The sequence below is a fragment of the Dioscorea cayenensis genome, chromosome 15 (assembly GCF_009730915.1).
Source record: "Dioscorea cayenensis subsp. rotundata cultivar TDr96_F1 chromosome 15, TDr96_F1_v2_PseudoChromosome.rev07_lg8_w22 25.fasta, whole genome shotgun sequence".
Classification (NCBI taxonomy): domain Eukaryota; kingdom Viridiplantae; phylum Streptophyta; class Magnoliopsida; order Dioscoreales; family Dioscoreaceae; genus Dioscorea; species Dioscorea cayenensis.
The window spans coordinates 12064299-12135655 of NC_052485.1; the positions used below are offsets into that span (position 1 = coordinate 12064299).

The following is a 71357-nucleotide window of genomic DNA, read 5'->3' on the forward strand; positions in this document are numbered from 1 at the left end:
ATTCAAATAATCAAGCATTCAAGATTGGAACTCAAATAAAACATCAATTAATTGAAAGCATATAAAAAAGGTTTAATGAAACGAATACATTCTAAGGATCACAAATACCCAAGTACCCACTAGGGGGTTTAGCTCTCCATGGAGCTAATTACAATCAATGAAACCAAGTGTCAAAGTAAAGAATCCATAGAAAATCCCCTCAATAGTCATGGCAATGGTCTTGTGGAAAGTCCTCTACTCATCCAAGGGTCCCTTTGTCCGGCCTAGGATACACCTCGCCGGATTGGTGCCGACGAAAGCTCTCCCACTAACCTTTTTCCAAATGAAGCACGATGTCAGAGCCATAGAACCTCTCCAAATCCCTAGCCAATACCTCTCCAAACCCTAGCTGCCACCCTCTCTCAAATTAGGGAAAAGATGGAGAAAAACATCCTGAAATCGGGGCTCAAATCGGCTTTAAATGGAGCTGGAATCGGGAATCCACACGCCCATGTGGGTGCCCGTGTGTATTTTTGACACGGGCGTGTGGAATTAACGCACGCCAGTGTGGATTCTCTGTTATCATCCTTCTTTGGCCAACTATAAACAGTGCCTGCTACAGTATCCTGCTACAGTGATGCCCCGAAGCACTCCCGAATCAATGCTTTCATCGAGGTAGCGTAAACGGGCACACGTTTACGTCGTAGATTGTTTTGCTTCTTCAATAACGGACATGTTGGTGGAAATCTTGCTATACATGCACAAGCCGGAAAGCTTGAATGTGACTGCCCTTGTGCCCCTCCAAATCGTTGTGCTAACTTGAATACGAGGAGGTTGGCGCACATTCCCGCATTTCGAACCCGACTTATGTCTTTGTGTTTGAACCTTCTCAAGATTTCCTCTAATTGGTGCATTTACGATCCACATTGGCTTCTTTCTCTAATATTCAGCCTCACAACCCTATATGCATGAAAATAACATAAATACACACATATTAGCATTAGAACCCGATAAAAGTAATGCTCATCATAAGGAAAGAACACTTCGTATTCTTATCACACAAGCACTTATCAGAACCCTGGGATTATATTTGGTTGATTTAATTCATGTTTCTCTACTTCTTATTAATTTGAGTTTCAATCTTGTGATTGATTGCCTTACCTCCATTTGTAGCGAGAGCTCTGATTGTATGTTAAGGTTGACCTAGTGTTGAGTTGAGAAACCCACTAGGGCTAAACCTAAAAAGGTTAGAGAGGGTTAAGAATGTAGAACCTTAGGTGGAGGAGAGCTCCTTTCCCCTTCGACTTGATCGTGCCTATCTTCACAATTCCGTGAGCGTTAGGCAATTATATGAACCCTAGTGAAGAGAGAGATCACCGCCATGGTTTGTATACGATCAGGGGTTAATTGTCTCGAGAGAGCTTTTAATCTATCTTTTGGAGTCTAGTTGATAATTCGGGATCCCTAGAACGCATTACATTCATAGGTGGCTTAGGCAAAGAGAGAGATCACCGTTAGAGCCTCTTAGGGGAACAGTCACCGGTTGCAGTAAAAACAGGATCGGTGTATTTCAGGATTATCGTGAGTTATCTCAACTTGAGTAGAAAGCATGTGTTAAATCCTGTACTTCATGTTTGTAACCCTAGGGAGTCATCACCCGAGCATCCACTCCATTCTGGATTGTATTCTTAATTTACATTACTCTTGTATCTCTTGTTTTTCCTTTCCTTTAGTTTAATTTATAATTGCTTCCAACAACTAGTTTAAGGCTAGATAATAGAGAAAGAGTAATTACTAGTACTCTCAATTTCCCTGTAGATTTGACTACCTGACCTTTGGGCATTTATTACTTTGACACCCGTGCACTTGCAGTACACACATGCAAAGGGGCATGTCACGCACCCTTTCAAATAGCCTATCATGGTGTACTTTCCTTTACACCAAAACTGGACACTGGCGACCATTAATGATACATCGATCATTAGCCATTTGTGAATGGCATACTCCCAAGCATAATGGTCAAACGAGGCCAGATCGTCAGCGGATGACGAGCATGTTATGGGTGTGTAAATTATGCAAATATATCAGCATGCATGTATGCACTTAATACTATAATTGGTCCATTATACCGTAAGTGTACGAGTCATCAAGTAATACCTCGTGGGTAAACACGAGGCTCATATTTCCCTAGGAACGGCGAGAGGCTCCTATTACTTTCTTTTCACTTAATCAATGCTGTAATCGTTATGCTCTTTCTTTAGTTTACTTGTATAACACTATTAAACAATACAATTAGAGAAGACCTTAAACACACTTAGAAGGAGTTGGGAGTATGTACTATAAGTATCTAAATTATTAATTATGTTAGCCGTTAAGTGTTAATCGTGTTCTAGGTTCAAATCGGGGGAATTCAAAGGCCTACTGGTCCCAATTAGCCATGGTGACTAGGTCTAAACCACTAAGAACTTGAGATAGAATCTCTTCCACCCCAGCTTCTTAGGTTCGCCTTAAGTGTGGTAATCCCACAAGAAGAGATCAATCAGACACTAAGCCTAAGGGACAATCAACCCCTAATCCAGAAACTTAGCTATGCCTAACCTCTTAGAACATGCATAGATATATAATGGCATGGGCGTAATCATCATAGGGGCATATCCTCTTTATCCACATCAAATGTAACAATTGATTAAGATCATGCAATGATTACGAAAACTAGAACAATTTATATTAATCAATCAATATTCATAAATAATAACCGAGGGACCTAGACATGCAATTCTCCTCTAATTATGTTCTTATGGATCATAACAAGCAAATCATCAAAACACAAGAGAACCACAAAAACAAATAAAGAATAAATAAGCTTTTAATGTATTCCTAGACTAACTCCCTCTAATAGTTCTTCGAAGGTTGTGGATTAGAGGATCCTAAGATTATTCAGATGACATGTGTTACTCACGCCCCTCTGATAATGATCATTGAAGATGCCTGTCACGCGCGATCTTCTCCGATGATGCTTATTGACGTACTTTTGAGAAATCCACTAGAATCCATTGGAATATGGAAGAAACAATGTCTCCCGCCGCTTATATTTTTTGTTACAATAATTTCGTCACAAAAAATTCAACCATTTAGTGCCCACTAAATATCGCCACAAAAATTAAATTTATTAACCATATTATTGGGGTTTTTATGCTAAAAAAGTTAATTGACAAAACAATTTGGATTAGTTGTGATATCTAATTATTTTGTCACTATTACGATTTCAATTGTGGCAATTTAGTATCCATCACAATTATACATCTTACCTTTTGTGTCGATAATTTTAAATACAAAAAAAAAAAATTCAAATACGTAGTATATATAGTTGTAAAATTATATTATTAATAAAATATTAAAAAGTCTATTTTATCCTATCTAACGTCAAAGGTAATGTATAGATTTTTTAAGCAATTATATATAAAATTTAAAAGGTTTTTAAAATTAAAATTTAACAAGATTTTATCGATCAAATAAAATTATTATTTATAAATACTTCAAAATAACCTATTGGATACAAAAAAAAATTGTTCTATTAAGCCAAAATATTAACCTATTAAAACATTTAAAAGCAACTATGCCAAAACACTAAATCATCATCATCGCATTAGTGTAGCCCCTGTATCTACAATGCGAAGAAGAATATTTCATATATACATTCATCAATAATTTACCAAATAAACAACTATTCTCACATAAAAATACCAAAAGTAACAAAAAAAAATATTAAAATACAGTAAAAATATAGGCCTGCTTTCTCCAATCTAGTTTTAATATACTAAATAAATTATGCTTGTACTACAAGAATTACGACATTATGAATTTTTTCTGTAACTATCACTCATTTTGTCACAAATATGAAGTTTTTTGTGATAAAAAAAATTAATTAACACAATTGTTTCAGTTAATTGTGATGATTTTTTTATCACTAAAACTATTATAATTGTGATGATTTAGAATCTCTCACAATATATCTATAGTATCGTAAATAATATTTTCATTTGTTGTGACGAAAGTGTTCTTTGTTGCTGGTCATTTTATTTTTTGTGATCACATTTTTTGTCACAAAATATTCAACTATTAATATCTACTAAATATTGTCACAAAAAACCCTATAGTATATTTAACATATTTTAGGATCAAATTTGATATGTGCGTGTCTATATATATATAAACATTTAAAAAAAAACTATTCAAATTTTAAAAATATTTGTGAAAATATGAGATAAAAATCAATGAAAGAAAATATTCTCCAAATTCATTGTTTTGCAAATTGTTATTGTTTACCCAATCCTCAAATTTGACATTTTAAGGGATAGAAAACAAGCTTTTAATTTAGACTATACATAGGATTTATAGTATTAGAGAAAGATTTTAAAAATTAAAATTAAATAGAGATTTACTAAATCTCACAAAACAAAATCTAGATAATATAAATTTTTTTAAAAATTAAAATTTAAAAAGATATATATCCTCAATGAACTTAACATATAACTGGAGTGAAGCCTCGAGTAATTATGTGCCTATGGAGATCGATGGCAACAGTTCTGTTTCATTTTATTCGGAGGATTAAAGTGACTCAACTGGCTCTTGATGTAAAGGTACATGTTGTTAATGGCCACAAGATTTGCTTAATTTTCTTTTCTTAAATTCTTTTGCTTAGTTTATGCAATGGATAAGAGACAATTATTTTTTAGCTTTATCTTTTTTAATCTTCAAATCTAGGTTTATTGAATTGTTTTTCAATGATGATTGTTTATTAGTGTTTTCTTTTTCGATACTTTGAATGTTAGGTTCAGGTTCATCATACGAATATGTTATTTAGATTTTGATTATGTGATTTTTTTTCTTTTTTGATTTAATGATTTTTTATCCATTGAAAATCACAAAAGCCAAATGCAACATGGAACTTGCCTCAATTGAGAAGAAATAATGATATGAAAGTTGTAATTAAATTAAAAATTTTTAATTTTTAAAATTATGTCATTAGATTCTTTTTCCCCCCTAAATGTGCAGAATAAGCATCAAGGAAAGGGAATAACATTAAAGTCTCAACAAAGGAGTCAAATTCTAGCCGAAGTTGAGGCTGAAAAGCAAAACAGAAAATTCAAATGCATAGAGGAGTACTTCATCTCCAAATTTAGGATAATTTTATAATTTTTTTTCTTTTTTTAAAAGGATGATTTTATAATTGTATTTTCGATGTTATAAGTTTCGATTTTATATATTCAAATTTTAAATTTTGTATATTTTGATGATATTTATTTACCTATTTATTTATTTATTTTCATATAATATTAAATATTTTATTTGCTTATGTGACAATATTTTTACTACTAAAAATTTGTCTTGAGAAAAACATATAAGATATAACTTTATATTAATCACAAATAATTTATTATATTAGTGGTGAAATTAGCGTAACATAATTTTTATTTTAGTGACAACATTATTTTTAAATTAAAAATTTTATTTGTGACAATATAAACACATAACAATATCTCAAAGTAACATTAGTGACGAAGTTTTGGTCACCAATAAAAATATTACTATTGACAAAAAATGTTTTGTTACTATTTTATTTTTTTCTGTGTCAATAATATTGTCACAATAAAATAGATTATTATGACAGCTTATTCGTCACAATTTAGCATTTTTTTTTTGTGTTGACAAAATTGACACAACAAAACAAATTATTGTGACCACTTTATTCGTCACAATTAAAAGTTTTTTGTGTCAACAAAATTAACATAAATAAATATTGTTATTGTGGCTATATTGATTTGTCACAAATATTAAATTTGTTAGTGTCGTGAAATTGGTCACAAAAATATAGAGTAGTTGTGACCATTTGTCTAAAATGGTCATTCTTGTATTAGCATCGGAGGTATTTGTGACGGGAGGTGACGACTTCTAAAATTTACTACTATTACTAATTGTGACTAAAATTATTGCTTTTAGTGATAACTTTTGTTATTACTAAAAATAAAATTTGTTGTAGTGCAAGGTGGATCTCCCAATGCGCCTATTTATCTCCTTCTTTAACTTTGTGAGTGTTTTCACAATGGGGGCCAAGTAACACCTTGCATTCACTAGCATGGTGCCCATCTACTGTTGTTATCAAAAGAAGCACATAGTCAGTTATCGGTGAAACAATCAAAACCATATTATACATAGAAACAAACAAACAATATACAGAATGAGAAACAACAATGACAAACTTTACCAAATACACAGTAGAGAAAATGGATTTTACACAAAAACTGCCTAATACTGCACCGGAAATAAACAACCACCCTGCAAAGACTAAAACTGTCAAACATTTAAACATGAGAAAAAATTCAAGCAACAGAGATTCACCATCCAAACATGCCATCTCACCTTTTTGACTAACTTCTTCCTTGAAAAGATGTCACTTTACACCTACCTCGGAATACTTTGAATGAGAAACTGATTCCACAGACAACTTGAAGGTGGACTTTCGCGAGGAAGACGATTGTGGGAAAGGTTCTCTCCACTGGCTTTAGCACAATAAGAAGAAAGCGAAATGATGCAGCTTGAGTGAGGCAAAGTTTCCATTCTCAAATCCCAACGCTTCAACATGCCAACCATCCAACTTTTTCGTGAGCGGTTCCCGAGGAGTGGAGGGCTTTTCTGTAAATTCCTGGAGATAATTTGAATGTGGGGTAAGAAGTAGGGAAAACTAGTAATTTCTTGCGCCACTTAACTGCATCTTCTACTTTGTCATTGCCATCTGGGCTGAGAAAGAAATTGGTTAAGAAAGAGAGACTTTTATGGGATAGACAAATTATGAGGAGTTTATTGGAGATACGTACCCATTGTTTGGTTGGAGGATTTTGGAGGGGTAGTAAGGGGTGGGGAGGAATGATGGTTGTTTAGTTGGGGAGAGTAAAGAGGAGGAGGAGGAGGAGGAGGAGTTCCAAATCAGAGTCTTTTGGAGGGGTGGAAATATTTAACAAAATTTTAAACTTTAAATGTCTATAAAAAGACCAAATTGCCCTTTATTAATTTAATAAATTACCATAATATTTTTTAAAACCTAATTTCATCTCTCATATTATTTTTGTTCTCTCATTCTTTGTAATGTGTGAAGTGAATATTAATAAAAAAAATTATACATAATAATAATATAAAAAATGAGTGATTATAGTATTAGTTTGATAATATTATTATTATTAATATTATACAAATAATATTATTACTAATATTAATATTAATATTAACAAAGTTTGTACAAAATAATCCTAGGTAGTATTAATATTAACAAAGTTGGTACAAAATAATCCTAAGTATGTATAAAAAATTTATTATGATCAATTTTATATAAAAAGGCAAATTGGTAAAATATACGTCACACCACTCCTAGCTCACTCCTTACCAAATAAAAAATAAAATAAAATAAATTACCCCTCCGCATTCCTCTAGTGAACTAAATATAAAATTTTTTCAACCCCACCATTCTCCTCACTCCTCTTTACTCCTCACTCCTCACTCCTCCCTCCCCCTCCATCTTTTTGAACCAAATAAAGCCGTAAACTTTACTTCCCAAAAATCTAGCATACTTCTTGAAACAAATAATAATAAAACCATAAAAAGCGTCCATTTATTTTTATCTATTTAGTTATACTTTTTAAACGTGTACTCGATTTTTCATGTTGACCATCTCCTAGTGAAAGCAAAAGTCTCCATCGCAAGCGATGACGTTCGGCAGCGGGCGGACAACTCCTAGAACTTAAAGAAGAAAACAGTCTAACCAAATAACACGTCACCTCTGATCTCATCCAGTCATCCTTCCTTCTCTCCTTCCTCTATAAAGAACTTAACCACAACCTAGAAACAAAAAACCAATTAGTTACCAAGGCAGTACTAGCAAGTCACATATAATAATATCTTCATGGCAAAGGATGGGGTGGTTTTGCTTAGCTTTTGGGCGAGCCCTTTTGGGCAGAGGGTGCAGATAGCACTTGAAGAGAAGGGTGTGGAGTATGAGTACAAAGAGCAGGATATTTTGAACAACAAGAGTGCCCTCTTGCTAGAATCGAACCCAGTTTATAAAAAAGTTCCGGTGCTGATTCATGAGGGCAAACCAATCTGTGACTCCCTCCTCATTGTTGAATACATTGATGAGTTTTGGCTGGATAAAGCACGGTTGCTCCCTGCTCAACCCTTCGCCTGCGCCCAAGCTCGATTTTGGGCTGATTTCATCAGCAAACAGGTAATCTAGAGTAGTATTTTTTTTTTAATCCTAAATTAGTAACATATTCTTAGAATTAACTCATAAGAGATAGGAAGTCAAGTGATAATTTTATTATTGGCATACTATTAATGGTATACGAATATATTGATAGAAAGATGAGAATTTAATGGGACAAATTTCTTACACCATGTTGAGTTGGTGAACACATTACCACGCCTCCGATTAAGCATACCAAAATGTGAGACAACTTATCACATCAAAAATTTGCATAGTGTTTTATGCAAAGTCATAGATTATATAAATTAGATCCTGCTACTGCGTAAATCTTAACTCGATCATACTCAAAGTCACAATAAAGAATTGCACTCAAATAAAATTTTAAATAACTAAATAACTATAAGCTTTTGTTTACGATAAATTTCAACATTCACAGTAATTTATTGGTGTATTTTAAATGTACATAACCTCAAATATATAGATATAAATACAAGCAGCATGAATCTACCATTTTAAAATTGAGCTCTAGTTAAAGAATCTAACCTTAATCGTCTCGGTGAATTTATACATTGGTACACAGTTTTGCATGTTGTAGGATGAGATGGAATTAACATGTTTGTGTTATTATTTTTATTTTATTTTATATTTTGTTGTTGGTTAGATCTATGACTGTAACAAGACTGTGGAAGTTGAAAGGAGAGGCTCAAGAAGAGGCGAAGAAGGATTTCATCAAAATCCTTAATACCTTGGAGGAAGAGCTCGGAAACAAAAAGTTTTTCCATGGTGAAACTTTTGGATTTGTTGATATCGCTTTAGTGCCTTTCTATGCCAGGTTGTCAGGATCAAAGGAATAACAATCACAAGCTAAACACACTCAGTCAACCAAGCAATTGAGATAATACTCAATACAAAGAAGAACAGATGATGAAACTCTACTTAAATCCCATTAACCCGATTAGCGAGCATTTAAGCAAACACATGATGTGCATGCCGGTGAGGCATCACAATTCATACAACCGGAAGAAACAAACATCTAATACAAACATACATTAAACTAACGACAAAGCATAATGAAAAAGCAATACAAACATTCATGCAAAAGTCGAGTCACTTATTGAGTGTAATTCCCGAGCTTAACATCGCATCATTTGACCAGACCTCACGATTCGCGACTATCACATATCTCAATTTGTTTTCCAGGTCCCACGCAGAGATAGTGTCACCCGACTCACTCGATCATGCTCAAGCCTCAACATCTTCCCTTGATCGGAGATATCACACATACACAACATTGATCTCAGTGTTTCAAATTTATACCTGGGCAGAGCCTTGGTAAATATATCTGCAGTCTGATCATCTGTCTTGCAATGCTTAACTTCAATTACTTCATCTTTTACAAGATCACGAATAAAGTGGAACCTAGTGTCAATATGCTTTGTTCGACTATGGAGGATTGGATTCTTGGCAATGGAGAGCGCAGAGCGATTGTCACAATAAATGACACTAGAAACAATCTGTTTTTCACCAAGATCATCAAGTAATCGTCTCACCACACGACTTCACATCTGCTGCTTTATAGGATATGTACTCGCTTGATTGCTAGCGAGAGCGAGTAATGGCTTGCTTTTTAGAACACCAGGCAATAACACCTGACCCAAGTGAGAACACCCAGCCGGTGGTGCTTCTCCGGTCATCCTGCGAGCCACTCCAATCACTGTCAGAGTAGCCAATTAATTTGAATTCTTCACACTTCTTGTAATGAATCCCATAGTTGATCGTTCCACTGATATATCGCAAAATTCTCTTCACACTACCAAAGTGAAATACACTTGGTGACTGCATGAATCGAGAAACCATTGACACAGCATGAGTTATATCGGGACGTGTGTGTGTTAGATAGAGCAGAGCACCAACAATCCTCCGATATCTCACTGGATCAGTTTCCCCTGAATTATCATATAGGTGCAGCTTCTCATTCGGATTCAAAGGAGTGTCAATCTTCTTGCAATTTTGCATTCCTGATTTGCAGAGAAGATCAACAGTGTATTTGTGCTGTGATACAAAAATAGATCCTTTCTTCTGGAACACTTCTAATCCGAGAAAGTACTTCATAGTTCCAAGGTCACACATTTCAAATGTATTCATCATAGAATTCTTGAATTCCTTCAATTGCTTTTCAGAAGACCCCATATACAAAAATGTCATCAACATATACACAAAGAATGAGAAACAGTAATCATCACCTTCCTTCTTGTCAGTAAAGCTGTGGGTTCATTCTGACTACGAATAAGACCCATTTGAATAAAGTGAGTGTCAATGCGACTATACCATGCTCTGGGAGCTTGGCGAAGTCCATACAATGCTTTGTGGAGTCGATACACCGATCCTCTTTGCCTTTGATAATAAAAACCTTCCGGTTGTGAGACAAACACCTCCTCCTTGAGTTCTCCATTAAGAAAAGCCGACTTAACATCAAGTTGATACACAACCCAATTCTTTTGAGCAGCTATAGATAGAAGAATTCTCACAGTCTCCATTCGTGCAACTGGTGCGAATATTTCTTCAAAGTCAATCCCTTCTCGTTGTGAATATCCTTTTGCAACAATGCGAGCTTTTCTTCTCAATAAGGTACCATCAGGATTGAGTTTTGACTTAAAAACCCATTTCAGGCCAATTGATTTCTTTCCTTCCGGTAGAGAAACCAAGCTCCATGTCTGATTTTTATTGATTGAGGTGAGCTCTTCTCTCATAACTGCGATCCACTCTTGGCTTATAGCTGCATCTTCGTAAGATTCGGGGTCTCCTGTGGTAACAGCAAGAGAACAGGAATTATAAATATCTGTAAGTTTTCTGTACCTCGTCGGACCGCCACCATCTTCTCCGGCGAGAATTATTTCATATGAAGAAGATGAGTTATTCAGTGGGTGTGAATCTAGCCGTTCATCAGTCTGATTAGACGGTATGGATTGAGGAGAACATTCATCGCTTTGAGTCATGCCCAACTCACGTGCTGGCTCATAGTTTGATACATCTGAGTCAGCTTCTCCTGGCCAATCCCAAGCCTTTTCTTCAAAAAACCTGACATTCCTGCTGACGTGTACGCGGAGAGAATCAGGATCAATGACCTTATAGGCCTTTGATCGTTTGCTGTAGCCAATGAAAATCCCGGCTCGTGACTTGGAGTCAAATTTGCCTCTCTCCTGTGAGTCAATATACACATACGCCAGACACCCAAAAATTCTGAAATGGTCAACATGCGGTTTATCTCCGGTCAAAGCTTCAACAGGAGTCTTAAGCTTCACCGCCTTCGTCGTTGACCGGTTCAGGATGTATACTGCTGTGGAGACAGCCTCAGCCCAGTAGAAAGACGGGAGCTTTTTTCTCTTTTAGCATGGTGCGCGCCATCTCTGTTACTGTTCTGTTCTTTCTCTCGGCAACCCCATTCTGTTGGGGGGTTCTCGGTGCTGATAACTGATGATGAATTCCGGCACACTTACAGAAATTCTCGAACTCATGAGATGTGAATTCCCCTCCACAGTCTGTTTGCAGCACCTTGATTGGAAATGAGTGTTGTTTCTCCACCAGTGACTTGAATAGTTTGAATTGATAAAAGGTGTCTGACTTCTTCTTTATGAAATACACCCAGCTATACCTTGTAAAATCATCAGTAAAGAGGAGAAAATACATGTTACCTCCAATAAATGGAGTGCTGATCGGTCCAACTAGATCGGCATGAATCATCTCCAATGGAGCTAATGCTCTCTTTGCCTCTCCTTTAGGGAATACTGCACGAGCATGCTTCCCTTGTAAACAAGCTTCACAGAGATCAGAATTTGTAATATTTGGCAAACCATGTGCCAACTCTTGTTTAGAAATCATGATCAATTTCTTCATGCTAATGTGACCATATCTCTTATGCCAGAGATCTGAGGTCTGTTCTGCAACTTGAGCTATGTTTGCAAATCCAATATCATCAGCTTCAAGTGGAAATAGCTTGTTTGAGGTCATACATACCTGAGCTATCCTTGCCTTGGATTCAGAGTCCTTGATTTCACAAATTCCTTTTGAGAATTCAATGTCAAAACCTGAGTCCATCATTTGCCCAACACTTAGCAGATTATGAGCTAAGTTTGGAACAAATTGAACATCATTCAAGCTTGTGATCTTTCCTTTGCTTGAGCAGAGAATCACTTTTCCAATTCCCTCCACCATGAGAGCTTTTCCATCTCCCACTTTGATTGAATGACTAGGAGTAACTTCAATGTTCTGGAATAAACTCTTCTCACCAGTCATGTGGTTAGAGCAACCACTATCGATGAGCCAAATACCACCTGTCTTCTTTGGTTCTTCACTGATTGCCATGAATGCAACTTCTTCATCTTCTTTTCCTTTTTCCTTCTCTTCTTTTACAATATTGGCCTCTTTGTTTCTATACCAGCATTGAGCTTTGACATGGCCGAATTTTTTGCAAATGAAGCACTGCACACTCTTGTAGTTCTTGCTGGATTCTGCACCATGAACAGGCTCAGTGCGACCAGTTTCAATGCTCCTGCCGCGCCCGCGTCCCCTTCCCCTGAAAGGGTGTCGACCTCGTCCTCTTCCTCCCCTGTTGGGACCATCAAAATGATGTAGAGATCCTCGGCCAGCATGCAGAGCTTTTTCTCCTTCAAGGTGAGTGCCTTCTATATTAAGAATTGCTTCATGGTTCTTCAATGAGCCACTTAATTGCTCAACTGTCAATGTGTTCAGATCTTTTGCTTCAATGATTGAGTGTACAGCTTGTGAAAATTTGGGAGTCAAGCTTCTAAGAATTTTAGACACCACTGATTTTTGAGGAAGATCTTGCTTCAATACTCTGATTTGATATACAATGTCCAGAATCCTGCTCACAAAGTCTTGGACACTTTCACCATGCTTCATTTTAACAGCATCAAACTCTCTTTGAAGTGCAAGTAGTTGTATGTTGGAGTTGTCTGAATCTCCTTGGAATTCTGTTTTTATAATGTCCCATGCCTCCTTTGCTGTCTTTGCTTCAGAAATCCTCACTAGTATTCTAGGATCAAGGGCACGCTGGATCAGGTACATGGCCTTGGCATCCTTCTTGAGACTTTCATTGATTCTGGTTGCATCTCCCTCTTCACTGAACCCTTTCTCAACTAGCTTCCATAGATCCTTTGATCTGAACATAGTCTTCATCATCAATGCCCAAAGGTTGTAGTTTTCACCTTTGAAGTAGGGTACATCAGAATCCTTTGTTGAAGAAGAGGAAGACATTTGCAACTGAAATCAATATAGCTGTTCTCTGATACCACTGTCAGGATCAAAGGAATAACAATCACAAGCTAAACACACTCAGTCAACCAAGCAATTGAGATAATACTCAATACAAAGAAGAACAGATGATGAAACTCTACTTAAATCCCATTAACTGATTAACTGAGCATTTAAGCAAACACATGATGTGCATGCCAGTGAGGCATCACAATTCATACAACCAGAAGAAACAAACATCTAATACAAACATACATTAAACTAACAGCAAAGCATAATGAAAAGCAATACAAACATTCATGCAAAGTCAGTCACTTATTGAGTGTAATTCCCGAGCTTAACACTGCATCATTTGACCAGCCTCACAGTTCGCGCACTATCACATATCTCAATTTGTTTTCCAGGTCCCACGCAGCATAGTGTCACCAGCTCACTCTGATCATGCTCAAGCCTCAACACAGGTTTCATGCTTATGAAGTTTGTGCTAACTTGAACATAGAGAAGGAGTGCCCTAAGATTATAGGTTGGGCCAAGAGGTGCATGCAAAGGAAAAGTGTGTCTAAAACTCTACCAGATCCACAGAGGGCTTATGAGTTTATTCTCTTGCTCAAGAAGCTGCATGGAGTGGAATAAACAAAAATATATGAAAGGAAAAAAGAAAATGCAGAATTTCTAATAAAGTTCAGTTTTATGTTTGTAGATGTTTGTTGATAAGCTTAAAGTTGTGACTTATTATCATTGTAATTTCTTTGTTTAAACAATATAGGGGGCTTAGGCCCTTATCAATTTATGCCATAAAATATCACAATCTTGATTCGGTCGTTTAAGTCAATATTTTAGCTTCAAACAAATTTTTTACAATTCTTTTTTTCCTAACAAAGTGGACAAATCACGTCAAAAACTCACTTGTGCCCTCATCCTATCAAATTGAAATCCAAACCCGTCTTTACGGTAAGAATACAAGCACATACATTAGAACTTAATTCAAGTACACTAAGAGGTCATTAGTTGTTTTAGTAGAAAAGATTTCCTAAATAACTGTCGAAAGTTTTGCTGCGTGAGAGAAAAGATTTCCTAAATAACTGTCGAAACTTTTGCTGCGTGAGAGATGAGTAACCTAAGCTAGATTTGATGTTTAGAATTTTATAGCCAAGCTCGTGCCAGATCAAGCCTAAATTAATAGCTTCATGGGCGGCCACACACATATATATTATTTATTATAAAACCCAAAATCAAACTGTATCTGAATCAAATTTGAATTGTCAAATATAAATCAACTTGATATAAAATTTGAGTTAAAGCAAGCCATAATCTAGTTCTCAACATGTGCATTTTTTTTATTTTTCTTGAAGTTGGACAAGATGAAAGAAATACCAAAAAGATTGGGCTTTAAATTTTGTCTAATTTTTAATTTTCGAGAGTACATGATTTTGATTTTACATTTGAAAAGTTCAAACATAGCCCAACGAAACAAAACCCACAAGAAGGCATAAACAAACAGAAAAATTACAACAGAACTTACACAGATCATGCAACATCAATTAAGGAAATGCAAGAGAAATTACAAGTACAAAAATAATATGTTTTACTTGACGGTGACTTACGTCACTCCCAAATTTCAATGTTAAATTATTGGCATGCAACCATGCAAGATCAGACTCCTCCAAGAGATCCCATACAGAAAATATGAGTCCAGAGATTTAATGGACAACTTGTTGAAAGGCCTAACAGTTAAAACTGAATCATCAGATTATCATCTATTAAAGTGAGCAATGCCACTTGAGTCATGAGCATGTCATATATTAACATATTATCATTATACATTCAAATATTTTCAATAAAGAGGCTGCGTTTGTTTGAATTGACACAATCACATGGCCAGTGCAGAAAACAAGCATGATAGCCAAATGTGAAGATGAATTGAGTCAATTAATTTGAGAAAAATCACGGATAAAATTATTTAAATATCCAACCCGAAGAACAGAATTCATGGGATTAGGCAACAGAGTAGTAAACTTCTAACAGTTTACGAGAAGCGGGCCCTTGCTCCTGGCCTTGCTTGGAGTTTATTTTTTTCAGCAACCTTGATCTACCATTCCATAATGTCAGTTCCTGGAGCTCCCATGTATAGTTGAAAGCCAACTTACTTGCTTAAGTCACTACAACAGAAAGAAATGATATCGAATACCCCACTCGTACTGTCATCCTGTACACGCCCGCCATTGAGTTTATTCTGCAACACGACAATATTAAACATTTTCCTTTGAAATGATAACATACGCGAAAGTAGTCTATTTAGGTACATAAGATTCCATCAGATAAATCTATTCGCTTCAATATTTTCTAAATACTTTTAAAAGGAAATTGCAGGTTGCATACAGTAGTTATAATGTGCAGAACAAAATTAAGCTTAAATTTAATCATGAGAATACAGAAACCACTTGTAAACAAATATCATGGCAAATAAGAAGGGTCGATATTATTCATTAGATTGGGAATGGGATGAAACTAACAAAGCACAGAACTATCAATGGAAAATTCATTGGCGCAACGGTGGGGCAAATTGGCAGAAGGAAAGATAAAGCAACATGAAGAAACATGTCCACATATCAGTTGTGATCTCCATATCAATTGCAAAGTCTTCTGGATCCTCAAAAAAATCTCCATACATTAGTTCCACTATTCAATTATTCAATTGACCCTTGGATGCCAATCAGCTTTACTATTTTCTCTTATTTATCTGTCATGTAAATATTACTAGGATACTGATTCAGATGTTGAGTATCCAAGTATTGGAGGGTATCTGACACTTGGATTTAATGAAAAGTGAAAACCAGATAGGTGGACACGACCATATATATATATATAGACATGTGAATCATATTGTTTTTAGGGTGGTAAAAAGCATCTTAGTTGTTAGACTTTAGATTGGTTAATGGATCATATTAGCCTATACCACAAAACCCTAATATTTCTTTATATATACCCTTGAACTCTTTTTCTAATAGATATACAAACTATTTTTCCTATTCTTACATGGTACCAGAACACTGGGTTAAATTCCTAGACGCCACCACCACCACTTCAAACCCTAGCCTTTCACCCGCCGCCGCCACCTCTACCGCCAGCCACCGCTCATCTCTCGCCATTCCCATTGGTCTTTGAGCACCTGGTGATGTCAGCCTTCACACCAGTGATGCCCTTTTGTCTCGTTGCTGAAGGATTTGTCTCTTCTTCGTCATGTCTTCGTCTCATGATTCTTTAGTTAAGAATCTCCACGTTCCCGTTGGTCTATGAGCAGCTGATGATGTTCATCAGCCTTCACCAGTGATGGCCTTGTCTCGTTGCTGAAGGATTTGTCTCTTTTTGGTCATGTCTTCATCTCATGATTCTTTAGTTAAGGATCTCCATTGTGCCTCGCAAAAATCAGATGGGAGGAACTATGTTTGTTTGGGCACAAAGTTTTGAGCACAAAGTTTTGAGCAATTCCTTATGGCGGATATCTTCACCAAGGTTTAAATGTTAAAGTCTTTAAAAATCTATATAACAAGCAGGGCATGTTCAACATATATGCTCCAACTTAAGGGGGAGTATTAGAGTTTAGATTGGTTAATGGGCCATATTGAGCCCATACTATAAAACCCTAATATTTCTCAACATATACCCTTGTACTCTTTTTTTAATGGATATACAAACTATTTTTCCTATTCTCACATTAGTAAAACAAAATTTTATGTTTGTATACAAATATATAACAATGTGAATTGGAACACATTCTAAATTATTTTCTAAAAAAAGAAAACTTAGGAGAAAGAAATTTAAATCATATTAAAATTTAAATTTGAATAAATAGTCTTAAAATCATGAAAATCACTATTAAAAAAAACAAGGGTTAGTCCTAGTGGTAGAGACTTAGATTGCTTAAACAAGTAGTTTTAAATTTAAATCTTTGTTCATACAAACCCCTTGTAGGGCTTTCGTTACCTCACCAAAACTAGTTTAGAGCCACTGACTCTAGGAAACCGGTGGGTTGAAAAAAAATAATAAAAAAAAAATTAAATAAATAATAATAATAATAATAATAATTCCAGAAGAAACAATTTATAAATATAAGAAAATTATTAACAAAATTATGGAGCTTAGAAAGATTGGGAAAAAAAAAGATATTCAAAATAAAATTGAAGACTGAGACTGAAATTTAATTAAAAAAAATGGAAAGTGAAATGGAAACCAAAACTATTTCTTTAAATGGACCCAAGTAAAGTAGGATCATATGGAGAGCATGGGATATAACGTGCCCCTATATTATCCCCTATCTTAAAAAAAATGCACACTCCTCTATAGATATGTAATTTTCCCCTATGTAAGCCATATATAGGCAACATTGGTCTGTATGTCACAAAATATGATAATTATCCCACCAAATTATTCATATCTTTACGGTGTTAGTTGAAACCAAAAGAAATTGGAAGAAGAAAAAAAAAAATGAAAGAACCACGCTAGTCTAAGGAGTTTACTCTAGAGAAAATCAAGGGTAACACCCCCGAATCAAATTCACTTTTCAAATCGTAGTATATAAGAAATTATTAGTATGCCACTAAAGTAAATTATCAATGTGTTGCTCAGGTTCAGATTCCCATCATATTACATGGAGAACTAGGCGGCCAGAGTGTCAAAAATCGAGGCGGCTAAAGTTTTCTCCTTACATTCGTCATCTTCAATACCAACAAGGAAGCGAGATTCCCATCATAGCTCCTAAAGTAGGCAAGATTGTCGAACCACATTAATTCTTGTATCTTCTTTGTGAATGCTTATGTTTTTTCTACTAATCTTTCTCTCTCTTATTCTTGTGTTTTCATGGATATTACTCAACAATTAGAGATTGGTTGTGTGGCTTTTCTCAGTCAAGGAGACTTTTCACTTAAGTGGGAGCAATTCCATGTGAATAAGGAGGAAATACCAAGAAATTTAATGGAACAAACTTCCAATGGTGATTATGTGAGTAGTGGTTTATTGGTATTTGGTTCCCTGTTAGAACCCTTCACAAGTGGTGTAGTTTGAATCACGGGTGAGGACATATTTCTAAGTGAGTAGTGATTGTGTGCGGGTGGTCACACCGCCTACGTATGCGTGACCCTAGTGCCACTTACTCCGCCAAAGCTTGTGCACGTCTTTACCTTTCTTAGTGGCCTAACCACTCATCTTGGCAAAAAAAGCTTCGAGTGGTGGAAGTTGTACATGAAGGACTATCTTTACAAGAAGGATCTTAATCTACCACTGTTAGAGTTTAGATTGGTTAATGGGTCATATTGGGCCCATACCACAAAACCCTAATATTTCTCTATATATACCCTTGTACTCTTTTATTGATTGATATCCAAATTATTTTTCTTATTCTAACATAGTATCAAAGCACTGGGTTAAATCCTAACGGCCACCCAAAACACTAGCCGCCGCCGCCGCCACTCCATACCCTAGCCTTCAACCAGTCGCTGCTCATCTCTCACCTTTTTAGTTGTTCTACAGGCACCTGGTGATGTTCCTCTACCTTCACTAGTAATGCCCTTGTCTTGTTGAAGGATTTGTCTCTTCGTCATCATGTCTATTAGATTTTATATTTTGGTACTAGTGGGCCCAATATGGGCTCTATATGGGCTTAGGGGTCTTACACCAAAAAGTCTCAAGACTTAGTGGCTCAACCCCTATACCTATATATAAACTCATTACACTTCTATCACACAACCAATGTGGTACTATATTTCCAACACCCTCCCTCAAGTTCAACTCGGTTGAACTTGCACAGACTTGTACACCAGAGGTCTGTTTACATGGACTTGTACACTACTTGTGTCTCAGAGGCCCTACACACATGGAGGTCATACACACATGGACTTGTACCACATCGGTGGCTCCACTTATATTTCTCTGATACCATGTTAAATTTTATATTTTGGTACTAGTGGACCCAATATGGGCTCTATATGGGCTTAGAAGTTAAACACCAAAAAGTCTCAAGACTTAGTGGCTCAACCCCTATACCTATATATAAACACATTACACTTCTATCACACAACCGATGTGGTACTATATTTCCAACAATGTCTTCGTCTTGTGAGCGTGTTAAAGGCCCCTCTCATGGTGGTCGAGGAGTCGGCCGTGGTGGTTCTCGGAGTAGGTTTGTGTGCACCTTTTATCGACGGACGGGCCACACTGAGAATCGTTGTTGGGATAAGCATGGTCGTCCGGTAGTGGCCAATGCTAGTACAGAGTTGCCCGATCCATCACCTACTTCTTGTGCTAAATAGTTGCTATCTCTCAGGTTGACTTTGCGCAGTTCCAGCAACTACAGGGCACAGTTTCTCATGTCATAGTCTCTTTTCCTATTTCCTCAAGTAATGCCTTTCTTGCTTCCAGAGACAGTTCCTGGATTATCGACTTCGGGGCCTCCTCTCACATAACAGGTACAAAATCGTTTTTTCCAAAATCTTTTTCCATCTGTTTTTCATTCTGTGGCAATTGCCGATGAATGATCTTGCTTAGTGTCCGGAGGAGTTGTGCAAGCTTCCTCTCAGCTTAAACTAACTGATGTTCTTTTCGTACCTGAATTTATTATCAATTTGCTATCTTTTTCTGCGATCACTAAACAGTTGAATTGTAGTGTGACTTTTGTCCTTTTTTACTGCACTTTCAGGATTTGTGGACGGGGAAGAGGATTGGTTTTGGGCGTAATCATGGTGACCACGTGTATACGTTAGTGGATAATGATATTCCTTGTGGTTTGGCAGCTTCTATTTCGAACACCAAGCCATCACTCACATACCACTGTAGATTAGGTCATCTTTCTCTTAGTTGTCTTCAACAAGCTTTACCTTAGATTCAGGTTGAGTCATTTCAATGTGAGTCATGTCAGTTGGGTAAGCATCATCGTGTTACCTTTAAACGATATACTCTAGTTTCTAGTCAGTTGTCATTTGATCTAGTTCATTTTGATGTTTGGAGACTTTCTAAAGTCGCGTCTATTTCCAGTCAGCGTTACTATGTTGTGTTTGTTGATGATTTTTCCCAAGTTTCATGGGTATATTTATTAAAAGACCGTCGGTCTATTGTTGATGTCCTTAAAACATTTATTTTGGAAGTACAAAATCAGTTTTCCACTGTTCTCAAATGTCTTTCATACTGATAATGTTTTAGAATTTGTCTCTTCTGCTGTAAATTCCTTGTGTGTATCCTTTAGGATTATTCATTAAACCACCTGTCCACACACCTCTCAGCAGAATAGGGTTGTTGAAAGAAAGCATCATCACATCTTAGATGTTGCACGCACTCTCTTAGTGGAGCGTAGTGACCCTAGGTATTTGTGGTCCGATACTAGCTTAACTGCAATATATCTTATTAATCATATGCCTTCTACACCCCTAAGGGGAGAGTTTCCTCTACGTCATCTTCTACCTGATACTGAGTTGTTTCGTTTATCCCTTCGTGTTTTAGGTTGTGCTGGTTTTGTTCAGGAATTAACTCCTAGTTCGGATAAATTGTGCCCGCGTGTGCTTAAATGTGTCTTTGTCGGATATTCCCGCACCCAACGTAGATATCGTTTGTACTACCCCATCAGTCGAAAATATTATGTGTCTATGGATGTCACGTTTTTTGAGTCTCAATTTTTTTTTACTTGGGTTCTCACGATTTGTTGAGTACATCATCTAATATTTTTCTCCCCATTCCTGTTTCAGTCGCTCCGCCTGTGTTTATACCTAGTATAACGGCTCCTCCAATAGATCCAAATGATGGTCGTTTTAGACATGTTTATCATCACCCCCAACATGTACCACCACCAGATCAGCCCCCTCTGGTTGTCTCCCCGGACCATGCAGACTCGTCTCTTGATCTTCTCATTGTCTTTCGCAAAAGTATTCGTTCTTGCACTAAACATCACATCTCACTTTTTGTTTCTTATGATAATCTTCACCGTTCCTTCCGCACATTTACTTTTTCCTTGTCTGCTAAGTCAATCTCCAAGATGCACGTCTGCTTTTCACCGATTGCTCGTCTGAATTCCATTCGCATTCTACTGTCGGTAGCTATGAATCAATCATGGGCACTCTGTCGACTCGATGTGAAAAATGCCTTCTCTATGGAGACTTAGTTGAGACTGTGTTTATGGAGCAACCTCCGGGGTATGTTACTCAGGGGGAAAATCTAGTTTGCCAGCTCAAAAAAATAATCTATGGTCTGAAACAGAGTCCTCATGTATAATTTGACAAGTTTAGTGTAATTGCAGTTGCAGATGGTTTTCATATGTGCAATGTGGATCACTCTGTGTTCTATAAGAACACTTCATCTGGATGTGTTGTACTTGCAATATATGTCGATGACATCTTGTTGACGGGTAGCAATCATCAAGGCATTTAGAGAACTAATGAGCATTTGATGAAGCATTTCGTTACACGAAACATGGGAAGACCCAGATACTTCCTTGGTATTGAGTTTGCATATGCCAAAGAAAGATGATGCTCTCAAAGCGGAAGTATGTGTTGGACTTACTTGAGGAGACTGGTTTATTGGGTTGTAAACTAGAGGGTACACCTACTGAACAACACCACCCTTCTAGGAGATATCTTCCCCATCTCTCAAAGATCCAGGTTAATATAGACGTCTGATTGGCAAGCTCATTAATCTAACAGTTACTCGTCTTGATATATCTTACGTAATTGGACTCCTGAGCCTGTTTATACATGAGCCACGAGAAATTCACTGGCAGGGTGCTCTGAGAGTTCTTGCATATGTTAAAAGGAGCTCCCGGCAAAGATCTTCTCTACAAGAATCAGTCACCTAGACATTGCAGCCTATTCTGCTTGGGGTTGTGCTAGCGATAGAGGAGACAGAAAATCTATGTCGGGTTTCTATACGTATGTCGGTGGACACTTGGTTACTTGGCGAAGCAAGAAGCTGAATGTAGTTTTAAGATCGAATGTCGAGACAGAGTACAGATCAATGACACAGACAGCTTGTGAAATGGTTTGGGTGCGTCCTTTTCTATCTGAGTTAGGATTCCCCATCATAATACCTATGCAGATGTTGTGTGATAATCAAGCTGCCATATTCACTGCAAACAATTCAACATTCCATGAGCGTACCAAGCATGTAAAGATTGATTGTCACTATGTTCGTGATATGGTATTGAAGGGAGTCATCTCTATGCCATACACCCACTCGTCTGAGCAACTGGCGGAATCTTCACTAAGGGTTTAAGTGTTAAAGTCTTTAGTAATCTATGTAATAAACTGGACATGTTCGATATATATGCTCCAACTTAAGGGGGAGTGTTAGAGTTTAGATTGATTAATGGCCATATTGGGCCCATACCATAAAATCCTAATATTTCTCTATATACCCTTGAACTCTTTTCATGATTGATATCCAAATTATTTTTCCTATTCTTACCACCACTAATCAGGGAGAAGCTAGAGAATATGCAAAAGATGACTCGTCATTGGATATGAAAGCTTTAAAGTTATGTTTGACAAAACAGGTACTAATCAATAAACATCACTAAAGAGCACACCATAGCGGAACTGATGACAATTCTTGCAAGGTTATACGAAACCCATTTTACATCAAATAGAGATTTTCTGTCAAAGGCATTGTCTAATTTGAGAATCCAAACCTAATTCGGTTCTTAATAGCTTGAATGATTTCAATGCCCTATGGAGTTGACTTGCATATGAAGAAATTACCTAGGAAGAAAGACATTAAGGCTGATAAACTTATATTCACTATTGCATGGCTAGGGTAATTTAGTCATGTTTATTAATAATGCATATAGTGCTTCCCTCAAATTTGATGTTGTAACATGCATGAAAAAATACAAATAAATTGATGAAACAATTGGTGAGAATATTTACTATAAAGGATCCGATGAAATAAAAATAACTCTTTAAAGTTATGGTTGTCTCGAGAAGAACATATTGAGAAGGCATTAAAGAGGTTTAACATGGATACCACAGAACCAGTGTCAACTCTCCTTGCTAGTCATTTCAAGTTATTAAGCAAGATATGTGCCAAATATTTAGAAAAGAAAAATACATGAAGAATGTACCAGTCTTATGTTGAATGAAGTCTCATGTATGCTATGGTGAACACAAGGACAGATGTTGTACATACAATGGGAGTTAGGAGCACATTTATGAAGAATCCATGGAAAGAACATTAGCAAGAGGTGAAATGGATTCTGAATTACTTAAGAGGAACATCACAAGTTACTTATGTTTTGGAGGTACTAGCATTGATGAAGAAGGATAATGTGGACTCAAACATCCAGTTTATAAGGCTAATGGAAGAAGCACTGCACATTATGGATTGTTGCCTTGTCAATTTTCCATTAGACATTAAATAGGGAAAACATCAGTCAACTGGATTGTTGCCTTGTCTACAACAGAAGCTACATATGTTGGCAAAAAAGGCAGTAAAAAACTCATTTGGCTAGGTTACAAAAAGATCGATAACATATTTCAAAGTAAAAGTTGCAGTGCAATTTTATCTTGCAAAGAACTAAATATTTCATTCAGGAAGACACATTCATCTTAGATATATACCATTTCATGCAATAGCTAATGGAAAATTATCAACTAAATTTGGAGAAGATTGGTTGCAGCAAGATGCAAATATTGAAAAAGATGGCAGATAGACACAAGCTGAGCTTTTAGTGAATTTTGGTACATCAAGAGTGAAGGATGTGTTTAGTTATGATTTGGATGGAAGCTGGTTATGTTTACTATAGAATAGGAAAATGAGACTCGAAGCTAATTATGTGGACTCCAATTTATAGCCAATATTGGCGGTGAATCAAAGACAATGACCCTTAAACAAACCACTTTTTCAAAGTCTAGTGCATATGAAATTTACTACTGTCTTACCAAGTAACAATCATGCCACCAGGGTCAGTATAAAATCCCTTTGTAATTGGTTTAGCTTGAATTTCCTGTGGGAACCTATGGTGAGGAAGGTGGAGCCCAAGAAAAGAGAGAAAGCTGCCTATCTCAATTGAACAAACTTTCTGCTTACCTATTTTCATTAGATTCAATTGAACAAACTTTCTTTAACATAATTAATTGATATCATCTTTATTTACTGCCTTAATTTGTATTCTCTTTACCTTAATTTGACTTAATCTACTTTCTCCCATAATATTTGCCCCAAAAAGCATCCGTAACATTACTTCCCCTTCCCCCTCTCAAGCATGAGCTTGTCCGCAAGCTCAAATTCAGACCCTAGTGATTGCATGGAGAGAAACTTCAGGTTCTAGGACAGCTCCACCATCATCTTCATACCTGTGCCTGCCACTTCCAGCTAGAAAAGACGTTTGTATTTATGGCTACTAGTGTATGCTTTATTGCAATTGTAACACAACCCTTTGGCTCTTCTTTCTGTCATTTCCGTACGGTTCATACATTTGATAGAGGCTGGTTAGTGTGTATGCCATCCTAACTCAATACTACTATTTTACCTTGCCCTTTCTTGACTTCGTACAATATTCGGGGTCTATCTCGATATTTGGAGCTGTAGAAGTGGCATTTCCCTTCATTGAGTTAGAGCTTTTTCTCGAATGCAATAGCAAGGCTCATGGCTGACACCAAATATGTTGGCCGATGAATTTCCACATCAAGGTGGATGGATAATGGCAGCCCTATTGAGAAAATATCCACCTGCTGATCAGCGCATACTGTGGTAATCCGCACAAGTAGGCTTTGAAATTTGCTTATATTTTCTTCCACTGCCCATGTTTGCAAAAGCATAATAAGTTCTTCAAGGGGTACCTCCGCATTGGCGATGCAAAACGGAGATGACACAATTCCTTGAAACACTCTCATGATAAATCCTAATTCTCTTTGGTTAAATTAAAAAACAGAAGTTCGGCGTCTCTGGTCATATAGAATGAAGCAAGTCCAATCTTGTCCTCCCTAAACTATCCGTTGATTGTGAAAAATCAATCATATCCATTTAGCCATCCTAATGGGTCTTCTTTTCAATCATACAAAGGGAAATCAAGCCTTCCATGTTGAGGAACAAAGCTGCTGTCTGAATATCCCCTGATGCAGACCCTAATCATGCAGGTGTTGGTACCTTGCTGTTGTTATGTTCCTGCTAGCATCTCTAGCCTGCCCAGCCTTTTTGAGTCAGGGAAATATTGCCAATTCTAGCTGACAAGGCAGCAAGTACTGCCTACTACTGCTACTCAGCTCCATGTTCCTCCAACATGTACATCATCAACATTGTTTGGTTCATCTGGTTGTTTGAATCTCCCATGATTTCTGGCTATGGTACCAAGTTATTGCAAGCCTTAGATTGGGATCTAGTGACAAGATGATTCAGCCAAGGCTTCCTATGGGAAACTATGGTGAGGAAAGGTGGAACTCAAGAAAAGAGAGAGAACTACCTATCTTAATTAAACAAACTTTCAGTCAGCCTTGTTTTATTAGGTTTAATCATCAAATAACAAGGCTAGGCTACTATTTTAGGTAGTACATAACAACAGGGATTCTAATCCCTTTATTACAGAACTTAGCTAGGGAAGAAAATAAAAGACTTATTCATAATTAAATTTCAAAATAATTCTTTAGCATAATTAATTAATATCATCCTTATTTACTGCATTAATTTGTATTTCTTGATTGCAGCCTTGATTCTCATCATCCTTGTCTTGGTCCTCATTTACTTTTTAACCTTAATTTGGCTTAATCAATTTTCTCCCACAATATTTACACCAAAAGTGTCCGTTGCAGATCCATCTTAAACTTCATCCCATGCTGATTATCATAAATGCATAATTTTCTGATAACCTAATGCTGTCATTTTTATGTACATATGATCAAGCTTATTCCACTTCTTAGAAAAGACACCGGATTTTTATTTTAACTCTTCAAACAATAACTTCCATATAAGATTAAAAACCAAAAATGACCTACTAACTCGTATAAAATTCATTTCTTTCCCACTATTGAAAACGACTAATCCTTGCAACTAACTGATCAAATATCCCAACTATTCTGTTATTACATAACCCAGTGATCAAGATTCTAAATAATTTATGGGAAAAAGAACATCAGGCAGGAGTAATTCTGAGAACTAGACATTCACTAAAGTTAATGGATGCACAAGTGAATGCCAAAGACATTGCTTGAAATCATTTAGTGACATGAGAAAAACACAGATCGCAATGAAAAACTATGATTTCATGCTTTCCTCTCATGACAGCACAATTGATCCTAGGATTATAATAGCATCAAGTGCTTAAGCATTCTAGACAAACAACTACATATTAAATGCTAAAACCAATTTAATGATTTCAGAATATCAAGCAACCAGATTCAACTATTAGCTTGTAGGATTTTATAAGCTGTCTATCAAAGGTGTGCCACCACAAACATCAATACGATTCAGCCCTAAAACTTCATAATAGTCAATATTATTCACTTGAGATACCACCCAACAATAAAGCAGAATCCTGTTTTCATTCATACGCTCTAAAAAACTCAATCAACTGTACAAACAATTATTTAGCCAAGAAAGAAACTCACCATACTAACCTTTGGAAGAAGCACTTTCATCTAAAGGGGTTTCTGAAGTTGGAGAAGAAGGAGAAATACTCGTTGATTCCCTGACATCAATCATCATTGCTATTACTTCTTTCATGGTTGGCCTGTCAACTGGGGATTCACTAGTGCAAAACAATGCAATTTTAAGAAACAAAGACATTTCATCCACTGTACTCCTTGAGCTTAAATCCAGTCGGGCATCAAAAATACTAGATGGTGAAGGACTTTGCTGTATTGATCTTCTCACCCAATTGACCAGGTCCCCTCCTTGGTCTAAAGGCTGAATTGGCGACCGCCCAGTTATCAGTTCCAATAGAACAACCCCAAAACTGTAGATGTCACACTTTTCTGTAACTTTCATGGTGAAGGCATACTCTGAAAACAATACAATTATAAGATGTCAAAGAAACAACCTGTTAACCAAAAAGAACGAAGAAATATAAATAATCTTTATAGGATGATTGACAACTGATTTACAAAGCACATCCAGCTACTCAATTCTTCTCTGAACTACGATGGTTAGAACAAAAAGAAATACTTTTTGACTTCAATGAACCTGAAGTTTCATAAATCATACTTACTCGAACAAAACTCATCATGTATTAATATCGACATCATAACTCAACTGCAGGGAAGATGACATAGAATCCATACAAGAATTTACAAGTTTACTCAATGCAAAACACATTCTTCCCATTTTACTTGTGACTGATACATGTCAACTTCAGTATGGACAAACCAGTTCATGAAAAGATACTGTGGTAAGTCTTCCAGTTATAGTAACCTAAAGTTTCTTTCCAGAAAAACCAGCCTTGAGCACTCTTCATGTCAGATATAATAAAACCTATTCATTCAATTTTTCCTATAGTAAACATGTTTGTTAAAGGCTATGTATGAGAAGATGAAACATCAATTGTTCCATACCATATTTTCAGATATCTTGCTACCTACTACATACATACTCTTTAAACAACAAGAATAAACTAAAATTGGAATAAAATTTATAGCAAAACAGAGCACAGCCTTTCTGATAATAATCAATCCATCAAAGCCTTATCCCTTACCACAAAGACTAGAGCCATTTCAAGCACATGGTGTTAAATTAAAGTACATCATGAATGAGAAATTTAAAAAATCTAGTACAAAATATCATGAAATATTTTTACCTGGGGCAATATATCCATATGAACCAGCAACTGCAGACATGGTTTTGGATTGCGAAAAGTCAATCAATTTTGCCAGGCCAAAGTCCCCTACGTGAGCTTCCATAGATTCATCTAACAGAATATTATTTGATTTTATATCACGATGTATTATCTGAGGTTTGCAGGCAGAATGAAGATAGCAAAGACCTTCAGCAGCTCCAAGAGCAATCCTATAGCGAGTGTCCCAGTCAAGAATGCATGTATCCTGATTTCTGTGGAGCATTTCTCCAAGACTTCCATTTGCCATATATTCATACAATATAAGATTAGAATCCTGATGATAACAGAAACCATAGAGCTTGACAATATTCCTGTGTCTAATATTCCCAAGGGTTGATATCTCAGCACGGAAGCTGCTGTCTGCACTAGAACCCTCTCCATGGGGCTTCAACTTCTTGACAGCAATAATACTTCCATCAGACATTACAGCCTTGTAAACTGTCCCACAGGCACCTCTTCCTATAATGGCACTCTCAGAGAAATTGCCAGTCGCTTTAAGAAGCTCCTGATATCTGATCCCCTCCTTGGGAGAGTAGTAGAAATCAGAGAAATCACCTTTTCGATTGTCAGAAGAAACAAGAATTGGGAGTTGTCGCTTTAAAGACAAGGAAATTCCCACAGTAAGAGCTAGAGCAACTATTCCAACAACCACACAAACAATGATGATTATTTTCTGCTTTGTATCATCTCTTTCCACTCCAGTTGATGTAGGTGAAGGCTGACAAGCTTTCGTACCAGTTCCACACAGGCCATCAAGTCCGAGAAAGTTGCTGCTGTCCATCCTTTGGAATACCTGGGTACTGGGTAATGTCCCAACAAGGTGATTGTAAGAGAGGTTGCAAATGAAGAGGCTTGACATCAAACCAAATGAAGCAGGTACTTCTCCATCTAGTTGATTGTTATTCAAGAACAATGATTCCAACATTTGCAAGTTTCCCAGCTCGGTTGGTATCTCTCCAGAGAGGGCATTGAAGCTGATGTTAAGAGCAATTTGCAGTGCATTAAGCCGCCCAAGTTCGACAGGGATGCGGCCAGAGAAATTATTTCCACCCATCTGCAGTTCAGTAAGACGAATGAGGCTTCCTAGAGAATTTGGAATGGTGCCCTTCAGATTGTTATCAGATAATCCAAGCCGTCCTAAATTGACTAAACTGCCAAGCTCTGGTGGAACCTCTCCAGTCAAATAATTCCTGCTAAGGTCAAGTAACAGGAGCTTTGTACAGTTTGCCAGCTCTGGAGGTATACCACCTGAAAATTGGTTGGATGAAATGTTGAAATCGTGAAGTTCTGCTAGTCCTCCGATTTCTGGAGGAATCTGCCCAATAAAGTAATTTGTCGACAGTAGTAGCCTTTCGATGATTTTGAGCTTGCCTATTTCAGGAGCAAGAGGACCAGAGAATTTATTATGATGCATTTCCAATGACGTCAAGTTTTGAAGAGAAGATAATTCAACAGGGAGGCTCCCTGTCAACTGATTGTTCCCTAGACGTAGCTGAACAAGGGACTTGCAGGTTTTCACCCCAAATGGAATATTACCAAGAAGATTATTATTTCCAAGACTCAAATAGATTAACTTCTGATACTTGCAGAGATGAGCAGGAATGTAACCAGAGAGATTGTTATTAGAAACATCAAGGACAGTGAGGTTGCTCTTGGTCCCCAGAAGAGGAGGAATGACCCCATGGAGACTGTTGTTGAACAACTGGAAGTACTCCAGCGAAGCCTGGTTTTGAAACTCTGTTGGGATTTCACCAGTTAAGTTATTGATAGATAAATCAATTCTTCTCAACTTGCTCAACCGGCCGAGCTCTCTGGGAATACCACCCTGAAGGCGATTCTCAAAAAGATGAAGCAATTGAAGGCTCTGTATGTAGCCAAGCTCCCTTGGGATAGACCCTGTCAAATGATTCTCAGAGAAATCAATTTCCACTGCATTCTTGCAATTCCCTAGCTCCTCAGGAATGCTTCCATCCAACTGATTGGTGTAAAGATACAACTTTTTGAGCAGGGTCAATCTGCCAATTTCCTTAGGAATGCTACCATTAAAACAATTGTCATTCAGGGCAAGCATCTCTAAACTAGTACAATTCCCCAACTCTGAAGGAATTTCCCCATAGAAACGGTTCTGCCAAAGAATCAATGTAGTCAGATTCTTCAGCTTCCCAATCTCTCTGGGAAGAGTCCCTTCCAACCTGTTCTGTGCAAGCCCAAGAATCTCCATACTTTGGCAATCACTAATCTCAACTGGCATTGGACCCGAGAGGTTATTAAGGCCAGCCCGAATAATCCTGAGCTCCTTCATTCCGCCTATGGACTGCGGAATCCCACCCGTCAGATTATTACTATAAATGACAAGCTCTTGGAGCAATGCCAAATTGCCAATTGCATCAGGGATCTCACCATACAAGAAGTTCTCACTGAGATAAAGCTTCCTCAGAGAAGCCAACTGACAGAGCTCAGGAGCGATAATCCCATGGAGCCAATTGGTGCTCAGATCAAGAACCTCAAGATTTCTACAACCAGCAAGTTCTACAGAAATAGGGCCAGAAATGGAGTTCTTGGAGATATTGAAGATGGCAATCAAGGGAAGACCGCAAATGGAACCAGACAAAGTACCAGAAAGATTGAAACCAGAGAGGTTGATGGAGGTCACCTCAGAATGCAAACATCCAATGCCAATCCAGGAGCAAGGATTTGAGAGGCTGGAGTTCCAGTCATTGAGGTGGTTGTTCTCATCGATGAGAGTTTTCTTGAAGTCCATGAGCAGCACAGCCTGCCTGTCAGCCTGACAACAGGCAATGGCAGTGACAGCAAAGAAGAAAAAGAAAAGCATGAGAAACGAATGCGATGGTGATTTCATGAGAGAGGGAGATGGAAATTGTGAAGAAAAGGTGTGGGAATATAGGGGAAAAGGAGGAGGAGGAGGTCAGCAGAGGGAAGGGAGGATGGACAGAGGGGGGAGGAAGGGTGGAGGAATCATGGTGTGGTGTAGTGGGGGTGTTGGGGTGGAAAAACAGAGGGGGATGGAAGAGATAGGCTGAATGGGATCTTCATGTTGTTTTGTTCAGGAATCTCATCATTTCCGTGACGACCAGTGGGCACCGAAGTGGAAAGAATGAAGAGACAGCCTTTTGCTCTGCTCTCTTTTCTTCCCACTAATCCAACCCACCCCATTTTCCTCTTCTCCTTCTTTTCTTTGTTTTTAAATTATTATTATTTCTTTTTTTTAATTATTATTTTTTAAAATTATTATTATTTCTTGTTTTTCTTTTGGGTTTTGTATGTAAGGGGTAAATATGGAAAATGTGGATGTATCTCCATGGATTTTGCTTGGGTAAAATTTTTTATGGGCGCCATACTAGGGTTATTTTTTATATTAAACATCAAATTTCAATTTGTATCATTTTGGTCATTCAACCTTAATTTATGTTCGTCAAAAGAATATCAAAGTATTCCAATGAGAATTTTATGATATATACATCAAATTTGCTATATCAACATCAGTTTACAGTGTCATCAGCATACACAGACATGACATGTGATTAAAGATAGCCACCCGGCCAATCTTATTGACGCATTATATGCCATTAACTTTTTGAGCCATATTTTTTATGACGTGTCATGTTTACGTATGCAAATAACATGGCTAAGTGGTGTTGAGTTGGTAAATCCGATGTATATATCATTAAATTCTCCTTGGAATCCTCTAAGTATTTTTCTGATGAGCATAAATTAAAGTAAGTCGATCAATTTCATATAAATTGAAGTTCGATGCTCAAAATGAAAATAACCATAGCACAATACCCACTAAGATATTTAGCGGATTTGGTTTATAATACCATTTTTTATAATTGAAGTTGTTTGAAAAAAAAGTATATAGAGAATTTTTTTTTTTTTTTTACATAATCATATTTATTTTATGTGTTTATTGTGCTTTTTACCATGTTTAGTTCATCCGCTGAAATTGACTTATAATACTTTGCATTTTTTTCCTAATAAATACAAGTGTATATATAGTCACTGTGTGGGCTAGGGATTATGACTGCAAACCTGTTATTATATTTGGGGATTCATTATCACCACTATATTCATCAGAATTTGAACTTAAGTTCTTAAATTCCTATGCCAACACTTTATATAGAATATCTTATATTTGAGCATTTCATTATTAATATGAACATATTAATAATTACTTTTTAAAAATATGTTAATATTAATAAGAGGAATTGCATGGAGCATCCCTCCCATTTTGTCAATGGAGTAAAAAGTCCTTTGACTTTTCCATATCCCTTATAAGTCCTCCCTTTTCTATAGAAATACTTTCAAGTCCAACAGTCCACTAACGGTGTTAAAAAGCAGTAAAAATAACGGGATTGCCCTCAGTTGGTTATAAAATTTTGAAAATGTAAAATAGTTAAAGTAACCATCACATCACATCCCCATACTCATTTCTTCTTCTCCCAGAAAAAGAAAGGCTTTTTCGCCTTCCTCCATTGAACGACCATATCGCAGCCCGCCCCTGCGTCGGTCGTCGGTGCTCACTGGAGAAAAGGAGAAAGCTTGAGAGCATCCTTGCCTCTGCTTTGGACACCCGAAGGGAAAAAGGTTCGAGGCCGACGGTATTGGAGGCCAACATCCTTTCGTTAGTCTTATCTTGCATTTATAGTTTATTGTTTTGTTAAATTGGATTATCATTGTTCATAAGCCACGAAATTCCTTGAAATCTCTTGATCGAAGACATGAAATTTGAGTGTGTAGTTAGTTTTGTATAATAGGTTTGTGCCCTAATTTCAGCTTGTAATGAATAAATCCGCATCGAATGCATGAAAACAAATGTCTTATGTCGCAGAATCTCTAATAACGTTGATATCAACATGTGGAATTTATTTTAGGGCCGATTTTACAAATGTATTTGATGTTCAATGCTAACAATCCTGTTACCGATAAGATTGTATCTCTTTAGTTGTATTATGAATGGATGATTAACATTTAGAACCAAAGAAGATGTGAATGGATCATTAACATTTAGGATTCATGCATTTTTATTATGAATAGGATTACTATCAGTGGTTATTGTTTACATTTATGTTGTTCTGTTCAATTACTGTATGACAATTGCTTGCACTCGTGAGTTGTTGTTGATATTATGGGCAATTTATATTGTTTGAGAAAGATATAGTGGGTTATGACTTTGTTATTCAATAAGTATATGTCACTCCCGACCGCTTTGTTTTTGTTTGTGTGATTAGGAAGATTATGGGTGACAATTCAGGAAATCTTGTGAATGGACGTTATTTAGCACCAGTTGTTGATACCATCAACTAGTTGAAGAAGATGATGACACGAAGGCATTGGGATATACTTCGAAGGACACCATTCGACCCACCCTCATGGACATTGAGCCCATAGTCCAAGAGCGCAGTTGTTTTGGATGCATTAATGCGATGTTTGATGAAAGGAGCAACACATTCCATTTTGGGGGATAGTTTTTCCGCAATTCAAGGCGAAGATGTTTCATTAATATTAGGATTACAATGTGATGGCACCGCCATTGACTTCAAAAAGGAAAAAGGAACGTTCAGATTTGAAGAGGAATACTAATAAAGGAGTAGACCGAAACAGGGACTGCCTAGTGAGGTCATTAATGAACATGGTGGTAAAAAGAGAAAGCAAGAAAGAAGAAAGCTTTGTGAAGCTTTTATTAGTGTACATTCTAGGATTTGTCCTTTTCCCCACAACTTCATGTTCGTCACCGGCATGGTTACCCCACTATGTGGACAATCTATCAACAATAGGACAGTACGCATGGGCACAAGCTACACATAAATGGATGATGGATGATATACCTCTCGCAGCCGCTCGTGTGAAAGAGAGATGTGCCGGGAAGCAATCAAGGATAGGATACGTAAGGGGTTGTACTATGGCATTAATCATTTGGTTTTATGAAGTCACAGGTAACGGGAAGAAGATTCACTTTGGAAGGACACCACGCATTCTCTGTTATGGTGTTGGTAGTTACAAGAAACAAGCTGCTGTTAGTGCCTTGATTGATTCACTAGAGGGCAAGAAGGTATGCATAGTTTAGCATGTACTCGTGAATATTCTAATTTCGGTTTTAATATTACAATATAGTACTCATAAGTATCGGTATGAAATAAATATTTACAATTGTAATGTTGTTTCACACCAATCATGTCACAATTTGGCAAACTTGTTTTACTTATTTATATAAATGTTCAGTATGTTATATAAGATGTTTATTTTATGCAAAGATTTTTTATGTATTAATTTCTAATGTACATGTTTTCGTTGATGTTTGTTATCTTCTGCTAGTTTGTTCCACTCATGGCCGACAGAGAATTTGAAATTGAACTTCTCGGATATGGAAAGGTTCAACGGAATAACTCATTGATGGTTTCAGAGACATCCGATGCTATGAAAGCACCTAAGTATATGAGGACAAGGCGAAGGAAATTAGATGGGAAAATGAAGGGGGAGCCCTCCCGGCATCGAAAGGTCGGCATAGTAGGCGGTCGAGATAGCACACGCTTGGAGTCCGACCAGTGAATCGCTATCCTCAAGTCCGATGAAGGAAGGCCACAAAAAGACGAGAACTATGAAACTTTGATGGAAGAGTTGATAGCACTTCGTGCGAAGGTAAGAGTTCTTGAAAGGAAGGAAGATGTCATCAACGGGGAATGAGGAGCAACCACCCCATGATGATCCGTCTCGAACCCCGACCAAAAAGTTCAAGAAAGTGGCATCCAAGCCACGAGTACCGAAACCCCCATTGGCAGACGTATCTGAAGCGTCCCAGTATGAGAAACCAGTCACGCGAGCTTCAAGGGCAATGAAATCCTCTTGCCCAACACTTGCTCCCTCAACAAAAAAATGTCAAGACTTTCGAAAAGGAAAGAAAAAGGACAGTGCAACTCCATCACAAATGAGTGTGCTTAATGAGCAACCAACTGATGACATTGATAATGCCATAGAGTCCTTAACCCAACTGAAAAATGATGAAAAATTATTTGTAAAAGAGGGGGAGAAGGAACCATCCCCAGTAGAGGAAATACAAGATATCCCCACCAGTTTAGAAGACACTGGGTTACATATATGCCATGAGAACGTAAAAGAACCTCCAAAAGATTTCATTCCAGAAAAAAAATGACCCTCAGGTTTTGGTCGTCTGAAAAAATTACAACAAATGGCATTGAGTGTGTTTCTCAACAGCAGAATAGACGAGTAAGTACCTCAACAAAATTTCACACTGTGCTGGTTCAATTTGACACTATGCTTATTGAATTCAAAATTAAACCTTCACTATCATGGTGTATTGATCGTTTTTCAAATTTTCTCTGCAAGTTTCAATTTGTGCATGCTAGTATTACAAATAGCAATTTAGATATCATTGTAATTGTTTATTTTTATTGTTAAGTGTTTATATTTATTATATGTTGTTCATATGCTTCCTTGATATGATACTAGGACTCATCGTATGGAGTAATGTATGGGGCCACTACGACCCGATGTCATCTTCATGCTTTAATCGATGGTAAACTTATGGTGCCGGGATTACATCATCGATGTGTTCGTCCTTATGTTACTCGATTCTTTGAAGAAATCCCCCACGAGTTCGATAGACCCGCCACAATTTGTAGACCCATGGCGCTTGCTCATCACGGCGAGGGAGCATTCGAGTTGATGGTCTTGATAAAAATGATGTCCCCGACTTTTAGAAGATTATGGCGAGTGAAACTTGTTTTCATGCCGGTTAGCTTTTGAACAAACATTACCATCTTATTGTACTCGACAAAGACGAGAAGGCATATTTTTCATTATTCATCATCGTAGTCCAGTTTATGATCATGCAGCAAATGCCATGGTAATATTGATACCCATTTCGAGTTTCTGGTACTTTTTGTAACTCGGTTTTCGTGTTTTTGCAGACGTTCCTTGTTTGAAGATCGTTTGCAAATAAAATTCAATATCAATGAGGCGGCATCGATACCCTTACCCATGTTCAGAATCGCCCACAATGAGGGAGGGACGGTGTCGATTGTCCAGTGTACCTGATGCGCTTCATGGAACAGCTTCTGCATGGCGAGGAACTCAGTGTACCCCAATCAGATGTTGCCCATCTGCGACTAGAGTACGTTGTACGCATCTTGTCAGATGGCATTACACGAAACACACCCCAGTTAGCATTGCCTACGGAAGCGTCAGAGGCAAGTACAGAGGATGGAGAAAAAATGGATGATGCGCCACCACAAAGCCACCGAGAAAATAATCGCCGACTAATAACCACGCCACCCATCCCTGAGATTAATGCGAGAGCAGTACTGCCTAGTGATTGTCTCTGAAAAAGTCAAATGCCTAACATGAAATGAATGTCCTCACTTCATCGCATCGTCTTACTTCCCTAAGAACAGTCATTCACGTGTTTGAATATTTACTTTAGTAAGAACAGGTCATTCTTGATCTTTGTCTTACTAACTTATGCTATACAAATTAACAACAAAAGTCATTTTTCTATTACCGATCATATATGCTAGTCTCAAATGACTTACTCGCTTTTATACATCACTTTCAATGCTTGTCGACCAATAAAAGCTTACTCGTATCTAATTATTGTGTTTGTTGTTTATAAATTAAATATGCTCACTCATTAATGTATGACTACGTTTATATGTGTGGTTTGTTGTTTACTTCACGGATATCGAGTTCATTTTTCATTAATCGCTAACCGAAAAATACCATTTACACTTCAAAATTCGCCATCCACGGCCAGATATACAAATTAACATATATGGTTGGATGAGCGATTTTTCAAAAACATGTTACCCTATTTCATTGTTTAACAAAAACATGCACAACACCTAGTGTTCGACTGCGATTACTTCATTACATGTTACTGTTATGTCCGATTGAGTGGCAATGGCTACAATGTATTTCACGCACATGCCATGCTTGTGACTCAATCCGCTTGCCTCGGGACGACCGGGCCTTTTCTTTGAGATAGGTGGTCGAATCACGGAGTTGGCGAGAGTCATCCAACGGTTTGTCATGATCCAGTGCAGGGGAATATCGATTCTTTGTATGTCAACTTGTAGGATTTGTGAGTGTAGTATGGTTCAATGAGCGATGGACATTTGTATCGGTTTAGCATAATCATCTGCGCAAGCATGCTTACATGGTATTCGTAAAACTCGCCAGTAGCGACAAGAGCATGTTCGAGCACACAAATTAACGAATTACTCGTTGGTCAACAACCTCGAGCTGTTCTCCATCTGAACAACCTATCAGTAAGCACCTACTTTCTTCGACTATCACTTCAATCTTCTTGTGTATCACTGGGCAAAGATGAGATTCCCATTTCAAGCAACAATTACGTCGGTTGTACATCATGTTCATCATCTTAAACCTAACAACATGAACATGGGTTGTATCAATTGCACCGTGGAGCATACCATTACGATAGTAAATGTAAAATATAACAGGATTTAGGGGTAATAATGCAAGTACAAACTGTAGAACACATTGCATAATTTGTAAACACCAACTACTAATACTAAATAGTAACATGATAAACGAAAGGGAAATATAAAATACAGAATTCAAACCTCTAATAGTAAATAGATTAAGCGAAATCAGAATAGTAAAGAACAATATTAAAAGCAAATGGTTGAAAAAAAACATGAATACGGGAAAGCATGTAACAACTTTGCATTCTATTATGGGTACCACCTTATCTGCATCTACCATCTTACACACGTGAAGGTGTCGCTGCTTCTCTTATCCATGCATTAAAAGATTCCGCAACGTTGGAGTACATTTCACCCCACCGGGCCTCTAAACAAGTAATTACACCAATGTGACATGTCCGATTTCGGAACATCCAATAGTGTGCTTGTCCCTGATGTGGCCAATAGGGGAGCGTCATGACTTCATCATATTCGAAGACGTACATGCATATGCAATCTTCATAATCAAACTCCGAGACTCATCTTTTAATGACTTTCCTAGCTGCCCATTTGATTTAAGAAAATTTGCATGTAGATGTCGCAAAGCAATAAGCATGCGGGGATGAAGGAAAAACCTTCGCAATAGCATTTACAAGTCCTTTCGACCGATCCGAGATGAATGTGATTATGTTGGTGTAGTCGTCATCACCGTATATTGCATCACCCAAAGTTGATGTAAACCATGTCCAGTTATCATCAGTTTCATTATCCACGATAGCAAACGTCAAATGAAAAAATCCTTCATTTCCATCTTTGGTTGTTGCACCAAGAAGGATACCGCCATATTTGCCCAACAAGTGAGTTCCATCTAGAAAAAGCATAGGCCTACAACCCCGCTTGAAACCATCAAGAGAAGCACGAAAACAGAAAAACCCACACTTGAATCGTTCTCCATCGATTTCACATAATAGCGACGCTACCGGGTTAGTTTCAGAAACTTTGGCTGCATACCATACCAACAGATCATAGCTTGCTATATCACTGCCATGAAGAATTCCCTTTGCTAACTCTTTACCCATCCAGGCTTTTTTATACGGCAGACGAACACCGTGGTCACGTAATATATCTCGTTGTATATCCACTGCTCGGTATAGAGGCCGATCACGTAATTTCATTACTACCTTCCTACTAACCCATTTCTTTGATGCTCTCGGGTGAAATGGTGTGTTGATGCCCCCACCGCATGTGTGTTCATGCTGTGCTGTTTTAATCCTGAATGTAGGAAGGTTTCAGTCTCTTGAGGCATGAACACGCCATTGACAATCTTCATCAGCACATGTCACAGTCACTCTATCTTTATCGTTCTTTATGAACCGAAAGTTGAAATTGCGTTTGACGGCTAAGTCACACAATGCATCCTTAAAGTCTTTCGCATTTTCAAAACGATGACCAATCATAGTAAACTCGACTTCGAATCTCTTGTCGGATTACTTATTGTTAAAGGTCCTCCATGTAAAAGCTGGGCGGTAGCATTGACAATGTTTCTCTAGTATGATGGAAAAAGTAAGTTGTTAGTTCAATAAATAAACAGAAACACTGTAAAATTGAATTCTTACTACCAAAAATCTTAACGAGAAAGCAAAAATCTAAACTAGAAAAACCGAAAACTAACTACAATCTAAAGTGAATAAATACGAAAAATGTTTTTAATGCGCAAAAAACCAAACGATAACAATCACTGTATCACATGTGTACACCATTAAAATCGAATAGAAGGACAACATCTATCGCGTAAGCAGAGATTTACAAAAAATGAAAGAATAAAAGATATATGATATTTACGATGGTCTCGATGACCCAGAGTTGTCTTCTATGTTACTATCCACAGTCTCTACCAACATATCAACCACGTTTATTTTGAATAACCGGTGAATGTTGCACATTGTTTGGAAGTCATCTTCGGAACTAATGGAAGCCATTGTCTTCTGCTCATCTGGAATTATATACTTAACTTTGACCGATGAAGCTTGAAGGTGCCAATACGTACATATTTCTTCCAATAATAATTCCCACCCACTCAAGATGGTTAAATCTAACACACAACCCTCTCCCTTATATTTCACAACAGTGTAAAACATGTCCATTAAGCCACTGCAGCAACAAAACAAAAAAACCTTTAGTCATAAACTGCCACCTTCTGAACATGGTGGTTGATAAAAATAAGATAATAATATGAACAAAATCTTTAGGTAGACGATATCGTTAACATACGGTATGCTCAAGATGAGATCCTTGCAGCTGGTGTAATGTTGCACTGGATAGCTTCTCCGGACTGGGGAGACGGAGACGACGAACGAAGATAGAATTGGTTCTTTACATGAAGAGGCTCAAGAATGGAAACAATATGGACCAGAACACCAGCTTCTTCATCAAGATACAAGTAGAAGAAGAATGCAACTTCCAAAGCAAGTTTGCAGTACAATAGCCATGTTGTGATTTGACTTGGTGTCATTATTACCTCCAAACTTTTTCAAGGGTAGTTTTGGGATTAAACAAAAATATCACAGATTGGGGTGACGGAAGGGACGAACGAGTACAAAAACTATAAATAAAGGATGAATGGGGACTTTAATTTTGTCAGAAGGACCTCGGAGGAAGTTTAAAAAGTTTCAGGGACTTAAAAATAATTTTCCCTATTAATAAATATTTATTATTATGTAAAAGTAAATTTTAAAATATTTATTTTCAGTCTCCACATGCCGGTGGAATCTTCCTTTCAAAAAGAATTTCACTCTTTCAAATCATATAATTATATATATATATATATATATATATATATCACTTGCTACCCGTACAACGCAAAAGCCGGCATTTAATTTTTCTCGGATACAATTTTGTACACAGACAAATACTTTTTTATTTTTTTTATCAAGAAGAGAAATATCAATACCGTCTCACAAGTCAATGTGAAAAGAAAAATAAATACACAAATGCATCAGTTACTATAGTTTAATTATCCCTCTGAATTTATTAAGTTAGGTAAATATCATATATGGTGATTAAAATTTTACTATGTGTACTTCCAAAATTTTTTTCAGAAACTACATCGGGTTAATAAATTTCTCTGCCATGCAAATCTTAAAGGGAGAGAAATGATATTTTCCAACATAGGACTAATGAACATTAAATGTATTTTACACAATAATCTATAGTGTGTACGCAATATTACTATAGTATTATTGATCTAAAAATTCAACTCTGGGTCTATTTAGTCATTATTTTTATAATATTCTACTACACCAATAGTGGTCACTCAACAAACAAATATGGTGTATTTCCATCTCATGAGTTTATTGGAATATAAAAGCTACTTTATCCAGACCCTGCATTTAGAATAATAATACTAATTCATAAAATGTTAGGATAATAATACTAATTCATAAAATGTTTGAAACTGTTCATAAAGAAAACTTTACATAGAGTACATTTAATTTTTTATTCAATTATACATTTTAATTAGTATTTTTTTTAAAAAAATAACTATTAAATATCTTAACTTTAATAATTAAATCCCAAAAAGAGAAATTGGTAGGGTTACCAAACCCTCTTTATTCTGCTTGTAAGTCATATCATCTCATGCTTAGTGACTGTTCAAATCAATATTATGAGATTTTGTCTAAATTTTTAAGAAACTTTATTAATCCGTTGTGACACTGATTAAGATCACGTGCGGAGCCTAAACAAATACAAATACAATCCAACATCAAGTGTTGCGGTTCTCGTTTGTCCCATTCGTTTTATTCTCCCATCTTTCTAAACCAAAGAGATTTCGGCCACACGCCCCTGCCTAAAAGCAATTAAACAACTCAATGAAGTCTTGAAAGTCACACTCAGGTGGGGTGTGCTTAGGGGGTCCTCTGATTAAACCTTTCCAAACTAGGAAACCAGATTTATTAAATGGTACGCATTTTTTCTATTTAATTAATGGGTTTGTGATTAAAAAGGCCAATGGGATTGGTTTGGGACTAATATTATTTCTAACTGTTAGAATAAAGTCAGTACTTGGAAGCATTTGATGATATTAGATAATATTGTCACCTAGTATATTTTGTATTTGAGTTGGTCCGCACTGCGGAGAGTATTATTTTTATTCATCAGCTCGGGTCACTTGGAAAACCTCACTCAAGAAAATTGATAAATCAACAATAAAAAAATATTTTTATTTGATATATATGTACACTCTCATTTATAATTCTTTTTTTAGTCTCTCATTTTTTTAATCTCTAATCCGTGTCCGTAATTGACCTTTAATGTCCATTTGAAAATCATATGAAAAATTCACTTTCACACGTAATGAGTGCAAAATGCACAATTGATTGAGAATTATATATATTAGTTCCGCCGATGTGATTTGTGGTTTGGAAGACACTCAAACACTCATGCAAGTTCACATAACCAAACAAGAAGGAGACACACAAGATCAGTAACCTAGTTCAGCGTCTATTCGCCTACATCTGGAGTGTCAAGCTCAGAAATAAACAATCCACTAAAAAAGATAAAAATAGATGAGTACAAACACTTGTCACTCACTCTCCCAACAATAAAGATTAGTACCCTCTCTAGATTGTCTTGTGCTCACACACTCTACTCCACAAGAGACACACCCAATCTTAGAGTAAGGTAGCTTATATAGAAGCTTCAACGTCCCAAATATAGCACATACCTCTTTTAGAATCTCCGCCGCTACTAATTTAAAAACCTTCCAAATTGCAACTCCTGATGTAACATGAATTGCAGCATGGCCATGACTGCTGACTTAACTGAGTTCTGGTTACGTTGCAAACGACCTCAAGACCCATCAACCTCCCAGTCATGATTAGTCCGAGTCGGTGCAGCCTGATCTCCTGATCCCAACTACATGCAACTAGCCTATTGCCTCAGTTTCTCATCACGTAGTCCTCTTGTAAAGGGCGCACATCTTTGTATATCTTCACGAAACTTTCCAAACTTAATTTTCAATTCATCCAAATTTGGTCTTCAAATCTTCCCAATAATAGGTCTTCAATCAATCATCTCAATCATGGCAACAATAGGCATGTCTTCAAATCTTGCCCTTAATAGTCTTCCATCATACCGATTAAGGTTTATTCAAATCATGCCTTCAATAGCCTTCAATCATACCATTGATAGGTATTTCCTTAATTAAGCTCCACCCATATTTAGTCTCCAATCAAATCTCCTAAATATGGTCTTGAAATAATCTTGTCTTCAAGTTATAACATATTATTAAAAATAGTTTCTCCAAGATTTTCAAGATTTTTGCCTCTAAGTCAAGACTCCTTGCCATGTCACCATGCCTTGTCATGTCATCAATTATGTCATATCACACAGGTTACCACGTCACTTTGATTATGTGTAAAATTATGCCAATTACAGTGCGGTTGCACTAACAATACAGAAAACTCATTTTCACACATAATGGATACAGGGCTCCTTGCTGATTGGGAATTATATGAAAAATTCGTTTCCACACTTCATGGGTACAGGGTTCCTGGCCGCATCTCAACTTTATTTTCAAACTTATAACGTAGCAAATATTTTAACTAGAAAAATAAAATATAATTATATATATATATATATATATATAAACATCTCGAACCAAATCAATTTCCATTTTCATGATGAAAATTCATATTTTATGTTTCTTCATGGCAACGAGGTCAAGTGGGCTTGTAGAAAGATAAGGTCGAATGGTACAACTCGTGATGTAAAGGAAGTTGAAAAGGCAACAAGCATCATGAGAATTGAGACAGTTGTGATTGGTGCAAAACCAACGCTGGGTTGAATATGACTACTCATGCCAACCCATCTCAACTCTCATACATGAAGTTAGGCTGGCCCTGTTCTTTCTTTGCCTAAATGCGTTTACCATGAGACTTCAATGGGGATCATTGCATGTTTTGACTCAGACTAATACCAAACAATCATCCTTTTTAACATGTCATCAATGGCGAACTAACAACTTACTACCATTCAATTATAGACAACAAGTGAGGGAAGCCGAATTTTCTTTGATCATTTCCGTTTATCCAATGGTCTAATTATGCGAGTAAAGAAGAAAAAGTTTCAAGAAGAGCTTAAACGTGTTTTTTCATTAATTGAATGTGATTTATTCACATTTACTTTTATTTAGAATTTTATTATTGATTGTTTTATCTTTTTAAATATTATTCCATTGTATTCCCGTTTTGTCTTTTTAATTTTTAATGGAGAGGAGGGATTTTTTTTATGATCAATAAAACTGAGAGAGTTTTTTTTTTTAATTCTATAAAGAACTTTTGAGGTTTATTAATTATTTGCTTGCAGTGCTCAAATCGTATTATAATCTTGGTTCTCATAATTTATAACTACTAATGAAAATTCTTTATTTTTTTTTTTGGTGATTCTCTATAGTCATTAAGTCATAGTTTCTCTAAAAATCTGATTTTAGTTTTTCTCAAAGCTTGATTGCAATCAATTGAGTTGGGTTTCAAGGCTTTATCTTTAGGATTCGTAATAATTAATAAATTAAGGAAAAATACATATAAATGATTTAAAATATAAAAATTAGATTTATGTTTGAAGTAGATCTCCATTAACATATTTTTTTTTTTTATATTTATACACTGAACATGGATTCAAATGAATAAAGATTTATGAATAAAAAATTAGTATAAGAACTAATACTTAACTATTAGAGGAACGAATATAATTAAAAATCTTGATTTTTAATGTTTGAAGATAAAAACATGGCAATGGGTTTTGGTTTAAGGACATTGGTTCCACTGCGAAAAGTGTTGGTGTGAAAATTTTATTGTTTATGTTCCAAACCTGTTTAATATAGTAATGGTAATGAGCCTCCAGTTGTGGTGTACATGATTGAAGCCCACATCCCGTGTCACAATGTGAGGGCTCAATGTCAGATATTCAATTCTCGCCTTTACGTAGTCCAATATGCGCTTGTGCATTAGTCAATAATAATAATAATAATAATAATAATAATAATAAACATGTATAATTTTGTGTTTTTCTAAGATTACATTTGTCAAAATCCAAGAATAAAAGCGTAAGTCTGTGGTCAAAGTACAGTATTTTCAGAAAATGTTGTGTGAAAAGAACATGTTATTGCTAGCATTTTCATGAGGTTCATCGTCAAAATAGAAAGTGAGAAAAGATTGACACAAGAATAGTGACATTGTTTGACAGGTGAAAAGGATGCTGGGCACTGTCTTTTTATGAGCTGACACTGTGCTCAAAGACTTCTTCATTGAGATTGGTAGGAGTGAAAGACATCATGAAGTCCATGATCCTCTTTCAATCCAAATATGACACAATCTTATCATAAAGCACGAGATATATACTAAAGATCATGATAAAAGAGATGACATGGATGTCCACACTTCAGCTCTCCCCATTGAAGAATGAAGGTCTCAAATCCCAACCTTGCTTTAGTAAGTTGGTGGTCTAGAAACAAGCTGTTGTTAACATCAAGGGAAAATTAAATTTAAAAAGACTGAGTGCATTTTGCCAGGGAGCCTAACGTTTCATTGGATCATATTAGTGAAACAACAGCCAAATCAATGCTTATTAGGATGGTGAGAGCTGATTTGATGCGCACACGGAACAGCTTGGATGGTGACATGGTGACATGGCATTGGGTCAACAAAAACACCACCATAAGTATTTTACTAAAAAAACATTTTACTAACGTCAGTATTATGACATGTAGCATAATTTCATCCGCATGTGATGGTTATACATCATTCATTTTAATCCTATATAATTTGATAACGTAAAAACCCATTATCCTGTTAGGATTAGTACAGATCTTTATTAACAAGTTTAGATAAAACAGGACTAAAACTGATGGTCGTGATGATGATGGATCATCCCCTGCTAAAAATCAAACCTCAGATCTCCTTTGTTTGGCAACTCGAATCACATTTAAACTCTTCAGAATCAAAGCTCCCACTAGCCTTCATTAACTATGGGATTCTTAGTATCAACCCAAGAGATACGGTGTTCGCTCGGGCTTTGGGCTCAGAAGGGATGCTAGTGTTGATTGTGAAGACATATTTCACCACCAACAACAAGATGGAGATACCATTAGAGAAGTGGCCACAATTGAGGAGGATGATTACCAATTAGCTAGCCAACCTTTATCTCGCTGCAACTAACCAACCAACATCGATCGTAACAGCCAGACATATTTGGAAGTTGCGTCAAATCTGAGGTGTAAGATAAGCACATTAGCGGAACAGAACGCTTAGGAAAATACGAAAACAATTGACTTACATTAAACGGGACAATTGACTTATATTAGATAGGTAATTTTGTCAAACTTGCCTAGTTTTAGGCCGGTTTTATAGATCCAATATGGTTTTGGGCAAGGATTTATATTTATAATTGATTTTCATTTTAATCTTGTTAATATATACATACATATATATATATATATATATATATATATATATAAAAAAAGACCTAGGTGAGTGACTGCAAAAAGATGAGATCATTTTATTCTCTTGAGAGAATGATTTTAATCTTGGATTCTGTATAATTTGATTTATGGTTGTGAAGAAAAAAGATTGCAATCTATGTGACATAATGGAAACATTTTGCTCATGTGTCCACGAGGAGTAGGATATCAAAACCTCCTTAAACTCTGTGTGTTTATTGTCTACTATTTTTTCTTTGCTTTGTTTAACCATCATATTCGCTAGATTGTTGCATTAATTTTTTTTTTTTGAAAAAGTGGATAAACCACGTTAATTATATATAATGTTGCATTATTTCCGTAGCAATTGGTATTAGAGCCAAATTTAGTTGGAGTTTCGCTTAATTTGGTGTTGTTTTTAAGTGGGTTATAGAGCAAGATAACAAGGGAAAGATTAAAAAGTTCGAAAGGATAGATTTCTATTAATGGAAGATGCAGATAGAGATTGTTGGATAGGAAGGCTTAGCGCAGCTTCAATTATGCCAAACAAAGCAAGTTGTGGCTAACATCTCCAAGAAGAAGATCACTTTAGGTTTAATGTTTGCTTTGACTAAGTCCTAAGAAACAAAATGTCTATTTCATTCAGAATTTTTATGATTAAAAATTTGTTGAATTTGAGAATGCTTGTTGATAGTCCTGTGGTGAATCACTTGAATGAATTTAACACACTTTGGAAGCAACTTGAATGGTTAGAATTTGTCTTTGTCGATGATGTTAAGACTTGGATGTTTGTGTGTTATTTGCCATATGGTTAGAATAATGTTACTATGGCTAGTAGCAATGCTTCCACCAATGCTTTTAAATTTGATGAGTTGATGAAAATGAGATGGATGAGAGCATAGTTTGTGTTAGTACTACTATGTCAGTTGCTAATGGTAGCTAGAAAAGAGCAAAAGTTTAAGAGGATGTTGCAATCCAAGGGTGTGTTATTAGATATAAAAAATTATATTTTCGACTTCTATTAGAATTATCTTTTTGGGAAGCAAAAAAGAACTAGTTTTGTGAAGACCGGCAAAGAGAAGAAAACTAAGAGGCTGGAATTGGTGCGTGCATACATATGAGGGCCTTCTTTGGTGAAGTCTTTTGGAGATAATTTTTATTTTATGACCTTCATAGATAATGCAAACAAGAAGACTATATACACTCAAGCAAAAATCTTATATCTCCAAGATCTTCAAAGTACAAAGTATTAAGAGCTTTCGTAGAGAATGAAGCTAGTTTAAAAGTGAAGTGTTTATTATTAGATATTAGTGGGAAATTTTACAATATGGATTATGATGACTATTGCTTTACCCATGGGATCAAGAGCATGAATATTGTATTGAGGGCACCGTAGTAAAATGGAGTGGCTAAGAAGATAAATAGAACCATTTTAGAACAAGTTCTAATTGTCAGACTACATATGGGGTTTGACAGATGTGTGGGGTTAAGGGTTATATCTATATATACCGCAAGTGAACTGGTCATCAAGTAATACCTTGTGAGTGAGCACGAGGGTCGTATTCCTCAGGGAACGGCTAGAGGCTCCTATTACTTTTTTCGCTTAATCAATAGCCTAAATATCTATGGTGTATCTTAATTCTTGATGAGTGCATTTCATATCGTATTTTATTTACCTCTAATTTACGTTTTTCTTGTCTTTTATCATTATTTGTGTATATTTTAGTGCTATTTCGGGTATTATGTTGTTTTTGTGCAGAATGACAGGTTTTAGAACAACAGAAGAAGTTTCAAAGCAAAAATCGGCAAAAGAGCATCAATTGCTAAGTGTTCAAGCTAAGCACGGCCTAAGCACAGTCGTGCTTCTTGCATTGGCCATGCTTATCACTAGTTTGAGAGGGATTGGGCAATGATGCAAGCACAGGTGTGCTCCACAAGGGAAACACAGTTTCTCTTCTTCTTTAATTAGCTTGCTTTTGGAGAACACGGTCTAAGCATGACCATGCTCTCCTTGTGTATTTCAATGTTTGAACACTTAGTCATTTTTTGCCAATTCTTGAGAAAAGCACGGCTTTAGCATGACCGTACTAAGACCATTCCCGGCCTGAAAAGTTTTTCTTCTAAACTTCCAGACGGTCAATGGAGGCCATAAGAAATCTTCACCACACTTCTTAGGGAGATCAAGGTAGAGTTGAAGGCACATTGAAAAGTGAAGCTTAGCTACCAAAGGCATTCTTTAAAGCACATTTGAGGAGATTTTGCTTGGAAGAGGGAGTTATGAACTTTCATTGTTTTGTATCTTTTTCCTTATCTTCTTTGTATGAACCTATAAGGGGCTAACCGTTTATGGTGCCTCATGCTTATGAACCATGTTTCTTAGTGTACTTTGATTTACTTGTTTTCAATGACTATGGAGTTTTATTGCATTCTTATATTAAATCTTGTGTCATATAACATTGATGTACTTGATTTTTGTAGTTTTATTTGTAAATCTTGGTGTGTGTCGATTACCGTAGTTGTAATTGCCTTTTGTGATTCCAAAACTTGATGTGTATGAGACCCGTAGTTATAATTACAAAACTTGACGTATTTGAGAGCAATAGATATGACATTGCTCGTGAGCACATGTAAGAACCTTAAAATATACCTGATAGTCATTGAAAGCAAGTCGATACACTAATGTACTTGGAAATTAGTCTAGGGCATTACTTCTCTTTGATTACAACAACTCCACCTTTGTCCACCAGTTCTTTTCATCCTTCTCTTTTTTCTTTTTTCTAGCTTAATCACTTACGAATCATTGTTGACCGACTAGAGATTAGAAGAACAATTAATACTAGGAGTTCCAGTCCTTGTGGTTTGACAACCATACCCCTGACAGGGTACCACTTTATTACTTGTTACGATCCATGTACTTGCGGATAGTATACATCAAGTTTTTGACACCATTGTAGGGGACTAGTAACTTTTTGAAAAATTAGGAAGCTAGTGATCTAGCCATTGTTTATAGTGTTTATACCTTTGTGAATATCTCTTTTTTGTTCTTTTTATCATTCTTTCATATATATATCTTTTTCTGCTCTCAATTTGTTCTTGGCTCAGTTTGTTTCTTTTCATTTTGAAGGAACAAGTGTATGACTCGAGGGAGCTTCTCATCTCCATTGGCAAGCTATGATCTAGATATTGAATGGAATTTTCATCCAAGGTTGAGGCAAGTCAATTTAAGAGATATCGAGTCAGTTGAAGTGAGTGTCTAAGTAGTGCAAACGGAAGAAACGGCTTGGAATCAACAAAAAAGTATTTCTGATTATGCACAGTCAAACTTGGAAAGTGCATGGTCTAGTATTGTTCGCCCTCCTGTCACGGCGAATAACTTCAAATTGAAACCAAACTTCATTTAGATGGTACAACATATGTGCCCATTTGATGGGCTTTAAGACAAAAACCCGTATGAACACTTGAAGAATTTCTTTGAAATTTGTGATACGTTCAAGACGAGGAACGTGATTGAGGATATAGTTCGTCTGAGACTCTTTCCCTTTTTTGTACTAGGAAAGGCTAAATAGTGGCTAAGTTCCTTGTCTCAAGGTTCGATTACTATATAGATGCAGTTGGCCAAGAAATTCTTGACACACTATTTTTCGAACGACAAAGATAATCAAGTTGAGGAGTGATATCTCCTCCTTCCAACAGTTGGAGTTAGGGTCCTTGTACGATACTCGGGAAAGGTACAAGAAGTTGCTATGGAATTACCCGCAGCACAATATAGTGGAATGGATGCAAATCTAGATTTTCTACAATGGGCTAAACAATGCAACAAAATAGATGCTTGATGCAGCATCCGGAGGTTCTCTATGTAGTAAACAACCTAATGCCTCACAAAGCTTAATTGAGGAGATGGCAACCAATGAGTACCAATGGAATTTTGAGAGGAACATATTGGTCAAGGCGATTGGTATCTATGAAGTGGATCCTATTACCACTTTAGCAGCACAGGTTGAGGTAATTACAAAGAGATTGAATGCATGGAAGTCACCTTCGCAGGCTCCAGTGATGAGTGTTGAGAGTTGGGGGTCACAAGCAGGTCCAAGCTACTCTCTTATTGTTTCTGATACCTGGTCATCAGAACAAGTTGATTATGTGGGCCAAAATAGCTAGTACCAGAACAACCCATACAACATTACATATAATGTAGGATGGAGGAACCATCTCAATTTTTATTGGAGTTAACAAGGACCAAGTCAGAGCACGCAGCAATAACCAAGGCCACCCCAGCCTCAGCTTTAGCATCCACGCCCGTCAGAAGAACTTACACCAAATATTTCAGCTTTTCTCACATGGTACATTAAGGATAGAAAAGTTCGTATGTCAGGGCATGAAGAGATAATGAGGAACACCAATGTCTCAGTGAAAAATTTAGAAAATCAAATAGCTCAAATGGCCATGACAATTTCATAGTGACTTTCGGGTTCCATCCTCAATAACACCGAGGTTAACCATAAGGAGTCTTTGAAAGCTGTCACTTTGAGGAGTGGCAAGGAACTCTTATCTCTGACTTTAAAGAAGCCCGAAATTGAAAATGTTGATCCTTAACCAAGAACAGAGGCAGTCAATGCAAAACAGTCCAAATGCTGAGGTTGAGAGTTGGAAAAAAGCAGTGGGTAAGAAAAAAACTGAGTTATCCGAATACCAAACCAAGCTTCCTTGCCTCACCAAAGTAAAAAAAGGACCAACAAGAAGTGCAAAACAAGAAATTCCTTGATGTGTTCAAGACTTTACACAGTAATGTCCCATTTGTTGAAGCTCTTGCACAAATACCAAAATACACAAAATTCTTGAAGGAATTGTTCACGAACAAAGGGAAACTAGAAGAAGTGTCCTCTGTGACACTTAGTGAAGAGTGTTCAGTAATAATCACAAACAAGATTCCAAAGAAAGAAAAGGATCCTGGGGTATTCATTGTCCTTTACACCATTTGAGGACTTCTAGATAAAAAAACACTTGTCGACCTTAGGGAGAGCATTAATCTGATGCCCTACAAAATCTTCCAGAAACTTGGGCTTGAGGAAGCAAAGCCCATTAAGGTGATGTTACAATTGGCTGACAGGTCCATCCGAAAACCAAGAGGGATCATCAAAGATATATCGGTAAAGGTGGACAAGTTCATTTTTGCCGTGAACTTTGTGATTTTTGATGTGGATGACAAGGTAGAAGTCCTCCCTCATCCTTAGAAGACCATTCTTGGCAACCACACAAGCTCTAATTGATGTTAAGGATGGTCAAATGATTTTACCAGTGGGTGAGGAAGAAATCACGTTCAAGCTTCGAGACTCTATGTGACATTCCATGGACTTTGATGATACATGTAATTATGTGGACGTTGTTGATGACCTTGTCCTTGACTATGTGTAAGAAACATGGATGAAAGACGAACTCATTGATCTATTAGAAGATGATCCTCCTGACTAAGAACCTGATGGAATAGTGGAAGATGTGTTCCACCAAGAAGTTGTTAATACTGATAATTCTACATTACAGGAACCCTTCAAGAAAAAAATTTCCCAAGTGAAGAAGTGGTGGAAATAAGTGACCATAAAGAGGAAGAAGCTACCTATCTCACCACCTACTTCAACCCGATCAACTCCTTGGGATTTCAGTGAGATCCACCTAATTGATTCTTTAATGCCATATTTGTGTAATTGCATTTTAGGTGGCCATGAGAGGTCTTGATTCCATGAACCTTCTTGATGAGAAAACAAGGTACATCATGCTAGTGACGTTAAATAAGCGCTCCTTGGGAGGCAACCAAAGATTTCATATTCCTTGTTTTGGTTTATGTTTTCTTTTCATGATTTTGTTGTTCTTTTTATTGGTAGCTATTGTTCTTATTGAAAATTTACATCTCTCTTGTTTTTATCGGTTTTGTAGTTCCTTTATTCTCAGAAACACTTGTGCTCCTTGTTTAGTTTATAAAACATAGAAAACAGAGTTTTGGAATGCTTCTAGGCTAAGCACGTGCAAAGCACACCCATGTTTAAGCTGTGCAATTCTCTAATTTTGAAATTTCTGAAGCATTTTAGAAAGCTCAAGCAAAGCACACTCGTTTTTCCCAGAAAGAACGGTCTGCGTGCTCCTTTCACGGTAGTGTTTTCCAAATTCTGCTATTCTTTTAAAAACCCTATGAAAAGTAATGCTTGGAAGCACAATCTAAGCATTAATATGCTTTCCCTAGACCAGTTTTACTCTTTTTAAAAGCACAAGGTGAGCACGTCTGTGCTCTGGGCGTACTCAAGAGAGCTCGTTCATCATTCTCCTCTTTTCTTTTAAACTCCTGTCGTCTTCGACATTTCTCCTTAATTACTCTCTCTTACCTCTGCACCTCTCTATTTTCTTAGAGTTTTTGAGTGTTTTACCATGGTTTTTATTAATTGGATCACGACCATCCTTGCTTGTTTCTCTTCTCCTTCATCATTATCGGTAAGGCATGATTCACCAATTATTCATTGCGAATCTTTTGTAGAATGATGTCCTTATTACTTTGAAACATTTGTATTCATGCTTTAATGCCATTTTAGTACTCTTGTCGTTGACTCTAGGGCCAGAAGCCATGTTCTAGAAGCCATATTGACTTACCCAGGCAAGACCAGGGCAAGCACGACCTTGCTTCTTTACTAAGCATAGCCGTGCTCTGTCTTTCAACACGACCGTGCTACCCTTTATTTTCTAAAAATATGATGTTGATTTTATCTTGTTTAAATTGTAGATCATGCCGAGGAAGAGTACTTTAACCGGCCCTTCTTCCAAGAGGTCCTGAAGCGAAGGTCCCTCTCAGGACATTGACTTAGCACTGGTATTCCATACGTACGCGCATTAGGAGAGATACACGCGTCTTTCTCTATGTCATTTCAGAGTGTCGAGAGAGATTGATTAGGATATCCTAAGGGAAGTGGGCCTTGAGCAGGAGGTCCAGCGATTGTTGGGAGCAAGGTCATGGCTTCAGCTATTCCTCATCACTGATAACACCTACGAGCAGTTGACACTCAAGATGTTAGCCACTTTTGAGCCTCATTGAATTTTCCATCCAGTTAGATCTATATGATGCAGAGTTCATTCAAACTCCTGTATATGATTCACTATTGATAGGCCGACCGGGTGGAGAGTTCCCAGGAGGAAGCTTGGAGGAGATTGAGTACTGATCAAGCCTATGACCCCCACCGGTCTAAGGCCACTTCTATCCATCTCCAACACTCGGGGATTCTGTGGATGAATGGAAATTGGAATGCGCATTGAGAGCGGCAACATCACTCTCCGTGTTCAAGGAAGCACCAATTAACTCCTCCCTCTTTTTATCAGTCTTCAATTATCTTTTATCATGCATGCTTATTTGTATATTGAGGACAATGTAAAATTCAAGTGTGGGGGAGGGTTTTATCTTTGCTTATTATGATTATTGCATGACTTAGGATGATCTAAGATTGGTTTTGATAGAAATTCCTAAGTCTAGGAGGACACGTGTTAGTGTCTTTATTTGGAACCTAATTGTAGACTCACTTTTGCTTTGAAAACCTATGTTCATTCACATCATCCTAACTGTGGAGCCACTTGTATTTAGAAATAAAACCTAGCTTAGAGACCTAGGTTTGAGTTATTTTATTGCGTTCTTATTTAAAAAAAACTAGAATATCATATTCCTTTAAGGATGCTGATTGATCTCCCGCAAGTGTACGGGATCGCCAAGTAATACCTTGTGCAAAAGCCCAAGGATCGTATTCCACAGGGCTAAGGAGCTCCTATTACTCCTCCATCACTCACTTTCTAACCTTACAACTTAAGCATGGTATACTACTCTAATACATGCAAGAATGTAAATAAAACACAAGTATAACAATTTCAAGGCGAGCAAGAAAATTACAAGAGCAATGATGATAAGAATAGGCCTAGGGATGAGGATTCCCTAGAGGGATCATCATGATGTATGGATGCATAAGAATAAAATAGCAAGGGTGATTTAGACCGACGGATCTCAACAATAGTTCAACCCTAATTTCTCGGCGGTTAAACCCTAATCCCGTACAAATGATGACAAGGATCTGTCCTTAATCATATTCCTATGATTGCATTAAGTGAATGGAGATCGCGCAACAAGGATACACTTAACCTAAGTTCATCCTCATGGTTCGGAGGGGCAACCTACATCCAATTTCTCGGCATGTTGGTCAAAGATCTCCCCTTTTAGCTCAATAATGATCTAGTACACGCGAGTAGGTCACGTCTACGTGTACAACTCAAACAAGAACTAAGGATTTCTCCACATAATAGTTCTAGGCATAAAACATAATGAGCTAAACCATAAATCACACCAATGCATTCCAAATAAAAGTGAAGCATCCAAAATACATGATGAACCCCCAAGGTTCACCTACATCCGGTGGCCTTGGGGGTCTAGTGTGCCATCACACAAACAAGTATCTCAAACACAACAAAAACAAGAAGTAAATGCATAAATGGCACTCCCTAGTCCGAATGATGATGAGGAGGGAGAATGCCGGCCGAATGATGCTTCTTCTAGCCCAAGGAATGCCGAATGCTCCTCCTCCTTTGATGATGAAGCTTTCCCCTTGAAGTTCAAGCCCCTTGATCTTCCCAAGCCTCAAGCCAAACTCTCCCAAAAATGATGTCTTCGTTCCTCTCCTTTCTCCCAAATGGTGGCTGCCAAAAAACTCTCCCAAAAGTCCCCCAAAAAGTCCCCTCAATCCTCCCCAAAATCACCCTATAAACCACTCATCATACCCTCCAAATGGCCTCAATCCCGGGTGGTATCCCCAGCTCAATGAGGACCTCATTGAGGTGGTATACTGGCTCAATGAGGTCCTCATTAAGCCCCTCATTGACACTGTTTGGGGTAGGCAATCTCTACAAATGCTCTCAGAATAGTGTCTATACTGGCTCAATGAGCACCTCATTGAGCCAGTATGCCTTCAAACAAATCATCTTTTTCATTGGCTACAGTGATCATCCCGGGCTCAATCCAGGGCAGTATTGAGACCGTATACCAAGATTCAATTCCTGACTCGAAAACCCACAAGGTGCTACAGTGGTAGCTACAGTGATTCTACTATAGCACCGATGCTATAGTACCACTATTACAGTCTCCAGCTATAGTGAATATGCTATAGTGCCACGACCTAGTTTTCTTCTCTTTTTCGCCCAAATTGTATCTTCGTGTCTTCCGTGGCGTTTCCGTGCCCTGCAAAGCAAATAACACACGATTAAGCACAAAGCGAGCATCAATTCTTATAAAAATACATGCTAGATACATCAAATATATACACTAAAATATGTATATTTAGACACTTATCAGATGCCCTATAGGTTCTTTGTAAATATTGTGTAAAGATGGTACAAAGAGCTATCACCTTAAAAGAGTGAAAGCTGCTCTTGAGTAGTTGAATTTTGGGCATTACAAGTGTTTATTTGATAATCTAACGTGAGAAATGGCTAACTCTAGGGTGTATGAAGCTACTACCTATTTAGTGAGTTAGAAATAAGGTCTGTTCAGTTTACGTCGATCCGAAAATACTTGGGGCACACACAACTTAGGGTTTATCACACACACATAAAGATTTTGAGGTAAGAGTGAAGTATTTTATTTGAGCATTCTTTATTTTTACACTAACCACCGAGAGTCCCTCTACAATTTGGAATTTTCTATTTTTATGAGATTAGAGGTCATACACTCATCTTCTTTTTGAGAGAGTTGAGAGAAATTGCTTGAGGACAAGCAATGGTTCATGTGTGGGGGTATTTGATGAGTGCATTTCATATTGTATTTTATTTACCTCCAATTTACATTTTTCTTGTCTTTTAGCATTATTTGTGTATATTTTGGTGCTATTCCAGGTATGATATTATTTATGTGCAGAATGAGAGGTTTTAGAACAATAGAAGAAGTTTGAAAGCAAAAATCGGCAAAAGAACATCAATTGCTAAGTGTTCAAGCTAAGCACGGCCTAAGCATGATCTTGCTTCTTGGCCATGCTTATCACTGGTTTTAGAGGGATTGAGCAACAACACAAGCACGGGTGTGCTTCAAGGGAAGCACCGTTTCTCTGCTCATTTTACAGGCGTGCTTTTGGAGAAAATGGTCTAAGTATGACCGTGCTTTTCCGGTGTATTTCAATGTCTGGGCACTTAGTAATTCTCTACCAAAGTTCTGAGAAAAGCACGGCTTAAGCACGACTTTGCTTAGACTATGCTCAGCCCAAAAAGTGCCTTTTAAGCCCAGATTTAAGGCATTTTGCTAGAGCTTTTGGCCAAGTTTTTCTTCTAAACTTCCAAACGATCAATGGAGGCCATGAGCAATGTTTACAACACTTCCTAGGGAGATCAAGATAGATTTGAAAGCACATTAAGAGGTGAAGCTTAGCTACCAAACACATTCTTTGAAGCACATTTGAGGAAATTTTGCTTGGAAGAGGGAGTCATGAACTTTCATTGTTTTGTATCTCTTTTCTTTTCTTATTTGTGTGAACTTATGAGGTGCTAACCATTTACGGTGCCCTAGGCTTATAAACCATGTTGCTTAGTGTACTTTGATTTACTTGTTTTCAATGACTATAGAGTTTTATTGCTTATGTTAAATCTTGTGTCATATAACTTGATGTGCTTGATTTACATAGTTGTAGTTGTAAAAGTTGACACGTGTTGATTACCATAGTTGTAATTGCCTTGTGTGATTCCAAAACTTGAAGTGTATGAGACCCGTAATTACAATTTCAAAACTTGATGTATGATACCTGATAGTCATTGGAAGCAAGTTGGTACACTAATGCACTTGGGAATTAGTCTAGGGCATTACTTCTCTTTGATTGCAACAACTCCTCCTTTGTCCAACTGTCTTTTTCATCATTCTCTATTTTAATTTTTCTATCTTAATCACTTTCAAATCGTTGTTGACCAACTAGAGATTACAAGAATAACTAGTACTAGGAGTCCCTGCCCCTATGGTTTGACAACCGTACGCCTCACAGGGTACCACTTTATTACTTGTTATAATCCATGCACTTGTGGATAATATACATCAATTCTACTTCTACATATTAATCAGTACAATAGAATTTAGGATCGTTAGGTGCAACTGAAATTAGTTTGGGAAATTATATGAAGATTCCCTTAATGATCACTTGTGAAATAGTGTTAAGGGGTGCCGAATCAATTTAGTATTGGATCAAGGGAATTCAAGGGTCTATTGGTCCCAATGGATTGGCAACCAGGTCTAAACACTAGGAACTTGAGATGGAATCTCTTCCACCCTGGCCTTAAGTTCAAGAACTCCACTAGAATGGCTAATCAAATCATAATCTAGAAATCTATTCAAACCCTAATCTAGAAGATTAGCAATGCCTAATCTCTTAGTGCATGCATATATCCAACAGAGCATGGGTCTTCTAACGTGTGGGCATATGTTCCTCTCCACATCAACAAAATATCATTAAACAAACATGCAATAAATCAAAAAAAAATGAGAAAGAATATTGAATTGCCAATAAGGAGTTACATGTAATAATCAAGGTGAATTTACATGAAATTCCCTTCAAATTGGTGTCCTCTAATGGATATAAAAGTATTGATCAATTGTTAACAATAATCCAAAGGAAATAAATCAACAAGAATTCCTAGAGTAACTATCTCCAATATGGTCTCCGATGGTTGAGGTTGAGTAGATCCCAAGATCGTCAAAAGAGCGCCGAATATCTTTGCGCACTCTGCACTATTGATGCACGTTGAATCTTCCTTGGAAAACTCATCAAAATCCACTGAAATCTTGATGGAACTCATCTCCATTAGCAAGGGTCTCCAGAAATTCGGCCTCCTCTCCCAAATTCGGCAAAAGAATCCCCACCTTTTCCAATAACCCTTGGTTTATATAACTTTTGATCACCATGGAGTCACCACACCCATTGTCTAGGCCATTATGATCTAGATTGGGCCATAAGTCGAGCTCCATCACGTTCTAGTGTCAGACTTTGTAAACAAGTTGTTATGATCACCACAACCATTGTGAAGCTATTATGGTGACCATTGTGATCTTTTGAATCTCCAAATCTCCGGCACGGGTTTCCAATGAGTGTAGTTTCATGCCCGTTGGTTCATAATGGCCTCACCACGACTGTGGTGAGGCCCATTGTGAAGCTAATTACTCTCTAGCACCATCGGAACACTCCCGTTGTGATTGAAATTTATTGCTACATTTATTTGCTATAGTGATTTGTGACTGAAATCCACCCGGATATGTGTGAGCTTCGACAAATCTTTTGAATATTGCCAAAATGGAGCTCAATCATACTACATGCGATTCTCCGCTGTCTATTGAGTTCGTTGTGAGGTTTCAAAAATTGTATTTTGGTCCGATTTGCCTCAAATTGCCTCAATATTTGCTTCTTTGGCCCTAAAACTCAATTAAACCCCATGGTGAACAAAAGAATAAAATTTCATACTAGTTTAGTACTAAACACATAAGATTCTATGCTAAATGTAGTGCAAATGATGTGTGAAATATCAATATTCAAGCACTTATCAAGGTTGCTTTTGCAAATTTAAGGAACCCTTATAGATATGATAGTCTATCGGATCAATAAGAGTTGAAATAGTGCTTTTGAATTAGGAGGTGTGGTCTACTAAAATTGGGGATTGCTCCTTCTTGATAGTATTTGGTTGTATAGCATATACACATGTAGATCAAGAGATAAGAAAGAAGCTTGAGTCTTAATCTCATAAATGTGCATTCATTGAATGTGGTGGTGACGAGTGATGAGTGCTTGTTTATATATATTTAATATTATTATTTATATAGATTAAACATATTTTTCCTTATTTATAAACACTCAATTAGTGTGTAATTTGTTATTTCATACAGCTAAGGCATTAGAGGGACATTTGGAGAAGAAGAAAGCAATAGATGGTGTTATGGAGCAATTTTGGAGGATTTTTGCAGGCCATACAACTACACACATGGCCCGGGAGGTTCCACATGGGCTTGTGTGCCACTTCTGAAAGGTTTCATGAATTTTTTCAATCACCAGAATGACACAGGGGCAATCACTTGCCTTGTGTCCAATCGTGTACAATTTTAGAACAATTCTCCAGGTTTCAGAAGACAAAGAGCCGCACCACCATCCATACAGCTGTGTGCTGGTGCATGTTGTAGCAAAACTACTGTAGCAAAATACTATAACAATGGTAAAAATGTATACAGGGTGATCCATGTTCGTGTGAGCAAGCTGTATATCTACCAAATATTTGACTATAAAAGCCGAATTCTAGGGTTTTGAAGAGAATCCTTCTCTTGCCCTTTTGAGCCTTTACTTTATTTCTTTCTAGGGACCCTTAACTACCATTTGGCTGAGATCTTGGGGCCCTATTGCACATCTTCACTAAGGGGAGGCAAACAAAAGAGGAGGAACTTTTCTTGAGGTTCAAGACATCAAAGGAGTTGTTTGTGGAGAGATCTTGGCTGCATCATTGGTAAACCTTCGGAAGTGTCATCCATCCAAGGAGATCGCTAGTCTAGAAGGAGTTTTCATGCTTTTCTTTATGTATTTACATTCCTTGGTGTTGTATAAGTGTTCGTCTCCCATGGGGAGTTAACTTATTTTTGTATTTGGACTTGGTTGAACCCTAGAACTATTTTTTGTATAATTTAACTTTTTTCTTTTAATTTGATATTTGTTTTGAGCTTCAATATTGTGTTCTTATTGCAGTGTAATATATTATAGTGAGAGCTTGATTGTATGTTTAATCACTCGACTGATGAGTTGGGATTCAAACATTAAGTGCAAGATTTACAAAGTGTTTTTAAAATGAGTTAGTTAAGTTGTGGAAATCCAAAGATAATCAGATCCCACCTCCATATCACCGATAATAGTTGCCTACGAGGTGCCAGTGAAGAAATCTCTCACTCTCAACACCTCACACCACATATGACTACAAAGCACTCTAGGTATTCCAAAGGGTGTATCCAATTCCTAAAAATAGACCTAACCCTACTTTTAGGTCAAAAGGTCCCTAACCCCCTACTAGGTCCCGGTGGAGAACTCTCTCAACACCTTACACAACATATGGTTACTTAGAGCTTAGGGAATACGGAGATAGAATACACCAATCGAATGGTAAAGGGGACGCTCCACTATTTCATAACTCACCCTCTTAACACTCTTTAATCTTAAGGTTCTAGCCCTAATAGAGACTTCTCTCTCACCAAGGTAAAAAGATCAATGCAAACCAATCAATCAGTCGACCAATAAAGCAAGCAAGCATTAAGAACACAAGATTAAAACCCAACTAAACTCGGGTTCTAAGGAAAACACCAAGTAAATCAATACAAAGAGTAAAATCCTAGGGTTCACACACTAAAATACTCTCTAGGGTTTAGCTCTTCATGGACCGAGTTACAAAACAAATAATGAAGTAAAAATCTGTAAAAACCATGGAAATAAATCCCCTTGAATTCATGATGATGGCCTTAATGTGTAGCTTCAACGTCTTGATGGATTACTCTCTGAAGCAAGGTCATTGGTGGCTTCCTTGATAGTATGACGAAGGAGAAATCGATCAAAGTTGGTGAAGAAATGTCCCCAAGGTTTCAAAGACCTCCTCTCTAAACCCTAGCTGTCTTGACTATCAAAAGCAGTGAAAAAGTCCCCTAAAAATCCGGTAAAGTGGCCTTTTATAATCAAAAACTCTTTCCTGTCACGTGCCGCCACAAGCCTGTGCGAAAATTTCATAGGACTGTGAATAGCAACTTGCTACAGTACTTTCATGACCAATGCATCTAACACTCTTCTTCTGAGGCCATATGGCTGGGCACACGTCTGTGTGGTAGATCATGGGCTTCTTGGTAACTAAACACCATTGGAAAATCTCTTGTAGTCTTCACACAAGCCAAGAGATGAGGATGTGGCTGCCTTTGTACCCTTCCAACTCACAATTTAACTTGAACTCTTTTGGAAGTTGCCATACACCTCTATGTAACTGTTTATGTCTTGATCCTTGTATTGCACAAAAGTCTCCCAATTTGTGCCAACTTGACCTATCTTTACTTCTTTTTCTCTCCAAAAGACTTCACAACCTTATTTGCACAAAGGAACACCGAATATAATTTATAAGACATAAAATATGATAAAAATGATGCTCAATGCATGTAAAATATATAAAGAAATATGTTTACTCAAGCACTTCTCAGTGAGCTTTGAAGTAGAAGATTTGTCTCCTTGTCTCCCTGATTTGGTTAACCCTACCTCCAAATTCCATTAAGTATAATGCAATCATAGGGGCCTTAGTGAAGAGAGAGATCACCACCAAGACTTGTATGGGATTAGGGGTCGATTACTTTGAGAAAAGGGATCAACCTAATCTAGGAAATTTGACTAAACTATATTGGAGTCCACAAAGTTTTATGCAGTTATAGGTGGCTTAGGAGATGAGAGAGATCATTGCCTGAGCCTCGTATGAGACTAGTTGTTAGTTGCCTTGAGAAAGGGATCAACATGCTTTAGGTTACCCATGACTCAAACTATATCAATTAAGTTCATTAGTTAAATCTCGTGTGTTAATGAAGTTCTAGGGAGATTTCTAATACGCCCCTTGTGTTTCCGCAAGTGCACGGGTTGTACAAGTAATATAATGTACTCGAATGGGTCGGGTAATCGAATCTACTGGGACTGGTAAGCTTTCAGTACTCATTATTCTTCTAATATCTAGGCGGATCAAAAGGGCAATAGAAATAAAATGGACTAACGGCTAAAATAAATGTAGGACTGGAAGTGAATTGGGTGAGGATTACAGAGATAGAGTAGTGCCCTTAACTAATCCCCTCGATGAATATACTGTGACTTAAGCAATGATTAAATGGTATATTCCCTTGGATAGTGGTTTACACCTACGAAGGGTTTAATAGAAAGAAAATGGACTAACGGTTATAATGTTAGTGCTTATCATGGTGAGAATTTTAATGTGAAGTACATGGGAAGAAGCACGGGCGTGCTTCTACCTGTACTTTCCCTATAATTTGCATTTCATCTTTGTTTTGCATCAGATTTGATCCAAAACTCCTTCTTTTGTCCGAAGACCTAATTGGCAGCACAATTAAATACAAATACCTAAAGTAGCATCAATTTACATCAAAATATATGCTAAAAGACAAGCTAATCATGAAATAGGGTATGCAAAATGTCTATATAAAATGCACTCATCAATTCCTTGTCCGAATACTCTCTTCTAAGCAAGATTCTCCCTTGTACGCCAATTACATGTAATAGTAGTCTTGGCCTCATTTGATTTAAGTTTATCGTCATTTGTTTTCACTACTCATTATTATTATTTGGCTAGATAGTAGAAGAACAGCTAGTAATAGTACTCCCTAATCGTTGTGGGATCGACAACCTTGCTATTATAACACACTTTATTACTTATGCGACATGCGCACTTGAGAGAGTAGGCTCACGACTCACATCAGTGAGCATGTTTATTGCCTGTGGGATTATAAGTATAACAAGGTTATTTATAGTATAAATGTAGTATTCAATAAAGATTATAGTTACAAGGACCGAATGGAGAGGGAGAACAAGAAAATAGTTGGAGATGAAGAACAAGAAAATAGTTAAGATAGAGTATATAGAGCTAGGTGAGCCAAAGGATGGGTAGAATTCCATGATTAAAAAGGAGGAAAAAACACTTATCTTTGAAGGAGAAGAAGACATGGTTACACTTGACAAAGAGCAAACTTCGGATAAGACCAAATTGGAGGAGGTTCCACATAGTGAAACTAATGGCTCTACAGGAATTTATTTAAGTGTAATGATTGATGAGTGAATTGGGTATTGATGAAGTAAATTACCAGTTATTCAGTGATAACCAGAGTATAGTTCATCTTACTAAGATCTTTGTTTATCTCTTATGGGCAAAACAAATTCACTTAAAGGTATTATGCTCCTTATTGAAGGATGATTTATTGAAGTTGGAGAAAATTATGAGTGATAAGAACCTTGTAGATATGTTGACAAAACTAGTTGATGGGTGAAATCTCAATGATTGAGATAAAAAACTTTTGATACTTGGGATTATCATAGATAGAGCTTATTGTTTTTTGCAAATATGTCTTAAAGTGAGAGATTGTTAATTGTAGAGACATATTTGCCATAGACAATGAGTTAGAGAAGCCATAAGATATCTGGTTGATGAGTGTCTTAATGTACATTATTATTTTATACACTTAAAAAAAAGCCAAAAAAATGAAGACCCATGGCCATGTGAAGAAAATGTCAACTCCCCTTGGCCATGGATTCATCTAAACATCAAGAAAATTGGTTCCCACGGCCATGGTAATGAAAAAAATCAATTCCCATGGCCATGGACCCATTAAAATCTTCACAAAAATAAGCCAACGCACAATCAATGCAAGAAAATAACTCTCTCATGGATCAAAATGTAGAAATTTCAGAAACAACACCAGTCTTACCAATTAAAACCAAATTCTCCAAAGAACACAAAAACTCCACCCTAGACATGATCATGAACCAGGGTAAACACATATCCACCATAAGGACAAGAAAATTCATGCACCAACCAAAATAATATGGTGAAACAACCCATTCAAACTTTATTTCTATAGAAATTAAAAACTAACACAACAATTGAATTGAAAACTTGGGTTGCCTCCCAACAAGTGCTTGCTTTACGTCATGAGCTTGACGTACATCTTTCTTATCTAAAGGGGCTTGAAAGGAGTTTTCTCCTCCTGGCTACAAATGGCAAAACTACTTCCCATAAAGCACAAATTGTCTCACCTAGGTGGAGTATTTGTAGGAGGCTTAAATTAGCTTACTTTTAGCCTCCAAGGAAACAAATTAATTTGGGAATTGTCCAAAATTTGCATAGGTGGGTCCTTGAATGGTAGAAGTCTTCTACCCACATTGTCTACAATTCCCAACATCTCTTTCTTGCATTTTATGAGTTGATCAATCCCAAAGAATGTTGCTTGCTCCATTGACTTAAGGTTTGCTTCTTCTTGTAATTTTTCAGCTTCAAACAAACATGTCTACAACAAATCTCCTTGTAAATTTCTTGTTCACAAGCACATTGTTCATTAAAAGAAATCCTGATTCTCAAAATGAAGTTCTTCCTTCTTTTCAATTTCTGCAGCAACATCTTCATTTTGCCCCACTTTATCAATGTTGTTCATTGGCCCATCATTTCCATATAGAACTTAAATTGCTTACTCAAATTCTTCTTGTTCCTTAGAAAGTATGTCACATATCTCCCCTATTTGATGCTCAAGGTTATTGATGGAGATTTGATTATACCTTAGTACATCCTCAATATTTCAGAAACGGGTATCGGATGTTTGGATAAATTTGTCTAATAATTTTTCCAACCTAAGTACATCTTCTTCTTATGGGTCATCCATCTAAAATGTTGCTTGAGATGCATCCCATTGTTTTCCATCCATATTCTGTGAGAGGTCTGGGTAGCCCTTTTGACTAGAATGGTATGTGCTACAATACGAATTGCTTTGTTGTTGTGTAGAAAAAATTTTAAAAATATTTCCATTGACAGCTTCAATTTGAATGGATAGGGATGTGATTAGATCAGCCATCTTTCAAGTTCCTTGCAAGAAAAAGAAATAGACAAAATCAGAACACAAAATAAAAATAAGGTAAAATAAAGGGAAAAATAAAGGGAAAATGGCTAGAGTAGAAAAATACTAAGGCTCCTAATATCCTAGTCCCCACCAATGGCCTCAAAAACTTGACATGGCCTTTTAAGTGTGTGTACCACAAGTGCACGTGTGTCAAAGTTATAATGTACCCAAAGGTCAAGTAGTCAAATCCATAGGAATTAGAGAGTACTAGTACTAGCTATTCTTCTACTATCTAACAAGATAATAATAGTGAATGAAAGAAGCTAAACTAACACAAATAAGGATTGGGCTGATATCGCACGCAATTAGAAACAAGGCATGAGACTTAACTAATGCTTCCTAATTGAAACAAATTGGGTTGCAGTTATACACTGGTCCTTTTCTCAAGGTAACTGATGACTAGTTTTATACTAGGCTCTAGCGGTGATCACTCTCATCACCTCACACCACCTATGATTGCTTAAAGCTCTAGGGAACCTGAATGATCAACTAAACTCCCAAAATTAGGTAAAAAAACTCTTGAGAAAATTAACTACTAATCTTATACAAACCCCGGCGGTGATCTCTCTCTTTACTAGGGTTCATACAATTGCCTAACTCTCATGGGAGTACGAAGGTAGTTGTGATCGATTCGAAGGGGGAAAAGGCACTCCTCTACGTAAGGTTCACCTTCTCAACCCTCTCCAACCTTAGTCTGTCTAGCCCTAATGGGTCTCTTGACTTGACAAAAGGTCAACCCAAGCATATAACCGAGCTCTTGCTACAAATGGAATATGAAATTCAAACACTAGGTTGAAATTCAACAAACATCTCAAATTAAGGAAGGACAAAAGTAAATCTTACGAATATACAAATCCTAGGTTTCATCCAAGTCCAGATACACAAATGAGTTGGTTTCTCATGGGAGAGAAACACTGATAAGTGCTTGAGTAAACATATTTCTTTGTATGGTTTACATGCATTGAGCATCATTTTTATTATGTTTTATGTCTTATAAATTGTATTTGGTGTTCCTTTATGAAAATAGGTTGTGAAGACCTTGGGAGAAGAAAAGGAAGCAAAGATAGGTTATGAAGGCACCTTTTAGGAGTTTTTGTGCAACATAAGTATCAAGTTACATGAGTAGCTTGTACACATGGGGGTGTGTGACAACTTCCAAGAGAATTCAAGCTAGATTGTGAGTTGGAAGGGCACAAAGGCAATCACACCCCCATGTCTGGACTTGCATGAAGAATTCAAGAGCCTTCCCAATGTGATTAAATGATGAGAAGCCTCGTAACCTACCATGCGGACATGTGCCCCTCCATATGGCCTCAAGAGAAGAGTGTTGGAGCCTTGTTCATGAAGAGTACTGTAGAAAAACACTATTCATATGACTGGATGAAAATTCTACCTGGTCATGTGGCCAGTTCTGCAGCCCACACGGGCGAGTGGAGGTACGTGATAGACACGGGATTTTAAGTATAAATAGCCCTTTTGCCCTATTCTTTGGAGACTTTTTGACTGCTTTTGAAAGGCAAAGTGGCTAGGGTTTGGAGAGGAGATCTTTGGCGAATTTGGGATGCGTTCTTCACCAACTTTGACAGATTATTTCTTCATCATAGCATTGAGAAAGCCATTGGCAACCTAGCTTCAGAGAGGAATCCTTTAAGATGTTGAGCGACCCATCAAGGACATCATCACAAATTCAAGGGGGCTTTATTCCATGGGTTTAATTGATTTACATTGCATTATTTGTTTTGTAATTTGCCCCATGAAGGGCTAAACCCTAATAGGTATTTGGGCATGTGAACCTTAGGATATTATTCTTGTAATGATTTACTTTGTGTTTTCTATTCAATCCGAGTTTAATTGAGTTTCAATCTTGCTTTCTTATTGCTTGCTTGCTGTATTGATCTTGTGGTTGATTAGTTTGCATGAGTTGTTTGCCTTGGTGAGAGAGAGGTCTCCACTAGGGCTAGAACCTCGAGATTGAAGAGGGTTGAGAGGGTGAGTCATGAGATAGTGGAGTGTCCCCTTTCCTCTCCGATTAGTACATTCTATCTCCATATTCTCTAGGCTTTATGCAACTATATTTGGTGTGAGACATGAGATTGAGAGATTTCTCCACTGAGACCTTATAGGGGGTTAGGGATCTTTTACCTAGAAGTAGAGTTAGGTCTATCCTTAGGAATCCCTAGAGTCTATTGTGGTCATATATAATGTGAGGTGTTGAGATTGAGCAATTTCTCCATCGGGACCTTGTTGGGAACTAATATCGGTATTCTAGAGGTAGTGATCGATTATTCTTGGATTTCCTCAACTTGATTAACTAGGTCTAGAAATACTTGTAAATCTTGCGCTTCATATTAGATCCTAAGGGGAGCATTGCCCGGGTACCTCATCTTCATTTATTTAGACTTTCCTCATTTTTACTTGTTCGTGTTTGCTTGTGACATTCATACTTCTCGTAATTAAGTTCATTTCATCACACTCTTGATTCTGACTAGATAAGTTAGAAGTAGTTATTACTAATACTTTTGTTACCTGTGGATTTGACTACCTAACCCATTGGGTATTTTATTACTTTGACACTCGTGCATTTGCGGTACACACACGCGAAAAGTGTGCCAAACACATATACACATCAAGGAATGAAAATACATAAAAAGAAGTAGAAAACTCCCTCTAAGCTCAAGATCTTCCTTAGGTAAACGGTGATCTATTCACACCGACTCCATTGATGCACTCTGACCTCTTGTGCTTCCCTCCCTCTTGGTGGAGGTGCGAGATCTAGCACCAAAATAGATGCCAAGGGGTAGCCAAAATTCTTTCCAAAAGCTAACTCAAAACTCCCCAAGCCAAAATTATAACTTTTCAAGAGAAATTGACTTATATTAAGTGATATTGGGTTTTCCCAAGGCCGTGAATCTATCTGCCTTTTCACCTCTTTCAGCTATAGTACTATACTACATTGCTATACTACAATAATTCTACTATAGTGGATCCGCTGCAGTGTTATTCATAAATACAACTGTGTATCATGCTCGTATGAACTCCAATAATTGTATGGTTGGTGATGTGATCATCTATTGTTTGCACTGGGCCGATTTTCTGCTTGAATGCTTTGAATTTGCATCATATTGCTAAGTTTGCTCTCGCAAGGCCCACGCACACCCTAGTTGCACAAATGAATGTAAATATACCAAATGAGTATATACAATTGATAAAAGACATAGTCAATCTATATACAATATAAACTTAAAATACGTACAAACAAGCATTTATCAAAAAGCTTGCTACCTAACTGTGAAGGAAACCAATTAAAAGCATTAGACCATTAGACCATGAAAGTATCACACTCACAGGCAAATAGTTTATGAGCATTAGAAATGAAAGTATCTAGGAGTATCAAACTATCAATGGCAACCTTTCGAATGCCTTGAAGCCATGATGTTTGGTGAAGATAAATTGTAAAATGAAGGGTAATTTCGGTTAATTTTTCTATTTATTAATATTTGAATAAATATAACACACATGAAAATGTCAATTACTTTCATATTTGTGGTTTTGAAATTTAATGGAAGTTTAAACTCTCAACAATAGGCATGTTTGCAAAAACCAACAAGATGAAAGATCTCTTCGTGTTAATGTAAATATATGCCGTGTTAAAGAATGATCATAAATCATAGTAAATCATTCCTTCTTTCTCCATTAGTCCCTTCATGCTTTCTCCACAATGTTAAATAATTCTTATATATATATGTATATAGAACATTTGATTAAGATATATAGATACATGATCATCAATCATCATCTTAAAACCTAATACTCCGAATCATTGTCAACATCCTTTTAATATAATGTAGATAAATGGAAATGACAATAATTAATCAATCATATTAAAATTCTTTCCATTAATCCCTCCATGCTTTCTTCAATATCTTATATTACTCTTCTCTCTCTCTCTCTCTCTCTCTCTCTCTCTCTCTATATATATATATATATATATATATATATATATATATATGTATAACATTTGATTAAGATATATAGATACATGGTCATCATCTTAAAAACTAATGCTTCTCAACATTAACATCCATGATAATTTTTGGCAAATCATCCAAAATACAAAAAAATTGGAGGTATAGTAAAAAAGACTATAAATACATATATTAATAAATATAAAATATAGATAGATCATAGATGGAGTGTTAATTGACTATCAAGTATGATATCATAATTAAATTAGTTTACAAAAAAAAAAAACAATAAATTAAAGACCTTACAAAGAGGGATTAGATAGATACATACTTGAAGAGAATAGAGTTAAATTGATAACAAAAGTATCCTTAAGCCTTGCATGCTTGCAAAGTGAGGCTTTGCCTTGTCATTAAAGAGGGTTCTTTAGAATTCCATAAAAAATATTTGATTTAGCAAAACTAAAAGCTCTATATAGATTTACTTGAGAAATAAAGAAGATTAGATCAAAGATGAATACCTCTAGGCTTGATTTACTTGAAACTCCCATCTTGACTCTAATGTGTTGTTCCCTCTTAATTAATTTCAACCTTAAACTGAAAATATTAGAGATTAAAACAAATCCAATTAATTTTTTTTTACATGAAATCAAGTATAAATAACTGAAAAAAAAATCATCTTTTATTTTCATCAAATCTAAAGAAATAGAAATGCCATATATAATAATTAGAAAAATTTAAATCAAGATAATCAAATCTAAATATCAACAAATTAATTATTATAACATATAAACATCCATGAAAATTTTTCAGAAAAAATTAAAATAATAATGAAGAAAAATGAGATGAGAACCTGGGCTTTGTGGGTGGGAACTTGGCCTGGTGGTGGATGGTGGTGGGCAAGTAGAGAGAGAGAGAGAGTGACTGGGGATTGGAGAGTGAAGTGTGCCGACGAATCTGTGATGGGCGAATTCGCGAGTTGCGAAGGTGGAGGCAGAGCCACGGAGGACCATGGAGGTGAATGGGAAAGAGAGATTGTTAGGGTTAGGTATTTCTTTTTTTTTTTTTTGGAAAAAGTATAGTTAGGATTTTTATTTAAAATTTATTAAATATTATTCAAGGATAAAATTTTAATTTCAGTATAAAATGATATATATATATATATCTCGATTAGTCTCAGGAGCACTCTAGTCAAGTATTAAGATACTTGAACTCGGCTCGCTCGACTATTCGAGCTCGAGTTTGACTCGACTATGATTGAGTCGAGTTTGAGTATTTTTTGAGTCAAGTTCGAGTAGCTTGCGAGTAGTGATGTATCATTTACACTCCTAGTCCTCAGCCCGGTGACCCGTTTGTTTTGGTGGATTCAAGATGATGCCCATTTTGCCTTTATCAAAGTTGCATTCAAAATACGGTTTCAACTACTGACTATCAACTTTGAAAGTTCCTTTTCCGGTATGAGGATGAGTGACTTCCACAACACCATATGGCAACATCTTAGTGATGGTGAACAATCCACAACACTTTGGCTTGAATTTTCCATGCCCATCTTTTGTTCAGTTTTTATAAATTCTAGCATCTTTATAGGCTTCATTCTGAAACTCATCGGACTTATTCAATTGCAAAAGATTTTTCTCATCAATATGAAAGCAACATTCACTTGATTTGGGATATTTTATAGTATCAAAAATATTGAAAGTCTTTTCTTCCTCTTGGACTCGAAGATGTAATTTCCCCTTTTGCACATCAATAAGCGCTCTCCCAATAGCCAAAAATGGTCTACCTAGTAGAATTGGTATGTCTTTGTCTTCTTCTATGTCAAGCACAATGTAATCAGCTGGAAATATGAACTTATCTATCTTGAAAAGAACATCTTCAATCACTCCCTTTGGATGCTTCAAAGAACGATCTACTAGTTACAATATGACTGTAGTAGGCCGCACCTTTCCCATGGTAAGCTTCTTGAAGATTGATAAGGGAATCAAATTGATACTCGCTCCCAAATCACACAGTGCCCTCTCGAACACTACATTCCCAACCGAGCATAGGATGGTGAAATTGCCTAGATTCTTGAGTTTGGGTGGCAACTTCCTTTGCAAGATTGCCCTACACTCTTCAGTAAGCATGATTGTCTCATAATCCTTAAGCTCCCTTTTGTTGGAAAGAATTTATTTTATAAACTTTACGCAGCTTGGTATTTATTCAAGAGCATCAAAAAATGGTATGTTAATGTGAAGGTTCTTGAATACATTTAAGAATTTAGCAAACTATTGGTCAAGCTTGTTCTTTTTTAAGCACTAAGGAAAAGGAATTTTGGTAAATCTATCATGTGGTAATGATGCTTGAATCTAAGTTTCAACTTTGTTATGTTCTAGGTTTTCTTGATCATGCTTCAGATTTATAGATTATGAGTTTTTCTTTAGGGTCTTTAATTCATTTTCACATCTCAAACTGATTGCA

General features: G+C 36.8%; 2 protein-coding genes and 1 pseudogene across 2 annotated transcripts; 2 read left to right on the forward strand and 1 right to left on the reverse strand.

Moving 5' to 3' along the window:
- Positions 1-7933: 7933 nt before the first annotated feature.
- LOC120278029 lies at positions 7934-14137 on the forward strand (annotated as a pseudogene).
- A 1103-nt stretch (positions 14138-15240) lies between these two features.
- Positions 15241-31460, reverse strand: LOC120277320 (leucine-rich repeat receptor-like serine/threonine-protein kinase At1g17230). The gene is made up of 3 exons (XM_039284113.1): positions 28263-31460; positions 27088-27471; positions 15241-15737 (listed from the first exon to the last, which is right to left on the reverse strand). The coding sequence occupies exons 1-3, from the start codon at positions 31159-31161 to the stop codon at positions 15733-15735; spliced, it is 3288 nt and encodes a 1095-aa protein (XP_039140047.1). The 5' UTR covers positions 31162-31460; the 3' UTR covers positions 15241-15732.
- A 2380-nt stretch (positions 31461-33840) lies between these two features.
- On the forward strand, positions 33841-34868 carry LOC120277695. Its single transcript, XM_039284549.1, has 2 exons — positions 33841-34371; positions 34635-34868. The coding sequence occupies exons 1-2, from the start codon at positions 33841-33843 to the stop codon at positions 34866-34868; spliced, it is 765 nt and encodes a 254-aa protein (XP_039140483.1).
- The last annotated feature ends 36489 nt before the right edge of the window (positions 34869-71357 follow it).

Coding starts and splice junctions, on each gene's coding strand:
- LOC120277320 (XM_039284113.1), bottom strand. CDS start 31,161: ATGAAATCACCATCGCATTCGTTTCTCATGCTTTTCTTTTTCTTCTTT. Junction 27,472..28,262: donor ATATGGATATATTGCCCCAG/GTAAAAATATTT, acceptor TATTGTTTTCAG/AGTATGCCTTCACCATGAAA.
- LOC120277695 (XM_039284549.1), top strand. CDS start 33,841: ATGGCACCGCCATTGACTTCAAAAAGGAAAAAGGAACGTTCAGATTTG. Junction 34,372..34,634: donor ATTCACTAGAGGGCAAGAAG/GTATGCATAGTT, acceptor ATCTTCTGCTAG/TTTGTTCCACTCATGGCCGA.